The following is a 70473-nucleotide window of genomic DNA, read 5'->3' as shown; positions in this document are numbered from 1 at the left end:
CCAAAACACCCTCATGGGCCAAAATGTCAGAATCCTACAGCTGTTTATGCTTTGTTACCCTTAATTACAGAAGTAATTCCATTAAAGCTAATTCTATGTATCTTACAGTCTTTCCCACAGTCCCTCAACAATGCTAATAATTCTTCCTCCATGGCTCTGAAGGAAAAAAAAAAAATCTTGTTCCCTGGTTTACAAAACTTTATCTTGTTGCCAGTAGTTAGTCCAATCCTGTGAAGGCAGCCCYAAAAGAATGGCAAAATGGATTAAAAAATGCCTCAATGCTCAGACATCAATACAATGAAACCTGCAAGATTTTTTTTAACCCCACAGGCAGCTCACTACAAGAATCCCAGGCTCACCTTTCATTTTTGCACCACAGCACATTACATTTTTCTAGAYATCAAGTAAATCAGTTGAATGGGAGGCATTTGCCTTTTGTGTCCTTAAAGCAGGGCAGCRCTCAGTGAGCCACATTCTGCATGGCATATTACACACACGTCTCTCATGAGGATTTCTGCTGTGAATCTAGTACTGCCAAAAGCAGCCTTTTGCATCACAAGGATGATCATAAAATTCTCTCAGTTACAAAATGCACCAGACTCGTGGACTGAGATGTCACTGTAGCTTATGTTCTCCCACCTAAGGCCAAGACATCTGTTTCCGCTAAGCAAAACTGTTGTGAATACAGAAGGCATGTGAACTATCTGACCAAAGTTCTGGCTTCTAAATCTGCATTCCTACARTCTGCTGTGATCTCAGCATCACTCCAAATAGCCTCCATCCAACTGATAGGAAGAGCTGTCTCACCAATCCAGCAAAAACTCAAAAGCACTGAGGAGACACTCAGCAGCGGATCCACAGGAAGACCACAGTGAAATCCAGCACAAAAAGCTCTGTACTCCTCTGCACCAGCTAATGGAATGACAGCCTCAAATCTACAGGATTTTGTCAGGTTTTTCAGTTTACCCTGAAATGAACAACCTACAACATCAATCTCSAAGCGCCCTTGGCTGTCACAAGCAGGGAGGCAGAAGCAGCAGCCATGAGTTGATGCTGCTGGCAAAATGAGAGAATGCTGTTGTGCTCACCATTTTGCTCTGGCTGAATTCTGGTATTCTAGGGCCACCCTCAATGGGATAGATATTTGCTATCCCTTCTGAAGATGCTCCCTACAAACTAACCCAAACCATGGTCTGCTGCAGGAAATGGAAAAGGCAAGAAAAACCAAAGCTACCTCTAACACAAGAGAAATAAAAAAAAATATTCCAAACACTTTACATCTTCAACGAGAACACGGAGCAAAACACCAGCACAGCTCTCCCCCACACAACAAGAACRTGACTGGGGAGAGTCACACTGCAGRAATRTTAAATCRAACAAGTTTTTAATCTAGGAYGAAAAAGAACACTGGCAAAACAGTGCAACAGCAACTAGCATTGGCAACGGGAAGAATGAAGTCTCTGCCAGGCTCTGCACTTTCCTCCTGGCAGAGCCAAACTTAATTCAACCACTTTTGACTGACGACCCCAGGCGCAGAGACACCAGGAGGAATTCTCCTTCAATGGGGCTATTCACTGGACCCGTAAAATGCGCCTGAGTTTGTCGGAAGCCGGATGCAGCCTGGGAAACTGGCCTGGCTACCTGGCCCTCCATTTTCAGTGCCAACAGGTGATCCTGGCTCCCTACCCACTTCCAGGAGAGGAGTGAACCCTCTCCTGGTCACGGTGCAACAGCCACGCCCGATACTGTTTCACAGGCATTTTGTAGAAGTGCTTATCTTTTAAGCGAGAGAGGATAAGCTATGGGGGCATCCAGCCCAGTGCCGGCGAGTCCGGGCTGGAACGGGCACAAAACCATGGTGGGGTCCCGACAACCGCCCCTCTTCCGAAGTGTGAGGGCACCCGAGAGAGTCCGGCTCCAGCCTGCGGAGAAGCGCCGGGGCCAGGCGGGAGGGAGGGAGGGAGGATCCGAGTCAGGACCGGGCCGACTCCGCTCAGCCGAGCTCACGGCCCCCGCCTGGCTCAGAGGCCGCAAACAGCTCGGTCCCAGTCCCAGTCCCAGGCGGCGGCCCTGGCGGGGGCTGAACAGTGTGAGAAGGAGTTCGTTCGCCCCCACAAACAGTCCGGTGCKGCGGGAGGCGGATCGGAACCACCACCCCGAAAGAGTCTGGCCGCCCGGCACAGCTCAGCTCGGCTCGGCCCGGCCCGGCCCGGCCGCCTTTCACCTGCAGCCTCGGCTTGCCCGGCCCCGCGCCGTCCCCTTCCCCGAGCCGGGGGTGGCTCCCGGCCCCAGCCCAGGCCCAGGCACACTGCCCCGGGGAGCGGCCATGCCTCTCACCCCTCTCCCGCCGCTCAACAGGTGCGCGGCGGCCGCACTCACCTCTCCGCCATGGCCGCTCTGCCCGCGAGCGGGGCAGGATGTGAAACCCGATCCCAGCCCCGCCCGGGGGCGGTGCGGCCCGGCCCGGGACCCCCGGCCGCTCCCCGGGTCCCTCTGCCGGGGGCTGCTGCGCCGGGACGGGGCGGGGCGGGGCGGGGCGGGACGATGAGGGGCAGGGCGAGCGGGACAGGCACGGCAGGCGGGTGCGGCCGATCCGCGGGTCGAGGGCAGCACCTGGTGGCGGCTGCGGCCGCTCCGGAACCCGGCAGAGAGCGCCGAGCCCTGATGCCGCGGAGTCCCGGTCTGGCCGGAGGGGTGGAAACAAGGAGAGTGGAAACGGATCCGGGACATCAGTTTTGGAGTCGCTGGAGCCTTTTTTGAGCTTTTTTGAGGTCGATGGCAGTAGTCAGCAGTGAGRAAAGCCGCGGTCAGGCAAGTCATGTTCTGCCCTCGCCTCCCGGACCCTTTGGGAGCGCTGTTATTGCGGTTCCCTGGCGGGGCCTTGCACCCGCCGCTGGATCACAGCTGCCCCGGTAAACAGTGTTCTCCTGGCGCTGCCTCCCGCTGCCCTCGGCACATGAGGCTTTATTGGTCGTGCTCTGCCCTCTGGTACTCCCGACATTSTTCAAGAGCATGGATGGAGAGTAGCACCGGGAACTTGAACCAGGCTGGAGCATTGAGAGAGGAAAGTGTCTCTGCCAATGCTGGTTGCTGAATGTCCCTTCTTTCAGCTGGGAGAGCACAGACCTTTGGGTGAGCCTGAACTGTAAGGCTGCCATGCTCTGTATTTGCCCAGATGTGTTCTCTTTTTTACCCCAGCAGTTTTGTCTGTGCAGATTTTGTAGACTTTCTGTTTCTTCTCTATCCTGAGTACAAGTAGACCAGTCAAARTTGTGCAGCAACATCAGGTGCGTTTCTAGCACATGCACGGATCCACCAGCAGTGTATGAACAGCATAGTCCAGAGACCTCAGGAACACTTAGAGCCCTGCTCCTTGGCCAGCATGAGTAGTCTGAATAAATAAACTCTGCACTAAAGGTCAGCCCTGGTAGATCAGCTTCTGTCAGCCACTGGTTTGGAGTATGGCATGCAGGGATGGAAGAGGTCCTGCTATCTCAGTAATTGCTGCAATGTGGCACTGCTCCCAAGGAATCTTGTACGGGGTCCYGTTATTCCAGAATAGGAACAATCCCATGTGACAAATCCTGAGCAGTTGAGCTGCCCTGATTCCTTAGACCTATTACTGGGGGGGCAACACTTGACAGATACTAACACTGACAGAGTGGTTTGTGGCCCATGTCACATCAGGTAGAGAATGTCTGCTACAGTAAGAAATTAGTCAGTTCAGCTTATTAATGACCCCGGGCAAGCCAGTGGTCAGGGTTCGACACAGAGCAACACTGCACTCACTTGCAAGTGGCATTTTGGCACTATTGAGRACTTGAGGGTAACTTAATCTGAAGACATTTCCCATGAAAATCCCACTGCATTTTTAAATAGCAAATAGAGAGACAGTGAGATCATGGCTGCTGCTCTTGTGGGCTGGTCACACAGCTGCGCTGTGCTTACCAGGGGAAGTGGAGGGGGGGAGTGGGGGACAGTGTGCCCCTGCAGCCAGGGGCCAGTGACAAAGTGGGGCCTCCACAGGGACTCTGAAGCTGCTGGAGATGCCTGAGGTGCTCTGGGAAAGCAGGCAGGAAAAGTTGAGTTCTGTGCTACTGCAAAACTCAGGGACTGTGGCACAGGCTAGGAGGAAATGAAAGGAGGAGTTAAATCAGGTCTGTGTTGAAAACAAAAATTTGCTGGTTGTCGTGGTTTAGAATGCTGGCTGAAAGCCAGGCACCCACAACACCTGCTCATGCGCTCTCCCCCACCACCACTGGGCAGAGAAAAGTGAAGGAAAAAAAAATTAACAAAAGGGTTCATGAGTTGAGGTAAGGAGCAGGGAGGAAATGCTTGATGGACAAAACAGGCACTACTTAAATTATGAAGTGAATTTATTACTAACAAAGTCAGAGGAGGAGAATGAGAAATAAAATAAAATGCTCAAAGACACTGATCTTCTCCCCACTCCCTCCCCACTTCCCACCGACAATGCAAAGCAGCAGGAACGGAACAGGGTGTAGGGTTGGTCAGTTCATCACCGGATCATCTGCTGCTGCTGAGGGAGAGAAATCCTTCCCTTGCGTTGCCGTGGGGTCCCTCCCACGGGAGACAGTTCTCAGTGAACCTCTCCGGCGTGGTTCCACTCTCACGAGCAGCAGTCCACACACATCTGCTGCAGCGTGAGTCCCTCCACGGGCAGACAGTCATCCCAAAACTGCTGCACCGTGGGGTCCCTCGTCCACGGAGTGCAGTCCCAAGGCCAGGCTGCTCCATCTCGGGAGCAAAGCCTCTCTCTCCGTGGCTCTCCTGCTGGACACAGCCCCTTCTCAGCATCCGCCCGCACCGGCGTGGGGACCTCCCTCCTCCACGGGCTGCGGGTGGATCTCTGCACCCTCTGTGGACCCCATGGGCTGCAGGGGACAGCCTGCTCCACCATGGTCACCATGGGCTGCAGGGGACAGCCTGCTCCACCATGGTCACCATGGGCTGCAGGGGGACAGCCTGCTCCACCATGGTCACCATGGGCTGCAGGGGACAGCCTGCTCCACCATGGTCACCGTGTGCTACATGGGGACAGCCTGCTCCACCATGATCACCATGGGCTGCAAAGGAATCCCAGCTCCGGCACCCCGACCAGCTCCTCTCCCTCATCCGCTGACCTTGGTGTCTGCATCTCTCACATATATCTCAGCCTCCTCCACTGGCAAATCTACTGTGTGCTCCCTTTGTTTTGATTTCTTCTTAAATATGTTTTCACAGAGACGTAACCACCATCTCCAATTGGCCCAGGTTTGGTCAGTGGCATGTCCATCGTTCTCAGAGCCCACAGCAATTGGCTCTGCTGGACATGGTGGAAGGCTCCAGAAGCTTCTCACAGGAGCCATCTTTTTAGCACCCCCCCTACTTCCAAAAAACTGGGCCAAGCAAAACCAACACACCAGTGCCAATTTAATCTACCATGATTAAATTGGCATCTCTCCTTATGGATGTGCAGATATTACTGCTTATAGCAGCCTGATAGTTTCTGTTCAAGGGCTCCTGTGGACACAGACTTAATGTATAAGAATTTTAACAGCTTGATTGTCATTTCTGTGCTAGCAAGAGTGTTTGGACAGGCTGAAAATAGGTGCTGGGTACATGGGAGGTTTCAGAAGCCCCAGCTTCTTGGGCCCCCCAAAATGAGTGACCTGACACAGTAAGTGGGAAGGTGTCTGCAGGAGGGACCAGACAAGTATTCTCCTTTTTTTGCAACATCTCATTTTATTTTGCATATTTCAGGATTTGATTATGATGTGTAGGCTGTTTTCCACCTACACCTCTGGCAGCCTTGCTGAAGAACCTGAACATCATCACTTGGTTGCTGCAGCTCAAACTCTTGGGATGTTATTCTGCACTAAGAGATCCCATCTATCCTGAGGCCAAAACAGGCAAACAGGGCTCTCTCAAGGATACAAAGGACACACTGAGATGACATCTCAGGTCAGTCCAATTCATGAGATGGCAGCTCTGTGTTGACCTGAACTAAGTCACACAGCAGGAGAGCATCAAAATGTAGAGCAARGAAACCACCTTAAAGGCAGAACCTCCCCACTGGAGGAGTGTCACACACCCSATGACATCAAGGACCCTTGGGAGCAGAGATCTCTGTTGCTGGAAAAGGAAAGCTGGGTGATAGGATATTCAATTACCAGGCACAACAGACAGCTCTGAGGCTGTGACTTGCACACAGCTGCTAGTGACACTCTAGTGACTCAGGGATGGGGAGAGTAAATGCAGAGGGGAAAAATGAAGCAGCTAAAGGAAAAACTCTAATGRGAACTTTGCAATGACTTCTTCAGAGACTTTAACAGCTCAGACAGTTAGGGGATGAAGAGAAGTTCTGCTCTGGTGCAGTAACACAAAGAGGTTCTCTTCCAGAGATGCAGGTGGGTCACTCTCTGACACATGCTTGGGAGRTCAAGCCCACCAGTCACAATGCCTCTTATGAGTACACCAAAAGTGGCAGCAGAAAGTCAATTGGAATTGGGAGTCTGGCAAAGACATCATGGTGTCTCTGAGAGCAGAGGACCCTGGCTCTTTYGCTAATAAAAGAAGAAAAGCCTTCATGAATAGTAAGGCTTCACACCAGACCGCTGTAAGATGAGGTGTGAGATGTATGATCAGTGTTGCCAAGGCCAAATCATCTCGCTGTTGCCTGTTCTTGGCTGAAGGATATTTCCTGTAATTGTCACTGCAAAACTACAAAATGAGCCAGCTCCCTGAGATCATACTCGAATTGTTCCTCCGACATGTTGTATCCAATATCTGTCAGCACAGACATCTTGTATCCAATGTCTCAAAGATCTTGTTGAATGGAACCAGGCCTACCTGGGTGCAGGCCTTGCTGGCTGAAGCTCTTTGGATTGTGGGCTGTGAGATTTCTGTCTGCCAAATGGTCTTAGCAAGAATGAGAAAAATAAAAAACATCCCTGATCTTCATTAATCCTGTTTGTTTTGTGAAGCTGACTTGATGATATTGAATAGCCCAGGACAGTCCTTCAGAAAAAGATAGTTGGAGATRTTTGACCATTTGTAAAAATACTGTTTTTAAGCACCAATCAGCAGGTTGTAGGATATTTTAAACAACAGGCATGATGTGAAGTTATGTAACTAGCCAAGCGTTCTGCAAGGGGGCTTTTTAAAAATCATCCCATCCTAAATTTTTCTGCTTTACTATCTTAGGCTCCTTTGTAGAGTAAGCAGCAGGTGCTATCACATTACTGCTTGGCAAGGCAGCAGCTGGCTGCAACCCAACTGTGCAGCATGGGACATGGAAACAGATGGAGTAGCAAATGCTCTTTTTTTTACCTCTCCTGTTTTCTAAAACAGATTGTGAGCAAAAACATACATGAGAGGTTTTTGCCATCTTTCCTGCTACTATGACTCTCTGGCTGCTGACAAAGCCATGGCATTATATAGCAAGGGTAACATCTCCCCAACTAAGGAGAGGTCCATCCTTTGAGAGGAGAGCTGCCAAGAGGGGAAAGGCATTAGATACAATGTCAACACGCCCTTGGAGGGGAAAGAAGGATACAGTGGGTGAAATGGCTGAGCTAAGGGCCCCCCACACAAAAAGTCCTGCTCCTCTTGCTGCTCTGAGTCCTGATTCTGGTGTTCATCTGAGCTTGGGTGAACTCCATCAGCTCATTAAACTAGCACAAACCAAGAAAAGAGTGGTGTTTTGACAGTTAGGAACCTGAATTGGCCCTATGGATGACTTGGCAAGCACTGGGATGAGAGCTGAGCCACACACCAGGATGGGCCAGAAGAAGAACAGGGGAGGAAGGTGGAGGTGGGATGTCCCTTGTGAACCAGATTGTCCCTGCTGTCTGGCGTAGTCCTTGTCCCAAAGCTAGACAAGGCACAGGAAGAGAGGTCCATGCTCCCACGTAACTTCCTATGAGCCAAATTCTGAGACCTCTGGCAGTGATGGTCAGGAAAATGTCCCCAGAAGTGGTTTGCCTGCCTTACTTCAAAATTCCTGCAGGATGAAAACTCCCCACAAAAAGGTACCTATGTCCCTGACACCAAGTCAGTTCCAGGTTCCCAAAGGACTTCTACTGTATCACAGCCACCTACTCTTCCCTGTTTCTGGTAAGCTTTCTGTCTCTCCAATCTATATCTCCTGAGGATTTACTGGTCAAGCTGGGCAGTGGTGCTCTCTGCCCTGCAGGAGATGTTATGCTCTGGAAAACATGAAACTGTCTCACCATCCAGCAGCCTTGAGCTGGGGGACACCTRCCCAGAGCAGAGGACGATTGCTGAGAGGCCTGTGGCCAGGGCTTATGGCACAAGACTGAGCTGGCACCACCAGTGCACCCAAACAGCAGCATGAGCAGTAGGGACAGAGCTGTGCCATCTCCCTGTACCTCTCTGCTCCTTCTCCCACTGGGCTGCACTTGCTGCTTGGCCCATCTGACTTTGCTATTGTGCCAGACAATGTAATATTACAGGTACTTGGCAAGAACTGAGTTTATTGTTTAGCCACAGACAGAACGTGTAACTACTCAAGTTAATCCTACAGTTTGATAGTTTTTTTCTCACAAGTTTTGACAAATTAATTGAATCCCCATTTCTAYAAGTAACCTAGAAGGAAGGTCCCAGAGTCAGCTCTCAAGACATAAAGAAAGATGGGGATTWGAGAGATCACATTCACCATTTCTGATCAGTGCAGAGGTATATGTGGGGGGTCTTCTGGCCTTTTTATCTCTTGGGGTGATCATTCAGACAGCTATCTAAGATCCCACCAGGGTGTTTTGCCTAAGTTTTCTCAGCTTCATCCTATTTTTCCTGTTCTTCTTAACTAACATAAAAAAATTGTTCCATTTTGTTGTTTATAGGTGTCTGTCRTGGTTTTGSTCAGACCARTTTTTGGTGGTGGGGGATGGGACCAAGAAACTGAGATGGCTCCTGTGAGAAAGTTCTGGAAGCTTTCTCCTCCTTCTCCACCAAAAGGAGCAAGCTTCCAGAACTGCCCCCTGTGTTTTAGGGCCAATCTATGCTCTGAGGTTGATGGACAGGCTGCTGGTCAGGCCTGGGCCAATTGCACAGGCTAGTTACACCTCTGGGATGACATATGATCTTGTACTTAAGAAGAATTCAAAACAAGGCAGTTTGCAGCTGCCATTAGTTCTTTGATTGTTAATCAGATCCCCTGCATGGAGGGAGGATGGAGGGAGAGGGTGAGGAGATGTGACAAAAAATTAAGACACAAGGTCAGAGAGAGGTGGAGGAGAAGACAGGTGGTTTTTGCTTTTTGCTGTGGTGCTTGACTCGACCATGGAGAAAACAAGCTGTTCTTGAGATGACTGTTTCTTCAGTGGGAGATCTGTAGAGAGAGAAAGGCCCTGCATCCGACATAGACAGCTTTGGAGGGCTGGTCTGATCATAAGCCCAGAGGGAAGAGGTGGTCCCCACATCTGGAGCAAGTTGATGCTTAGAAGAAACTGYGTTCTGCCAGGAGATTTGAGAGAGTGGCCTTGCCCTCAGAATGAAGCAGTCAGCCTTGAAGGACTGYTTCCCTTTTTCCCATGAGGTAAAGAAAAGAATCCCATGCCATCAGCAGTTATACACTGACTGTTCTTGGGAAAAGAACTTCCACAGCTTGGAGCTGTAAGAACTCTTCTCCTATGGTGCTGGACAACAATGGTATAGAGATGGACTGGCCTTAAAACTCTCATCCCCTGCCCACCTTGCATGCGGGAAGGCATTGTGGGGGGGGCGACCTGGGAGAGACAGGTTCGCAGAGGGAATAACAGGTGTCTTAAAATGTCTGGTTTTTTTTTTTCTTCCTCATAAATTTCCTCCCCACCACCGTTCTTTCCCCCTACCCTTTTCCCCCCTCACACCGTAGTCCTCTTAATAGTTTCTAGTAATAAATCTATTTTGCAATTGACGTTTTCCAGCCTGTTTGACCTTTTTTCTTTTTTTGAGCATATAAATCTTTCTGTCAATATGTTATTTTATCTAAAAAGCCATAAATTTTGGTGTTAATTGGGCTTTTGCTCTCCCCTCTGCCTCTCCGGTGGGGGTGGGGGGGAATTGTCATGGGTGCTTTGGCTTTCTGCCAGTGTCTAAACCACAACAGTGTCCTCGACTGAAATTTCTGCATGTTGTTATTTCTCACTGTATCCTTTCAATACAATAATACAGGTTTCATTTTTAAAAATTCAATCCCTTTTGCTATCATGTATTGTCTTGAGCTCTGCTTGCACACCACCTGCTTGCTAGTACATACTGAAAACAGAAATCCTATAATGAGTACTAGAAGTGGGTTATAACTCTTTATCTGTTATCCTTTCTTATATAGTCAAGGGTTCAAGGACCACCATGTTCATGCTGAACTCAGTGGGAGCAACAGCAAGTTCTTTGTTCTACCACATAACTGCAGYGGAAAGTGAAGTTTCCAAACCTGTGTTTGCCAGCAATGCAATGCTCAATGTTCCCTGTGCTGTACTGACTGGATCAGGCAGCCTGGGTTCCTCTCAGCATCCAGGTATTCAGCTTTAGGCAAACCCCTTTGAAAGCAGTTCTTTGCTAGGGTTTTTTTTTTTTTTTTTTTTTTTTTTTTTTTTTTTTTTTTTTTTTTTTTTTTAACATCTTGGAGATCTACTAAGCAAATCAACTCAACAAAGAGGTTCTGGTATTTTGAGTGCTATGCAATCAGGCTGGGTGCTGACAGCTTGAACTTGTGCATCTCTGTCCATGTAGCTCTGAGGGTGYTCATTGTAAATAGTTGCTGCTAGAGGAGAGGGAAAACACTTGGGATTACACCTGAGCAGTGTCTCAGGGKATCACCACATGCAACCCACAGGCAGTCCCTGAGAATACCACATCTGCAGGAGGCTGTGGTCAGTGGCCTGGAGCAGCTCATGGGCATGAGGTAGGTCTGAGGACAATCCTGGAAAGTCAGTCTGCAGGTTGGGGTCAGGATGAGGCCTGTGACGGTGACCAGGGACAGACCCAACCCATGATAGGTCTGTGGTGACAAGGCAGAAATGAGGTCAGGTCAGGCAGGCAATCTGCAGGTCAGTGTGAGAGAGACCCAGGGCTGGGTATGGCCATGGGCATGGGCACACTGGTGAGAGTACTGGAGACAAGCACACCTCAATACAGCTCAGATGGACACTGGGGATCCAGGGCTGACCTGAACTGGGGGCTCCTGAACAGGGCTGGGATGCAAATCCCAACTGTGGTTGGCCTAAGGGCTTGTTAGTACTTTTGGGGCCCTGTGAACAGCTTCAGAGGCAGGTGAGATAACAGCATGAGCATGGTCAGTTGGAATRAAGCCAAAGTTCTGCCTCCCCCAGATCCTGATCTCCAGGAATGGTTGACAAAGGGAAACCTTCGCCCTTTCCTCACATGCAATTCCTAGTCAAGCAGAAGTGGAGGYTGTAGACGGTGGCACTGCTGCTCCTATTGACATCTCACCAGGCCTTCTGGAATGAGACATAGTGTCACCCAGTGCTAAAACTAGAGGAGAAGCTGAGGACTGGCAGGTTGATGCATGGAAGAAGTTCTAATCTCTCCACCAGTGGTGTCAAGTCCGGGGGAGCAAATTGCCCCTCATGTCAGAGATGGACTACAATCATCACCTGCCAAAAATGCTGGGTCCTCTGGCTGTCAGCCAGTCTCTGCCCATGTCTTTAGCCACTTGATGGAGGTCAGTGGGCTGCAGCTGGGATCCATGTGAGGAWACACAATCTTCTCAAATCTACCTTGTGTAGTTATTGTAAGATTCATTTGATAGCTTGTAACCTATTCAGGATTTTCTCTGCTGGCATATGGACATGGTCTACACCACCTTCACATTTTGAAGAATATTTTATCTTTAATTTAATATTTCAATAGCCTTTTTTACAGTGCTTTGTGACCACTGCTTTTTCTTTGTAGTGATACAACTGTTCTGAGGCATTATAGAATYTCCATGCTTCTTCTAACCATGTTATCCTTTCAGTTTATTAATTTTTAAATAAGTTATTGAGGGAGGAATTTCTTTGACGTTGTTCTTTCAGTGTCACCAGTTTTAATACATTATACTCACTGACTTTTTTAATGCCTTTTTTAATAGCCTCTCAAACAACTCAGCTTTAAACACAGTTGTTTGTTTTATATTCTCCAACCAATTGCTCCAAAAATCAAGCCTTTGTGGTTTCTAAATGTAACAACCACATAATATGCTGATGTGACATTTACCCACTTGGTGTGGGGKTAATTGGAGACTTTTCATAATGATGTTTTCTGCCTTGGTAGCCACTCTGACTTCTGAACTATATCGTTGTCACCACCATTGGTTTTAAAGTCTGTTCACTGCAATAGTCCTGCTTCTCCCCTTTGCCTATTTAGGTGTGAATTTTCCACATGTAGGGGTCAGTGTTACATCTTGGAAGATTAAAATAATTCAGGCACATTGGTTCTGAAGTTTTTACAACATCCAGCATCACTCCTCCACATGCTCAATGGTGAGTTACTCCTGCACATCCACGGGCAGCTACTGCAGTGTCCCACCTCTTACCTGCCTTGTACCCTTGTCTGATAAGGGTCTTCTCAGTCAAAACTGGGTACTGTAGTTGTTCTGCCTGCTTTTGTGATCACTCGAATTTGTATAGGAGCACGATTGGTCGCTGTTACTAAGTTTCTGTGCCTTTTTAGGCCGGACTTCATTTGCTCATCTTACCATTGGTCATTTCCTACTTCTTCAGTTTTGTCAGCTTCCAACAACTGCCCTTTAACAAAGTGAGGGAGCGGCCCCTGCACCCCTCACCGCACTCCCTGCTCCTGACCAACGGTACGGGTGGAGGTCAGAGAGCAGTGACCGGTGGTCATTGGGCAGCAGAGCAAACGGTGAGCAGCGGGTGCRGGCAGGCGGTGCAGACAGGAGGGGAAGCAGGCGGGGCGAGAGGGAACCAGTGTAGGAAGCACGCGGCGCAGAGAAAACTCTGAGTCGCGCAATCCCACATGGTCTAGCGGTTAGGATTCCTGGTTTTCACCCAGGCGGCCCGGGTTCGACTCCCGGTGTGGGAAGGTGGRAATTTTTGTTTCGTTTTCCTACGTGCCTCTTTAGCTGTTAATTCTGCGCYRTCCCTTCTACCCCTCGCAGCGCGGRTAACGCGAGCAACTCCCCCCCTCAAGCTCTSGCTCTTTATGCAAACGAGCGCCCTGCCGCGCGTACAGAGCCAAGTGTGAGGAAAGAGCACCAGCGATAGCCGGAGTTATGCCCCACCACTGGAAAGCCAATCTCTCCACCAGATCAAGCCATCCTACAAATAGGAAAACTTTTTTTAGGAAATGTATTACCGAGAGCTTCCCTCAGCATCAGAGGTGAGTCCAGCTAAAGTGTGTAGTGACCGCACCAGCAGCCCTGCGGAGCTGAGCATCGGCAGCCGACCGATGAGGGCAGTGCTTGGGTACACCGGGTCTGGTAACAGGGCTGGACACGCAGCTTGTGCCGCTGTGTGCTACTCCAGACCCCTCGTTAGCCACCTTTACCCGRTCTATGAGGATGGGAAGTGTGGGGGTGTATGCTTTCCTCCACACCACTRCCTGAGCACCAGCCAAGGGCAAGGGGTGTGTTAGTGGGGTAGACAAAAAAAAAAAAACATGTCTGTGTACTCCTTCCAGAACCTGGCTCCACATGCAAATGGTGGGAGAGAAAAACCTTAGGTAAATTCACCAAGATGAGCCTAAGCACATAGTTCACTCACAGTCACAAGRTGAGGGAACAGGGAACATGGACCCGGTTAGACCAGACCTGGTGGCTGACTGGAAGCCAAGGGATGAGGGACAGGCAGCCAGAGCAGTGCATGGGAACAAATACAATAAACCTMATTTTGTCTGTGAGAAGATTATTGATTTTGTTTATAACCAACCTGTACAGAAATTATTAGGTTAGATTATTAGGAAAAAACCCGGTTAGAGTCATGCTTTGTTTTTATTTTTTAAGCAGATAATTGTTCCTAAATGTTCCAAAGTCTACTAGTTGACCACTGCAACTTAGAAAGATTTGGACATTCTGGGCAAGGGCCCCAGGACCATCTAGTGCTATTAACATTACAGGAACTTTGTTAGAAATTACATTAAATGACACAGTAGCCTGGGATTTTCAGAAAAAAAGTCATCTCAGGAGGCAAAGGTTGTTTAGAATTTCTCTTTACATTGTTTCAGATTTGTCAAACAAAAAAAGAAGTAACTTAAAACTCTTCAGCAACAATTGCTTATCTCATACTGATGCCGGTAGGAAACCCACTTAATATTATCTGCTCTACCTTGAACAATTGTCCAAAATTTACTGTGTATTATTAAATTTAAATACAAATAAGCCATGCTGTGAGCTCTGAGGGAAATAAAGGACTGTTAATGAGACAAGAGGGGAGTGTTTCACAAAACACGACTTAGCTTCTGAGTTAAAACATGCAGTTTCAAGGCTCCAGCAACCACAGTGGCTGGGGCCAAAARCTGCACCAGAATGGCAGGTCATGGACAGATTGTTTTACTTCGGATTGAAGTGGCTAAAAAATCTGCAGGACGCTGCTGGCCCATGATGGGAGAAGGATACGGCCGAACACGTTTARACATTGTTAATCTGACTGAACAACATCAAGCCGTCAGCCAGAGGGAGGAATATCAGACCACAGACCCTATTAAATCATCACGTCAGCACAATCTCTGGTGAAGGAACACAGAAAATCCACCSTCCTGCCTAATCCATAACCTAACCTACTTTGCTGGAAAAAAGAATCTATGATAAAGCCCCAGCGTGGGGCTCAGAAAGTCCTGCAGGATCTGGKACACGCCTCTTCCAAAACCAGGAAAGGAACGGGTGCTCCGAACACATCGAAGTACCACAAGTCCGCAGATACCCGCGCCGCGGGAGCACGGCAGCGGCGGCGGCGGCCTGTGATCCCTGAAGGCAGCCACACCCTCACGATGGCGCCCTCAGCCTCAGCCTCGGCCCGCCCGCCCCTCGGGCCCGCCCGCAGGCGCCGGGGTCGCCCAAGATCTCGCGAGAGCGAACGGGCGGGTGACAGTCCACCGTCCACCCAAGTCTCGCGAGCATTTGAGCCACTGCTTCCGGGCGCGATGTCTCGCGAGAGGCGGCGAGCCTGAGCGGGCAGGGCCTTGTTTGGCCGTGCGTCTCGCGAGAGCCCCTGCGCGGTGCGCTGGACGCCCCCGTGCCGTGCGCGGAGCCGCGAGCGGCCGGGCGCCATTTCAGGAGCAGCCGCGGAGATATTGACGGGGCCAGACCGGTACCGGGACCCACTCACGGCTGCGCCGCTTCTCGCCGCCCGTTCCCTGGGGCCGCTTGAGCGCTGCCGTACATTTAAGGTTCAGACGYCTGGAGAGGGTGCTTGAGCCCTCGGGCCCATTCCCCACCGCCAGCGCAGTGACGCCGGAGCCGCCACTGCCGGACCTCGGGCCTGTGGAGAGGATCGCACTGCCCGCGGCGCAGGTAACTGTGGGTGGACCCCGGTCCCGCCGCCGGGCGAGCAGCGGCCTGACCACCGCGGGGTGCCGCGGCCCGGGCGYCTGCGCCCCTCACGCCGCCACGGCCGCCCCGGCCCTGCTCGCGGGGCCGCTCTGCGCCTCASCGGGGCCAACGCACCCGGAGCTCCTCGCCCGCTGCCTGACGCTGTGCGGTTCGGTTGTTGCCGTGGCCACATCGCGGGCAGGCCTGGCCACCTTCGGCGTGGCGTTGCGTTGCCCCGCCTCGGTCCCCCTCACCTCCCCCCCTTCCCTCCCCGCGGCCCTCCCTGTGTTCCCGCGATGGCGCTGTGCAGGGGACCGGGCCGGAGCGGCCGCGGGCCTGTTGGTGCTGACACTGGGCGGGGTGTGGCGGAGGTGAGGGAGCGCTGGCCGCCGCGGCGGGCGGGGAGTGAAGGCCTTTGCAAGGGGCCAAGTGGGACGGCAGCTGCGGCGGGGCAGGGCGACGCTGGGCATCGCTGTGTCTGGGAAGTGGAATTCGCTCCTTTCGRTCGTGTCAGGAGCGTGCGGAAATTCTGGCTGGGGATTTGGCGCAGACAGCTTCTTGATGAGAAGCGGGCTCCCCCCACCAGGCGTCGGAATCCTCCCTGAAGTTTCCTGATGCTTTTCTAGGACGCTRCATGCAAAAMGTGAATTGTCATTCATTGGATTTCTAAAACAAAAAATCTTGGGAACGGAACCCTTTTAAATTCCTTTTATATTATGTTGTACAACATAAAAAAAAGAGTGTTTTCCTAAAAAATAGCGACTAGCTCAGTTGCAGTAAATGTCATGTCCGTTTACGGTGTAGTTYATTCCTTGTTTGTTTTGATGGTTTGGGAGGGTTTTTTTGGTGGTGTTTTTGTTTGCTTGTTTGGGTAGTTTTTATTATTTTTTTCCCCTCTACAAACAAGTTAGTCATATGTAGGCTTTTTGAGCAAGCTGAAAGACTCTTAGGGAAGTTATTTTAAGCTTAAATGTTTAGTGAGAAATATTTGAAAACCTGTCAGGATTTTCGARTCATTTGAGATTAATATAAATTTTTATTTTGATTTTTAAAAAGAAATACTTTCTGCTTTATATGTAGCATCACTATATGCATTACACACRTTGCAGGGCCGATAACAGGACTGTGCTTTGTAGACAGTAGGTACTCTGATTACATGATATTGTCGCAGTGGAAGTGTTTTATAAAGAGTACAAAGGGGTGGGGTGAGGCCAAAGGCCCATGGAGCTCAGGCGATTGTCAGTGGTGGTGGCCAGCATTAAATGCCAAAGAATGGGAACAGGGCAGTCATACAGTGGCAGTTCTGTGTGTGCTTAGTTGTCAGTTAGTTGTAGTTCAGGGTCACAAGGCATGTCTTTGCGTAATGAAAAGCATTTTCTGTAAACTTTTACGGGTTTTGGGGGGGTTTCTAAACACTGCTTGTGCTTTTTCTTTGTTATGATTCACGGTGCTCTTCAAAAGTGAATTAAATGGCTAAATGCTTCGTCAATAAGGACCATTGTTTTGAACTCACTGGATGATAGTTCATTTACTCATTGTTTAGGAGAATGCTGTAATAGTTATTCCCTCTGCACTTTATCATGCCRTTGAGGATTTGATGGTGCATAWTATGACCACCCCTCTTCAGGATGAAGAATTCCTCCCCAAGTGTAGCTGGATATGTTGGCTAAGTTACACATTTAAAACTCTAGTTTTGGGTGGGAGTTGTCACCAGTGGGAATTTTTTGTAGCATTCTGGGTTTGACTTTTTCATGGCCCTTAATCATACTGATGTACAATTTGCAGTAAATACTGGTAGAACAGCAGTGAATTAAATCACATGCATRTATGTAGATGGTTTGAAAAGCTGAATATAAATGCTGTAGTAAAATAGAGCTATTACACTTAAACGAGGGATGATTTTACCTGTAAGTGATAGCACTATAGCCCAACAGGTAATAACTTGAAAATTAGGTTAGTGTGCCTAAGTTAAGTTATTGAGTGTGAACCTCCAATGTTGTGATCCTGCTTGAGGACTGTATTTTATTCYGGGATGTATTCCTGGGCCAGAATGAGATGTGCTGCAGYTCTGGTAAACCGTTCTCAATTACAKCGTTATAAGTGACCAGTTTAAAGGATCTTGACATGTTGGAGCAATTKCATTATTCCGCCCAAGTCTGGGGACAGCACAGTTCCTGCAACAGTGCCAGTAGACAAGGTGCAGGAATTAGCCTGTATGGTTAAAAATCCATTTTATTGGGCACATGCAGGGAAATCTTCWCTGTTGGGCTCTCAGACTTGGATCTAGAGGACTGGCCATTCTTGAACTTAAGAAAGAAGAAAAGCTTTCTCTAAGAAATTTGAGGAACTTTGCCCTCTATCTATACTTTAATGCCAAGAGTCTTGAGGGGTACTTAATAGCGTACCTGCATAGGGAAAGGAAATGAAGTGTCAAAGTGATTCAGAGTATAGTGAACATAAAATYATATTAAGGGGTTGAAACTGGAAAATAAGAGGAGCACTTAAACCCAAAATGTTTCTACTGTCAAGTGTTACCTGGTATGGTGAATTTTTTTTGTCAGAAACATGAAGTTCCAGACTGGATGGACTTCGTGTATGCTTTAGTAGCTCTTAGTGCTGGCATCATAACTGTTTTCCTGGGGCCCCTGTTACACAGGAGGCTGCATTTCTCAAAGCATCCCAGTGTCCACATCCTGAGCATGGAAAGTGATGGTGGCAAAGGCTAGGAGCTGTAAACGTGTTTGCCTGACTGTTCATTGTCCATCGTCCTTAGGCGAAGCTGTAGCACTTCTCAAGATGGCCACCAGAGCCGTGTTTCTGTGTCATAAATGTGCCATACTCTTTGTTTTGAAAGGAATTGGTGGAGTACCTCTGGAGTTTCCTCTGGCTGATGGTGTTCAATCACACKTGTTTTTTGCAGCTGTAGTTAGTGTGCACACATTCTTTATAACCTCACTGGGCAAAGCTTCATTTCAGTTTTTGTTGGAMCTGTCTGCTTTGTGAATTTGAGCCAATGCAGCAATGACCTCTTAAGCAAAAGCTTTTGGAATGTTAAGTGGAAGAATCTTTTCCAGCTCAGGGGGAATTTGTTTCTTCTTTCAGGTGCCCTGAAAAATGGCTGATGATATTGATATTGAAGCAATGCTCGAAGCTCCTTATAAGAAGGTGAGAAAAAAAAATGCCAGTGACATCCTGTTTACCTTAATTTAGCATTATTCATGAAACTACTGCTGAACTGTAAACTAACATCCCTGGAGCCCTCATGATTTATCTTATTGGACGTGCATTACATGTAACTTTCAAGTTAATATATACTGTTAATGTAATTATATTGTGCAGTAGTTTCACTTCAGCGTGATGAATAAATGCCCATCTATCTCTCTTTGTAGACTTGCCTAACGATATCTCACCTCTACTCCCATGAATTCACCTTTGATTCCAGTGTGAACTGTCAATCATAAGGTAGTAATTGAGTGACGTATCGCTGTACCGTGGTCCCCTAGGTTTAAAAAAAACAACACCAAACACGATCAAAACAAAAACTCCTGTAAAARCCAACCAAAGAAAACCAAAATAAAACCAAAACAAACCCCAGAAACAAAACCCCTAAAACCTTTCCTCTAAAATTGCAAGGTCTAGTTTGGTATAGCAACAAGGTGAATGCAGTGATTTGGGAAAACAGCAGGGTTCCAAGAATAACTTTTTCACCAGTCCCATGGCAAGTAAATATTTGAACAGTCTGCTCAGTGCAAGAAGAGTGGGACTTGCTTTTAATGCAGGAGGCTGCTGGCGGTTAATCTTTCAACAGGGCAGATGAAAATCAATTGCTGAGTGAACGAATTTACGGAAATTCTTGGATCCCTGAATAGAATGTTCTTAGCAAGTAAAAGACAGTATCACAGTCTGCAGTGTCATTCTAAAATGAGCTATTGTATTCTTCTGTCCTAGTYGTTTAATTAGGAAATGTCAATTTTTGTGTGAAATTTGTATCAATTAACTTAGTGATGTCTTTCACTTAAACCAGCAGCAAATGAATACTGTCTTTTTTTGTTTTCCRCCAGATGGTGGTGAAGTGTTAACAGACTGCATGCTTTAGCACTGGTTTTGAAATAAATGTATATACRTTATAAGTTTAAGTCATTTAGGAATTGTACTTTTGATGTAACCAATGTGATTAAACTGTAAAGCTAGTATATAAGTTATATAGCAGCTATTGTTAGTCTATTGTGCAGTGTTTATTATAACCATGTAATGAATTTTGGATGAGCATTTGTAAGTTTTAAGTCGTATATTTAGTTTGTGTAATATTTAGCATTTATGTTTACTTCTTGAAGAGAAATTTGTAAACTGTTATGTTAAAATTCTTGTGTCCTGGCTTAACATGGATATTTTCCATGTAAACAGGTATGGAAATAGGGAATGTTTAGGCTGGACTGGTGGATTTTTGATGGCTTTCTTGGGACTCGACGTTACTAAAGCAGTGTGAATCCCTGTTTGCTTCAGGGCGAGATGTGTGACAGAGGTGACATCAAGCTCTTACAACCCTTCAACGAAAATGAGTGAAGATCTCGGGAATGGCATCGGTCACAGGAAATCCATAGTGGCTGGCTGCTAGTGTAGCCACGGGGCTTAGGCAGATATATAACCTTGGTACTAATCAGAGGGGTTCACGAACACCCCAAACTTCCTCTTAAATTTTATAGAAATAAAATTTAGCCACGTGAGTGCTGAATTCTGCAGGATAACTTGCTCTCTAAACCATGTAAGGAAGTATCTACAATTTAATACACACTTTTAAATGATGTAAGTCTTGTATTTTGTAATTGTATGACTTAAATTTAAGCAGCAAAGTGATTAAACATGTCTACCTACATTTTCTAAAGCTTTCCATATTAAACTGTAAACAAGTAATTTAGTATTAAAATTTTTGTTTTTTATTTTCTTATTCCTATTCCCATTACCCTTTGACCACTTGAAATATTTCCGCTTCGTCCTCACGATGTTCTTCTATCAACCCTGCTTAGGATGAGAACAAATTGAGCAGTGCCAATGGCCATGAAGAACGCAGCAAGAAGTAAGTACTTTCTCACTTCTCTAYATTTGGGGAGAGGCTGCTGATTTTCGTGGACTTGTGAATCCGTGTCGGTAGTGTTCAGTGAAATAAATTGAAAAAGTTTGGTATTTGCAATTGCAGCAATTTGGAAATTTTGTTTACAAATGTAGTTAATACCCTTTGCAAACTGATGTAACTGATATAATTAAAATTGTGGAGACATTTACTTAGCCTCAGAKAAGAATACAGACATTGTATGTTCAGCATGTTTTAAGTTGTTATTTTAACTGTGTAAAAGATTTTGCACTTAAAAATGTATTTATTGCAGAACTGTGATTTGGAGTGGTTGAAAGCAGTGAAGACACCAGTGCTTTCTTAAAAAGGTTCAGGGTGTTGAATCATCTGCTCAATTCTCCAGATCCCTGCCTTTTGAAAACTTTTAAATTTATAATAAACCTTTTTCAAAAAACAGAGTATAAGCCCACCTTCTTCAGCAAGCATAATTCTAGGGTGTGAGCATCTGCTGATGACCAAAAGGCTTTTAAGTCTGTTAAAGGAATTCYTTACCTTACAAGCATCATTTGGTGAAGAGATAATTGATGTAAAAAGAACAATTACAAAATTGATAGTTGACTAAATAGTAACAATTTAGGTGTGTATTACAGAAAAACTCTGAAGTCAGCATGTATGCTGTTTTCAGTTCTGAAATCATACAGGTGACAGTACTGGAAGTCTTTAAAGAAAACTTTTTCTCAGGTGTAGAAATACTTGGGAAATTAGAAATCCCATTCCAAGATCAGACTAGGGTTGAAATCAAATTATCTAAAATTGATTATACCTTTTACTTGTGTTCTAAACAATAGTGTGAAARTAATTTTCATGCTAAATACTGAGGCCTCTAAAACCCTATCAAAACGAGCTGCTGTTAATATTTTTGAGCCTTAGAGGTTCATTTTGATACACCTCTTGYTCCCCATAATCTTCAAAAAACAAATTATGCTGTTTTGTTTGTGATGTATGACAATGTATTCTGTTGCTGACGACAAAGGTGTATATATAAGGTTTGCAGGACTTCTTGATTTGATTAAAACCATCAAATTGTGTCCAGATAATATTCTTTATCTACTTCAGCTGGGCAAATACTGGAATAAGACTCAAACTGTCAGGAACATCCACAGCAAACATCAGCAACTTTAAAAAATAACAATGTGCAGCTTTCAGTAACTGTCAAATCATGCTTAAATGTTCATTTTATTAATTGGAAGGATTAAGGATCTGCAGTTTTACTAGATGTCTGTACTGTATGTCCGGCTCAATCATGATTTGAAGATAGAGCAAAGATCTGGACTGCTGGGAGTCTTTGCCTGAAAGCAGGTTCAGCAGTCTATTGGATAGGGAATAGCTGCTGTCATTSATGAAAAGTGGCTGCAGTTACTAGTTACTGGTACTGGCCAGTACAGTGAGCTCCAGGGAGTGYTTTTCAGAGCTGTTTTAATGGTGAGTGTTTTAGGGTTTTAACTTGGGRAAGTGTTGATAAGTGCTGGATCCTACAGGAAAGGGACACTGTGCCTAACCATCACAAACTGCATTRGAGCAGGAAGTGTGGTTAAGTGATGCTGGTAAGATGGTACCACCCAGAAATACAGAATTATCAAAAATAGTGAAGCTTCTGAATATCAGGTTTTGATGCAGTAGCCTCTCTGACCATGCAAAAATATCGAAGAAACTAATGGACTATGGCAGATAAGGAAAAAAGAGGAAACATTCTAGTATTTAAAACATAATTCAAGCTATTTGTCTTCAGAGACAACTACAGAGTTTGGATGGGTCTTCTTAGCTGTAGGTTAAAGAGCAAAAGCTATTAGTAATGATTGGGCTCAGTTAGATATGGTAGGTGAKAGATTTTTTTACTTCAGAAGTTGAAACTAACTAGAAGTTTTAGTTTGATATATGGCCATAGAAGACCACAGGGATGAACTTTTGGTAATCCACATGCCCTTTTCAAAGAGTGTTTAAGACTATGATTGACCATTTTGAAAAAAGATGATGTATGCAATCAGAAGGTCCAAAAGGAGGAAGAGGGAAAATTCAGTAACAGAGGATGTTTCAAACTATAAAAGTCTAGCAGCAATGTTGATTATTTTGCTATCTTAAGCAATGGCTTGAGCATCCTGTTAATGTGTGTATTGTGTATAAATACAGATATATTTTAGAAACTAGGAGACTAATTTTCAGTGGTCTGAGGCTGAGATAGAGAAAAAAAAGTTGTGAATAACCCAAATGCACTAATGGAACAGTTGCTCACTATTTTTCAAATATGAGGTATAGTTGACATACAGATTTTAGAAGATCAATTTTCTAAGTAAGTGGGTAAAGTCACAAAAATCTGCAATTTGCCCCAAAATCTGTAACARCCGTAGACTTTAAAAAGCAAGTGGCTTATAAATGGGAATAGCAGGTAGGAAAGAAACTAAACTGAAGCAGCATGTTATATGGTTAGCATGGAGTATTAAGAGGAAACAACCTTTCTTTCCCCCAGACTTGCCTTTTCTATTTTTGTTGTGCTTTGCTTTACTTTGTTATAAAATTTATTCTTAGAATCATGATACTGTGKTTCAAGTATGTTTGAACGCCACATGAAGTACTGCACTAGGTGTGTACTAGGTCTAAACACAAGAAATRTTATTTCAATCCTTTCCTGAAAGCATTCCCTATCAATTAAAAAATTGTAAATTAAAATATGCTGTTGCAGACTTTATGTGGCCCATGATAGATGTTTGCTGACAGGCTTAACCACCCATTTAACAAAAAGTAGAAACTTTTCCTGTCAATCTCTGTGACATGAGGCTAGAGGAACTGTGAAATGTGGGGTAAAGAATACTGAGCTACACATGCACTTTTTTTTTGTCAGGAGAAAAAAGAGCAAGAGTCGAAGTCGAAGCCATGACAGAAAGAGGAGCAGAAGTAAGGAACGCAAACGGAGCCGAGATCGGGAACGGAAAAAGAGCAGAAGTCGGGAAAGGAAAAGGAGCAGAAGCAAAGAACGAAGACGCAGCCGGTCTAGGAGYAGAGATCGCAGATTCAGAGGCCGCTATAGAAGTCCCTAGTAGGTTATTTATTTTAGGTTGCATGTGGTGCTGCTTCAGTGTTACAATGTAGAAGGTTAAAGTTTCACTCTCTGCTTTCTGAATTGGTCAGTAATTATCTTGGAAAAAAAGATGAGGGGTTAAGTTTGAAGAATGTCAATAAATACAGAATGAAAAAGAAGAGGACAGTAATAGTCCTCTACTAGTTTTCATTCTTAGTCAAACACAGAGGTGAAAGGGTAAATGAAAGAATGTGTATAGCTAACTGGAAAACGAAGTTTATCACAAAATCAGTATAGTAAGCAAATTCTCTCCATGTCCTAAGTATCTTAAGTATATGAACTTGTTGGTTTAAGTGTAAAAATATTAATAGTAGTCTGTAACTTTTGTTACAGTCTCATAAACCCTTTTTTTTAATTACTAAAGATTTTTACTGTCTTGATGTTCTTAAACATTAAACTCCATAGATGAATATTCATGCAAACAAATCTCATGTTTATGCATCTGAACTGGAAACATCTTGTCTTACAATGCCCATGTGTTGCATATTTGCCCTGCTTTTTTCAGATTTGTTTAGAGGCTGACAAGAATTCTTTCATTTCTCTCAGATATTTTGCTTGATAGAACTTCAGCAATAGGTAGTTCCAGCCATTTGTAAATCAGTTCTCAAAAGATACTTTTGCATCAGTATAGTTTCTGATGGTTTGTACTGCCACTCTCCCTTTTGGTTCCCATTGCCTCTTTCTGCAGAAACAGTGAGAACTGGCATGTATACTTGACTGTCATTGATTACCTAGGCTACTCTTTGTCTCTGCTCTCGTCCGGGTCTCATCTCAACTACTGTGAAATCTTGGAGTGCAAGATCATGTAAAAAGAAGGCATTTGAAAAGGGTGTATTTTTTAAAATATGACATGTAATGTCCTCCGTGATGGAGAAATCTCTCAGGATGTTTGAACARTGCTTACCTTCTGATAAATTGTAGGCTTGTGCAATTTTATACACATGAATGTTTTTCTTGGGACGTTTTGTACTCTTGGATTACAAACAGAACTTCSTGAGGTCTCAAGGTCTCACTTGTGCTAAGTCACCTGGATGCTGCCATTTTTCATTAAGTAGGTAATGAAAACCTACTGCAATTCCTGTGTCTTCCAAGGTGCAGTGGCATTCTGTGTGTCATCAGTCCTATGTACACAGAGATCATAATACATCAAYCCTGCTATTCCTTTGAGTATCAGTGCCTCTGTACACTGCTCTAGGCTTCAGCTGTGAAGATTTCAAGAGTGCAGAGTTGGCTTGTTTTCTTAACTCTTTGGCACCTGTAYGATTACAGTAACTAGTTGGATTATGCCAGTGCCACTGTTGTGGCTCAAGATACAGASRACCTTGATCAAAAACTTCAGCTTTCTGTATATTTTGCCTGCTGGTGTCCTCATTTCCAGTGCAGTGTTGTGTGGAGAGGGTGTCCTTTGTCACATCATGGGAGTTGCTGCATTCTCCCAGCTGTGTTGGASGGTTTTGTTCTTTGTGTTTCTTGCTGTCACTGGGTGAAGTTTTTCATCTGGCGAAATTTGGGAGTTCCAATGTTCTAGTCTTGCAAAATAATTTTCTCAAGTAGAGGTTAAAAGTATTGATGCTACTGCAATAACCCATGCCTGTTTTTAATGTACCTCATGAGATATGTTATGCCAGAAAAGTAAATGGTTGCGAGGAGTCTTTTTTGCTATCCTGACATTCTTCTATAGCTGTTGTGGGTGATTTCTCTGGTGTTGAGAGGCAGTGAAAAAAAAGCACAGATAATCTAGTATCCTCTGAGGATACATGGTTGTGCTTATTTGTTTGATAGTTTGTTCTCTGCTTCAGTTGCCAAATTGTTGCWTTCGTTTAACCAAGCAGGATTCTGGTGGTTTTAGATGGTTTAGTGGAAGACCGGTATAGGGCAAGCACATGTGTCCCAGAAGCTTTCGTCTTGACTGTTGGCAGTCAAGACAGAGTTGCTGTCATTCAGTTGTAGATGATGGATGGTCCTGTTRAAGTGATAGATATGCTAATATGATTCCAAAATTCTAGCTTTGTCTCAAAAGGTGTGAAAGAGAAAGATCTCAGAAGATGCGATTGTGGAGAGCATTTCATTTCCCATTTTGGGGCTCTTCAAATGCGGCGACCTTTAAATCTGTATAGCAGGTGYTGAATTTGAGGGAGATAAAAGCTTTGGAGATGAAGCCTCCCACATCATCAGCCACCTTTGGATCTGCCAGAACTGGACTTCGACTTGATGAAGTCTTCTGTGTATCAGAACCATGAGCTCAGTGTTTCAGAAKTGACTGCCATAGTACTCCTGATGGCTGGAGAATTTATTTCCGTAATCTCTCCTTGTGAGGCTGTTCAGGTAGTTCTGGGTTGAAGTTACTGGACAGGGTGGTAGCTGACTGAGGCATCTAGATCAAAATGCTTTAGGGCTTCTATTTTATCTTACTTTTTACTCTTCTTCCTCCTTGTGATCTTTCTCATTGGTTTTATAAAGGCTCCTTTTCAAACTGSTATCTGTAAACTGAGATGGTTTTGCTGCTGGGAGCAATTAGGAGTCATCTTAGCAATAATGAGAAAAGCTTAGTATAGGTAATACTGAAGGAAAAGGGTAAGAGTGCTGCAGAGAATCTGAAAACTTGGAGTTTGTCACTGTAGGCTTGAGATTGTGGTTAAATGCTTTAATTTTTTTAATTTAGGTGACAGGCTTGCATTGCTTAGTGTTCACAGGTGTTTTTTTCTAATGTTATTTTCACATATGTTGTCCTTTAATGTTACATAGCTGTATCATTAGGTCTCTTAGGAGAAAGAACTTGACTTAATAGTCTTGTTTAGACACCTGTCAGTCAAATCTCAGGTACTGCTAACGTATGGAAGTAACTTAGACCATCCTGTTTCTATTCTGAAACCAAAAACTTAGACAAAGCTGTTAGAAACAGGTTTATTACATGAGGGCTGAAAGTTCATTGTGATTTTCCTGGACTTTGTTAGCCAAAGTTTGCCTTGTCTGATGCTGTTTTGTTGGAATCTTGAATATGAATGAGCAGGTAAAAGCTGATGATTTGCTGGCTGTCTTCTGACCTCACTGGTGTTTGGGCCATTTGTCATCACATAGGTTTTGTGAAAGTATGTGCTTTGGCTGCACACAGCCAATCACAAAAAAGGTGATTGCTAGACATAGAGATTAATGGCTTGTGACAAGGGGCTTCAGTACAGGATAGCAGSAATTGGGCAACCATTGTAGAGACAGTGGAAGCAAAGAAGAAACGTTACTGGAGGTCTGCAGGTTTACAAGCRTGTCTCCTTAGAAAAACACAGGGAGAATACTGTTGCAAAGGCATGTGGAGAAAGTAACTTGGGCTCTCACCTTGCCTCAGGCAGCTTTCTGCTTGGTCTGTTACAGTGGTCTGGGGTTTTTTAATTTTGCTCTCATGGAGTTCTGTAAATAAGATAGTACTAGTCAAAAGCGAAAAAGGAGATTTTTGGGGTTGTGATAGATTGTGGGTTTTTTCCCACCTTTTATTACCTCCTTTTTTTTTTACCCCCACTTCAGAAGTTGTGCATGTGTTTGAAAACTGTTAGCTCTGAGTTGTTAGTTTTGGKTTTTTGGCTGKTTTTTTTTTCATTAGATTTAGGCAAACACTATTTCTTTCACCATTTCCTTGAAAATTCATGGTGTTAATTATTTATTATTGTTTACTTGGTCTGCCTGTTAGTATTTTGGAGTCATTGTAATTGGTTTGTTTGTCTGCTTTTGAATTGAAATGGAGTGCACCATGTTTTACATCAGATGTGAAGGTGCAAGGTAATCCCATGTCTAATAAGAAGCTAGCCTTTGGAATTAGTACCAGTATTTCMGTATGCAGCTTTTGGCAGTTGTGCCATAGTTAACAAGGACCCTGAATGAACACTCCCAGCAATAATTTGTTTGGACTTGAGCAGGAAATGGAGTAATTTATCCTAGGCAAAAAAAAAAAAAAAAATCTGGTTTTGATCAATAGTGATCTCATCTCAACATGTGCCTGTGTTTTATGTCTTTTCTCTTAATAAGTAGTTATCTTCTCTTAATAAGTAGTTTCTAAATGGTCTTTTTTCTTTATTTTTTTTTTCCAGTGTTGTACAGGGCCATATTTCCCTTGCTTTAACCTGGCCAGCACGGTTTTGGATCTTGGCCAACTACTTCCACCTGTGTCATGACATGTTTAAAAAACGGGCATCCTCCTCCTTGTGTTGGATGCTGAGTTTAACTATAAGCATTACTGCTCCRCTGGGGAGCAAGAAGACGTTTTTCAGACAAATTGCCTGGCCAAATGGATTTAGTGAAAGACTACTTAATGTCTTCAGCCTGTCATGTCTTTCAGGGTGTTTCACATCAATTCATAGCCACAGCAGAAAGAATCAATTGTGTACAGATGGAAAGCCAAAGCCCAGTGCACAGCATTCAGTCTGTGCAGCAGTGCCTCTGCGCTTGGTGGAGATACAGGAAGAATGTTAACAGGTGTTGTTCTTTGCCTTTTGAACAACTCTCTACCAGGAAATCAAATTCAGGGAGAACATGATAGGATGAATCTTACTGCTCATGTCAGTCTGTTCCTCTCTGCCCCCTTAACTAGCAAGAGGACTGTCCTTAATGTAGAAGCAAAGGGCAGATTACAGTGTATTCTAGCAGAGTCTTTGAAGCCTGGAAAATTAAGTTAGATTCAGAGAGATTGGATTCCTTTTGTGGTTATGTGTCTGTGTGCAGCTAACTGCTGGTCTTACTGCTTCTGTGGTTTGATGGCCATTAGGAACGTTAAAGAAGCTTCATTTGCATATTTGTAGCACTTCAGTGGTGAGAGCTGAGACATCATTAGTGAACCTGTCCCTTACAGGTGTCTGCAGGGAGCCAATTTGGTTTCCTCTTGCGCCTTAAATTTCATGGAACTTTCAATTTTAAAATGTTRCATTCGAGCAATTAATCCTGCCAGCACCAGTTGGCATACAGCTCTGAGGCTGMGTTCCAGGCCACAAATGTTATGCTTTGCAGTCATCAGTATGTAGAACTTGGATGTGGACAAAAAAACAGGTAAAAATGGTTACAGCAGTAACTTTAGCTCAAAATAGTATGGACATAGGAATGTGCCATTACTGGCTGGCTCGTGAAGAGTCTTGCAAATTCTTGGATTTTATGATGTTAGTGAAACTGAGAGGAAATCGTTTTCTGTGCCTTATGGTCTGGAGTGCTGCATGTATTGATAACTGTTGATAATCTTATGCATGCTGTGGGTGCTGCTGATGGAAATGCTGGCAAGTTCAGATTCAAGGGTGGGTGAGCACTTGCAGTGTAATGTGAGTGGAGACAAGAAGTCTTGAAGTCAAATACTCACTTGCTTGTCTATTCTTTTGCCGTAGTTCTGGTCCAAAATTCAACAGTGCCATTAGAGGGAAGATTGGTCTGCCTCACAGCATCAAATTAAGGTTTTTGACTTTTCTCTATTTTTCATTACRTCATTAATATATTTTGTTTAGAATCAGGGATGGTATATTTGAAGGTTTTCTTGTAACCTTATTGATCTTTCTTTTTAGCAGACGTCGCTCCAGAAGCAAAAGTCCTTTCAGAAAAGACAAAAGCCCTGTTAGGTATGACTTTTCATATATGTTTGGGTCTGTTTCTTTTTGCCCAGTTGGAGTTGGAAAAGTGGTGAAATAATGTGTGACTGCTTCCTCATCTTGTTTGGTTTTTTGTGTTTCTGTATTCTCAGTCTTTTCCCCATTAATTGTGATGTCAATAGTTTTTCTGCTAAATTGTACTTAATAATCTAGAGTGTGGAATGGAAAAGTACAAATGCTTCTATTGCTCTTCAGTATTCATGCTATTTGTAGAGAAGCTATATACCTCTGCAGTCCAGGAGCTGCTTATCCATTCATAGGCTTCTCGTTTAAGGGAGTAGGATTTAGATAGCTTCTAATGAGATTATTCTCTAACATTAATTCAGTTAAATTTAACCAATGACTGGCAAACCCTTACTGAGATAATTCAGCATAAGTTTTTCTTGTGTTTTTTCACTGTTTAATGTCTATGTAATTATATTAATAAAAATACATACTACATGGCTGGAAACTCAATCCAGGATCCACCATGCTAATTCTTGTGTAACTTGTACTTGAGTGAAGTTAGATTTATTTAGATTTGAAGCTTTAATGCATTAAAAGTGATGCATCAAATTTCAGCTAATGGTTCAGTATTGAAATTAAATTATTCTAGGTCTTGATGTGTCAAGGATGAAAGTAATTATTCACTGTATTTTTTTGTGTGTTAACAAGCTGAAAATATGAGGATTGGGAGTTCTGTTTACATGGACGTTTGTATTGTTCTATGCAGTGGCTGTAGTGACTCTAAAGTGACTGGGTATATGAGTTGGCAAAGCCTAGCCACACTACTTGTCCGAGAGTTTGGCCAGCTGRTCTGTGCTAGTTCACCCTGTTCACCTTTGTGTTGTTGTCCTTTCATCTTTTTGACCACAAGCTCCATAGTGGTACRTGGTACCTGGTACCAGTTCTGGACAGCAGCAAAATGGTACCTCTGCTTAGTTTGGGCTTCTGTAAATAAAATAGAATTTTCCAGGCTTATTTAATGTTCACAGTTGAAATGAGTATTCAGCCACATTTTAAAAGTAAATAATGTTATAATATTTGGTGTTCCATTCAGTTCTAAACTCTGCCTTTTTTTTTAAATATAGCAAGCATATTTTTTCCCATCAGACTGTGAAGTACTGCTTATTTAGTGTTTARGGGGTGGTCCAGAGAGGAGTTTTCTTTGTTCAGTTTATTTTTTAACTGGACTTTACTCTTTTCAGAGAACCTATTGATAATCTTACCCCTGAAGAGAGGGATGCTCGAACAGTGTTTTGCATGCAGTTGGCTGCAAGAATTCGACCAAGAGACCTGGAAGAATTTTTCTCTACAGTAGGCAAGGTAATTCATAGAGAAGTTMAAGTGATTCTGAATACTGCCTCAAGCTATCCAACATGCATACAGGATTGGTATTTTTCATGATTGTAAGCATGTGGCTTTCTGGAGCTTCCTATACCTGTACATAGGCAGATAATTGATGACCTAAGCTTTGACCATGAAAATGTGGTTTCTCAGTAGTTTGTTGTTCATGTGATGTGAGGCAAAACATCTTGTTGTAATTCTGACTCAAAYAACTTCATTTTTCATGTTTTCAGATGGTTTGTCACTTACAGTATAATTTGGAAATTCCTGTAACTTCTAAGTTGGAAAAGCTTAATTTGTTCTATCAGCTGTAAGCTTCTGGTGTAGAGCATTAGRGTGCTGCAAGTTGTGTCACATACTTGACTTCAAACAGCAGCTTCAATGCTAGCTTGCCTCTGGGATATGTTTGTTTAAAAAAGGTGTATGTTGCTGTAGATTTTCAGCATGCTTACAAAGTCTTTGGCTTGGGAAATAATTCTCATTATTAATGCCTGTCTGAGAAATAGGCTGCATTATTTTTTTTTCCTTTATCTCTAATAAAAGTATTTTATCTCTAATAAAAGTATTTCTGTCTCTATTCTTGCCTTTCAGGTTCGTGATGTACGAATGATTTCAGATAGAAATTCCAGACGTTCAAAGGGAATTGCTTATGTTGAATTTGTTGATGTTAGTTCAGTGCCTCTGGCAATAGGACTGACTGGACAGAGAGTCCTGGGTGTACCAATCATAGTACAGGCGTCACAGGTAAGGAATTGTAAACCTCATTTTTGTTCATGCTGAGTTACACCACTTGTATCTTGACGAGAAACATAATGTTTGAAAATTTGGTTACTGCTGAATGTTTGGAAAACCTTAACAAGGATGGTTATTTAAGCTAGTTATAAATGCACTTGTTTTTCCCATGGATAATAGGCAAATTGAAGTGATTCAAAGTTTTATAAAGGTATTAGGAATATACACATCTTAAGCAAGTAAGAGTCAAGAAATTGTTAATAGTGTCACAAAATTGAAAAACATGTTGTGTAATCTTTCCAGAGTAATTTACTAGGTAGAAGCCTGGATTCTGCATAAAGTTGTTCCATTTGAAGGCTTTCTCTGTACTTGGTCATGGTTTTGGGTTTCACAGCTCTTAAGTTCAAGTCTGATGAATGGACTGCAGATCATACAACAGCTTCTGTTTGTTTAATGAATCTTCTGGTTTTGATCTGATAGTTAGCTACTGCTTATGTTAGGAATTTTTATTAATTTCTTATGGAAGGTGAATTTTTCTTTTCTCCTTAGGCAGAGAAAAACAGAGCAGCAGCAATGGCAAATAATCTTCAGAAGGGCAGTGCTGGTCCCATGAGGCTCTATGTGGGATCATTGCACTTCAACATAACTGAAGATATGCTTCGAGGAATCTTTGAGCCATTTGGCAGGGTAAGCTTTCATTTGGTATGTTGCTTTATTTGAAAAACCTAACTTAGTTGTAAAGCACTGGCAGCTTCTAGAAATAATTCAGCTTCATACTCACAAAAACATTTGTTCCTTTCTTGCACTGCTGTGCCCATGCCTCCACAGGCCTTAGGTATGTGGGTAGTGTTGGAGAGCAGATGAGAACTTGAATTTGTGATGAGTTTGAATGTCAGGTCTTAGAAAGCTCTGAATTCAATGAAACATGAAAGTAAGGAACATGGGGGGAAAACCCAAAACCAAATTCCCTATGTTGTGTCCTGCTCTGGCAACTTGTAATATCTGTCCCTTTCACAATTATGAATAGAAGCTCAATTTCACAGGTTAAAGCACAAAACACAGAACTGGGGCTGAGGGGTCTAAGAATAATACTATCTAGCATCTGTTTCTGAGGACTTTTTGCTGCAGTTTTGCTGATGTTAAGTCCATGAGCTAGCGATGTGTACTTGACAGCTCTGACTCAGGCCTATTCTTGCTCCTGAGCATTGGGCAGCAGTTTGCAGCACATCAATAAGTTTATGAGAAGTGAGCAGATAATCTCAAGTTTCCAGTGCGGTTACGAGACGTGTTAGCCCTACTGTACTATGATACTGGGATATATATCATAGGTGAAAAGTTTAATGCTCAATATGTTTCTTAATGGGGAAAAAGGAGTCTGTTCATGTTTGAGATTTTTGCATACTGTGCTTGGATATGAACTCTGCCTCATACATACAGTAGCAGTGCTTTTCACATGCTTTGTTCAAACTCAGTATGTGTATCACTTTAAATCTCCTGTGCAGAACCCTGGAAAATTGCTGCAGTTTATTAAATTTTAATCCATGTGGCTGCTATTCTTGTGGTTTGTGGGTTTTTTTCCCCCCTCAATGTCTGGCAGTAGGATTAAGATAGTTTAGGAGGCTTGTATGGAGAGCTGTGAAGATCTTTCCTTCTTATTCTGTATATTGTAGCCCTTCCCCATGCTACTTTATGGCTATTGGATAACTCAGCAATGTGTTTTAAATTCAGTAACTGTAAACTTCTAGGAGTTCCCATATGCCAATAGTTACTAAAATATACTGCTTTTTCTTGGCCCTCGTCAGAGTCATGCAAGCTTCTTTTCATTGCTTGTARAAGAGTTGTTTAGCATATGAGGTGCCATGACCAGTGTGTTTCGGTCAGGATCTGATCATGTCTCCATGTTCATTGTCTGCTATAATTCTTCATCAGGATCAAGCTGCTGCCAGTAGCTGAGCTCAGGACGTTTATGTTTATCTGCTTCTGTCTTATTATCCAAGTACCTACCTACACTGTACACTGCAGAAATGAGGAAGGAATGAGATTTAAAAAATGAAAATGGTAGTTCCACATTCATGTATTTGACAGTGCTATTTTCATGTTGTGTTCTGGTATCTTGGGTATCTTGGTATCAGACAAAATGTCTAATAACAAATAACTTTATTCTTATCTTTAGATTGAAAGTATTCAGCTCATGATGGACAGTGAAACTGGACGCTCAAAAGGATATGGATTCATTACGGTATGACTAGAATTGCCAGCTTCTTTAGGCACCTTCTGAGTGTAACCTTCCCATGTACGAGAATATCTCTATATATAATCTTGCTTTGTATATCCATGTCTGTGTAGTAGGAACCTAAATAAGCTATGTATGTGTAGTAGCTACTGAATTGCTACATTATATCTCTTTGTCATTCTAGAAGTGTTACCTTGCAGGATGCAGCACTAGGCTTTTTTTTTTCATTTCTGCTAGTTGTCTGGGTATTGTGAATGAACAATGAATGTGTTTAGATGGGAATAGTTTCCTTTGTAGTCAGTGCCTGCACAAGCAAATGTTACCTACTGCAGGCAAAGACATTGGTAAAGACTGATGTTGTTTGTAGCTGAAAATAAATGAATTCGAGCTTTTTAGGGGCARTATAATTTTTAGGGGCTGAAATTTTCAGTTGAAAACATCTTTCCTCTTTACCCTCAGGTACACAGTTTTGTGAACTTGAGTTTCTTGACTGACCTGGCAATAGGTCATGGGGAAAAAAGTCTCAGCTGAGACCTCTGGCATGTAAACACAAATGAAACCAAACTTACTATATAGCTCATACTTGAATGGTAACAATAATAAAATGTTTGTGTGTTTATTTTGATATTTCGCAGCATAAAGCAGAACATCTGTTAGGAATAACCAGTAAATGCCATGGCAGTTGTAAGGTTGCAAAGGAAGTGTGTGTCACTCTGAAAGAGAACTGCAGCCATGACTTGTGTTGATTTCAGTATCTAGATGCTGTAACTTCAACAATGTGCTAAAAAATATAATACCTTTGAGAAAGTAAATAACAAAATGGGTATGTTTAGTTTAAATGAAAAATACAGAGCACATTTATGTTAGCTTGTTGCTATTAACTTACAGTTTGTCCTGTTAGCCTAATTTCAGATATTACATACAATRGAAGTGTTGCTGAATCCTGTAGGCAATATTACTGAATTTGTGTTATTCCAATCTACAGTTCTCAGACTCTGAGTGTGCCAAAAAGGCCCTGGAACAACTCAATGGATTTGAGCTGGCTGGGAGGCCAATGAAAGTTGGGCACGTAACTGAGCGTACTGATGCTTCCAGTGCTAGCTCATTTTTGGACAGTGATGAGTTGGAACGGACTGGAATTGACTTGGGAACAACTGGTCGCCTTCAGTTGATGGCAAGACTTGCAGAAGGTATGTGCAGTGTTGAATAGCAAATGTGTGAACATACAGAAGCTTGCAGAATTCAAATTAAAACATTCCACAGGACTGTTAGGATAAATGTATAAAACTTGAAACTTGTAAATGCGTGGTATTTTTAATCTTTTGACAACAGTAAGATTTCTGATACTTCCATTACTGCATCCCTAAGTGAGTGAAGGGGATTGCTACAAGGGCTCTCTGTGTTCTGTTTCAGGTACTGGTTTGCAGATTCCTCCAGCTGCACAGCAGGCTCTGCAGATGAGTGGATCTTTGGCCTTTGGAGCTGTGACAGGTAAGAAATGATGACTTTTTTTTTTTCCAATTACTTTATGCTTTATAAATTTGAGACAAGAGGTACCTAACTATGGTTTTTGATCTTTTTAAATGAGAACACAGGTATTGCAGCATGTTTTACAAACTGTAAAACACTGCAAATCCATAAGCAAATGACTAGTGACMTTATATCACAATTTGGATGGGCGTGATTCACATTTTTGCAAATCTGTGTATTTTTGCAAATCTGTTATAGTTTTTCATCCAAAATCTCTATCTCTTTGCTATTCTTTGTACTAGTGGGGATTTGTGTGTTCTACTGTGGTGTAAGTGTTGACTGTAAAAAATGGCAGSCTCAGGACTGGAAGGGGATTGACCCCTCAGAAAAACTGGAGCTGCACAAGGGGCAGGGAAGTTATTAGTACTTTATGGGGGACACAACACTAAGCTGGTAGCAGTGTTTTTACAATGTGTGTCTTGGTGAGGAAAGACATTTTCTGTCAAGGAACATGTGTGTTGCTTGGATTTGGCTACAGTTGTATGTGTGTTCTGTAGGTGGGTATGCTGGAATGAGGCTGAGGGGTATGATTGCTGCTGCTTAGTTCATAGCTAGCCTGAAAAACAAACTAATCATGAGGTTTTCAGAACTAGAGCAGTGAGTAACTTCCTTGAAGGTTACTTTTTTGGTTACTTTTGATTAATACTAAGAAGAAAGGATATGAAACTGTCATAGCAGTAGATAGGACCTGAATGTCACCGATAACCCAATCCTGGAACATGTGGAAAGTGTCAGGAAAGTAGCAAAGAAAAGGTGATGTTGTGTTTGCCTCCAGCAGAGCTTGTGATGGAAATGATTCAGGCTTAATAAGATAGGCCTGAGTCATGTTACTGACAATCAGGTGCAGTCTTAAGAGAAGGAGCTGGCTAGTGACAGAAAAATGTTTGTTGTCTGTTTGAGAAGAATGAAAAAGATACAGCGGTGACGAAAAAGTGTGTATAATTCAGAAAGAGAAGGGAAGGTAACCACCACTGAAATTAGAGCAACATTAWTGCAGGTTGTAAAGTGGTGTGGCAGTCTTGTGTAGAAACACGTGTAGGCAATTAGAAATGAGAATGTTTTAAAAGAAACCAGTCCTATTCCTCTCCCTGCATTTGAAACAAACAAGGTCAAAAAAATCCAAGCTCACTAAATCAAAAACACGGCCAAAAATGTCTGACAAGGCTGAATGGTTCAGGTAGCATGGTATCGGCATGAGAGAACATGGCTGTGGAGAAATAAATAAAGAGGCTGAATACAGGTGTTTGAAGAAGATGCATGTTTAGCAACTGTAGAAATAAAGGTGGTAGGGGTAGCACTGTTTATTCCACTTGTATTGTACAAAAGGAATAATGCAAACACGTGCAAGTTAAGAAACTTTGGAAAAAGTTTTTTGGTGCCTAGAGTCATGAGCTATCCCCAAAGTGAGATTTGGTTATGGATTAAAGATCTCTTTACTCTTGTTAGAGAAAATTACTACCAGGAATTATGTCATTGTGGGAGACTTTAACTTCCCCGATACAGATTGGAGAAGAATTGCTAGTAATAATGGTGGGGCCCAGATATTCCTGGATGTGATATCCGACAAATTTCTTCATCAAACACTCACTGACTCATGAAGAGGGGATGCTATTTTAAACTCAATTTGGTAAGTAATGAAGATGTTACGGATGAGAATAGAAATGACCATTGACTTGAGGCATGATGAGTTGTACACATTTAAATAGAAGGATACACAAACAGGTCTTACTGATGGTTGAAGAAACAAGGCCGTTAAGTCATCTGGTCTGAGCAACTTGTGTGTTTGAACTGGCAGGATATGAAAGTTTCTTCTGTTTCACATTGCTAATGCTATGTTGGATCTGTATTCTACAGAAAGAAGAAAATGTCCTGTTAGTGTGGTCTCCACACTAAACCTGGGTGATCAGCTACCTCAAAAGAAATAAGGAATGAGCACACAGCCTATGACAAATAGGATAAAGGACTGCTAATAAAACAATATTTTTTGCTTGGGTAACAGATTAAAAGAAAATTGCCTACCAACAATTGAGTTAGGTGTTATAAAAGTCATGAAAGTAATAGATGAAGATTAACCAACTCTTGAAGAAAAAGAAATTAAATGGGACTCAGGTGAATGGAAAAAAACTCATGAGCTATTTCTATGTATTTCAATGCCTCAGTTTGTAGTGAGTACACTAGTCATGAAGTTTGGAATTTGAGAAAKGTAAGCTAGGACTATGTAGTTTGATAAAAAAAAAAGGAAATTATTTCCAAGGTAGAAACAAAACTAAAAGTAAGAAGCTAATGTGAGCAGTTYAGAGGAGTAAAACTGCTGTGAAATGAGTGAGGGAATAAATGTGTGAAATATGAGGTCTCCTATCCGGTATTGTTAATAAACATTTTAAGTCAGTGATACAGTATATAGCTGAAACATGTAACTCTAAATGACGTACATTTGAAGAAGAATGGGGCCTAGCCAGRTTCTGGTCCCATTACTGACTAAGCTTTGCTCGTTCCGCAGTCAGATAAAAGAAGGGTAAACTGGAGAATATTATGGAAGTATGGCATACTGTCAGAGAAACTGCATTCAAAGACCAGCAGTCTTTGATGAAACTGCCTTTCCTAGGCAGAGGAGGAGCAGTACAGAATTCTTGTTGCTGATCTTTGGACTCCTGTCACTAAACCAGAGAAGTGGGTAATATAGGAAGTACAGGGTGTGTCAAGAAGCTAGCTCAGAGAAAGAAGGATTTTTCTACAGATGAAAGCTGGAAAAGTTGGAGGCTGTTCTTAAACCAAAGTTCAGGTGTTGAGCTAGTCTTGTGTAGTATTTACATGAATGAAAATGTTCAGCAGTAGGAATGAGGTGAGTAGACGTGTAGGTGCTGATAACAGATTCTCAGGGTGTTGTGTRTTGTTCACCTCTTCAGGGTTGAATCAAATTCCAGACACATAATCTGGGAATTTACCAGTTCAAGAATGGCCAAGGAGGAGGAAAATACCTAAATACTAACATTGATCGGTGCCAGGATATGACTGGGCAGCATGATGTATTGTTAAAATGCCAGCTATGTCCCTAGAGGCAGCATGCCTGAGCATTTGAGGTATAATGTATACATCAATAAACACTTCTGATAATTCATGTTCAGGAGGGGGTCAATCAAACTAAAATAGGGAACRTAAGGAATTAGTTTTATGGGAGACCAGAGAATTTGGCTGTTATGCCTATGGAGTAAATTTCAGCAGGGAAAAGAATTTGAAGCTGAACAGTTGTATTCTCTGAATATAGGCTGATTGTTCAAAATTTCTTATCAAACATTCTTCTAATGCTTTGTGGGATAAAGCATTCCTTACTTGTGGGAGAAGCTATCTGGTTTATGGAAAGAATTGCAACAGTGTGCTGCAAAAGAGGAAAGTGCCCTGGACAGAATTTGCACTAGTGATAAGTGCAGGTTTACCATGTTTGGTGCAGGAATTCTGGAGCATTTGGCTGTAGAGCCCCAGGCTGACCCMCAGACAAGTTCAGCTGGACATGATGTTTACATAAAATTGGATTAGAGTTGCYGAGGAAAAAAATGTCTGTCCTCATGTAAATTTTGAGAGTTCAAAGATTTGCAGATTTTTTTAAAAGACTTTGTTTTCTCAAGGGTCTGAGTATTAATTAACTAGGTAGGTAGTTACTGCATGGTTTTGGCCATACCTGTTTCTGCAGAATACAGGCTAAGGCAGTCTTTGCTATTGTGATATTTCTCATTCTCTGGAGGTGAGGACTTTGTGTTCAGATCTGGCAGCTCGGCCTTCAGAGCTTGCTCCCTCCAGCTCTTGCTTTTGAGTGTAGTTCCAAGTATATGTTCTTTGCAAGGTACTTGGAAAGGYCCTTGAAAAAAACCTAGAGAAAAACATTTACTCCTGTTCATTCTTCAGTGTTGTGGAGGAGGTTTTATTAGAAAGGAAAAAAGTATGTTGATACCTGATGCCTTCAGGTATTTTCAGCTCAGGTTGGAAGCTTACTTGGTGTTAATCACTTTGCTGCTTGCTAAATTAAGGTGGTGGTTTGCTTCAGTCTTCTCACTAGTGTCTGTGTGTTAGAGTGAACCATTATTGGAGGGAGTTACGCTTACAGTTCTTGAATTCTGAAGTTCTGACATTCAAAAATGTCAGTCAAGTATTGAAGTTATGTGCTTGGAAATGGCTAGGAAGTCTGCATTTGTTCTCATCACTTTAAATTTGGACAGGTGTATGTTAAACAAGTAAGTGATGATGTTGTCAAACAAGTAAATAATTTTCTAGGCAAATTATAGTTCTGAACATTTGAAAACATTTTGAATTTGAAAAATACCAAAGTTACTTGTATCATTGTGCCATCTATATGAAAAGATGAAGTATTGCCTTATTCTAGTTCAAGTGAGATTTGATAACTGCTTTATGAATGTCAGGTTTGGATAGCTGTGTGTTAACCTGCTTTCTAGGAGTGAAGATGTCAAACCTCTAATGCCTGTCACAATTGCTGTAGTTATTTTCTTATGGAATAAAACATGTCTTGTRAAGCGTTCAATCACAGCAAACCAAGGTGGGAGTGATACACTGAATTAAAGGACATGGTCATGTCTGTCTTTTAAAGTATTGTTTTTCTTTGAAATTTTTTGTGGTCGTGGAATCCATCAGATACASAATATTCCAATAGAGAAGCTTAAAGTAGTGAAACTGCTCACAGCTAGAGAGGAACTGTGAGACTGGGTTGAGATACTGGAATAAGCTCTTGACCACTGAAATACAAGCTGAACAGCTTGGCTGGCAGGTGATGATACAATGATGCTAGCAAGCATACTAATTTACTTCTCTGTATTTTTCTTTAGATTTACAAACAAGACTGTCTCAGCAGAATGAAGGTAAACTAGCATTTGATATGATGTGTAATTAGTAAGTTTTATTGCAGGTGTCTGTAGGTGAAATGCTTCTGGTATAGGGTTTGCTCATACCTGAGAAATTGCATCCTGTTAGTTATCTTTGGGGAATCGTGCTGTGGTTGATTTCATGACTGAAAATTCTTCATAGCATTTTCTCCAGTAACGCTCCCCACCCATGTGTTAGTCCAAGCAAATGTGTGGACTGGTGTTTGTGGTTGGGTAGGAGTATTATCCCTTCCGTAAAGGGGTCATTTAAGAATCAGGAGTTTGGGGTTACTGTCACTGAGTTACTTATTGTCTGACTGTACTGCCCTTAATGTCTGAAGTATATGGGGAAGGGGGMTGTTTTTGCAGTTCCAGAAGCCTGGAGCCTATGGAAGGGCAGCCTGTTGGGCAGTGTTTTAATACAATGTGCTGGGATGATAACCAGCAGTAAATGACAAGTAATAATTTTATGGTTGTAGGGAAAGMGCAATTTCATCCTACAGTCTGCATTTTCAAGGGGTGAAAGTGCAGGTATACTTTTGAAGTATAATTCAACATGCTTCAAACAGGTTTTAAGATGCCCTAAGGTGTCTGTCTTTTGCTCTGCAGTCAGCTGGGGTAGTGCCCTGTTCAGAGCTGCTGCTGGGCTTCCCTGAGGAGCAAAACATTAAACGTGTTGCTGACATACGACTCAGGCAGACATTTTAGATGCAAATGAAGATGCATGCCTTTTAATGTTTAAATGGAAAATCTGCCAAAGTGAATGTACATGATTATATTTTCACTTTTCAGTTTCAACTGTGATTCATAATGTGCTGGTGTTTGTATWAATCACTTAAAATGTATCTATCATCAGTAGTGTTTAGTTCTRAGTTTTGCTTTACTGCCTTCAATTTCTGTTTAATCAGAATTGTGCTAAATAAATTAGAGCCATACATAGTGGGTTTTAGATATGCTAAGATATGCTAATTTTCTTTTCCATTACAACAGTTCTGGCTGCAGCTGCTTCTGTACCACCACTTGCAACACAGTGCTTCCAGCTTTCCAACATGTTTAATCCTCAAACGTAAGTGATTTATAAGTAAGTAAGTCWGTTTGGCATTTGTCAATGACTTTTGACATGTAAGAAAGAAATCAGAACATTGCAGAGGTGTTTAATGGGTTTTGGGGGTGGATTTTGTCAAGTGATATCTCTGTCCTGTTTTTCCTTTCCCTGTACAGTGAAGAAGAAGCTGGCTGGGACACAGAAATTAAAGATGATGTGATTGAAGAATGTAACAAACATGGAGGAGTTATCCATATCTATGTTGACAAAAACTCAGCTCAGGTATGCCTGGTTCCAAAGGGGACACTGATTAGATGTTTTAAGTTCTGTTGCTCTCTTTTGTCTAGGGGGAGCATTACAAATATAGGGTTGTTTTCCTAAACTGAACATARATTTCTTGAAGTTACTTGAAGTTTGTGCAGAATTTATGTGGTTCCCTCCTRTTGTGAATCACGGTGTGTAATTTGGATGTGGGTATTAGCAGCTTTCTGGTTCTGCTCTTGCAGGTTTACATAGCTTAAGTTCTCGTAGAAGAGTAGTAACCAGTTCAGGCATTTGGCTTTTCCCTTAAGCTGTGCCTGTCCCACAAGCCGGGACTTGCAGTTTCCTCTTTCTAGAGCAGAGGCTTCAGCAGAAAGGGCCCTTGCTCCGAGAGAATTAAGTGTGCAGATAATTGTGTGCCTCATCCCATGTGTCAGAACAGTTGTGGTCTCTTGTGACATTAAGGCCTTGCAGTGGGCAGTCTGCGGGCCTGAAGTTMGAGCAGGGAAGAGAAAGACTGCTCTTGCAGACTGAATTCCAGGTTTATACCTGTATGTTAAACAGGTGAATGTATTTTTCTTCTGACTTCGTGTTTATGTAATCCCCAGTCTGGTAAGTCTCTGTATTTCATCTCTTAGAATGTGTAAACTCTGAAAGGTCTGTAAATAGATTAACCATCTTGAACCCTTTTTTAAAAGAATTCACAGCCCAAACAGAAGTTTTTCAGATTCAAAAATCTGAAACCTCAGCTTGTCCTTCCCATGCGGGGGGGGGGAAGGGGGGGGAGGCGTTTTGGGGAATGCTCGGTTCTTGTGGAATCCAGGTTGTGAGCTTGCATATTGAGTGAAACATATGTGGTTGAGGTTTCACAGGTTAATTTCTATCCATCAGACCCTGCAAGTGACCTTTTCCATGCTGTGGTGCAAGGCTGAAACATAGTTCCTGTTGGGGTGCCTAGGTGGGGTGGTTCTGCCCTAATAATGCACTTGGCAGTCACCAACCATCACAGTCTTGTGCAGCTGGCCCAGTGTCACCTGAAACCCTTGTTTATAGAGAACTTAGAAGCTTCAATCTAGCACATAAAACAACATGCCACCTTCCCTGCCATCTTGTAATTTTTCAAGATCACAGCTGTGATCTTGGACTGTTGGACTGATGAGAGGCAGAAGCATTGGCCCACAAGTGTCTTCATTGTTATGTCTTAGAGAAAACAAAGTGTTCTGTGACAGAAAAAAATCCAGCCATCAACCCAGAGCACTTTCTGCTCCCAAAAAAACCCCAAAAACAAAACACAAATCACCACACAACCCCAAAAAAACCACCATCCTTAAAACCTCWCAGCCCACAAGATACTTTGCCTAGGTTCTGAATACATGGAGCTGCAAATTCTGTTTCATATTAGCAGGTGGATTCAAAAGAAGAAACTACAAGCTACTATGTAATGAGTTAATGTTTCATTGAAAATTAAATGTTTCATCATAGTAGGCACAGCAATGACCCAGATACAAAATACCCACTGATACAGTTTCCATTGTATCACTTTGTTTTCCAGGCTTAGATTTTCTGGGCATGTTCAGGACTCTGTACCAGGCAGACTTCCATCCTGAGGGCTGTCGGGGTCGGCCATGTGGGTGTGATTTGTTCTGGGTGAAACAGTCCTAGTTAAGTGTGTGGCTTATGTACCAAAACCTATCTGTGCTGGTGGGTGTTAAGGAAAAGCACAGGTTTGTTGCCACACCTCATTTGGGCAATTAAGTACTTTGGGTACCTTYGCAGGGGGAGGTTGAGAGCAGGGCTGTGTGTGTTAATTGATTGCTTAGTGCCTTAAAYATCAGCCCCTAAGCTCAGGTTCACCCCATGAGAAGGTCATGAGCTAGATTGCAGTGGGAAGAGTTAATACAAGCTGACTGAAGCTGCCAAAGGGAGAAATGGAGTCTGTTTCTTAATATACTATTTTCCTGAAAAATCTGTTTCAGCTAGAATTGATCTGTTGGGGTATTACTGATGGTCTGTTCCTAAACAGGCAGCCAGAAAAATGCCTATGCATTACTGTGGGCATCTGTGCATCTTGGAGTTGTTGGATGTGACTATTGCAGGTSTCTGGATTAGAGGGAGGCACAGCGCTTGATCTGCAATGGGAAACTCCAGATGTCCCTGGTGAAGTTCAAAGATCAGTCTATCATTCACCTTGGGAACCTTCTCAGGCTCTTCCTTCCCTGCGGGGGTGGGATTTTTCCTTTGCCTCAGTTCTTGTTCAAGTAAAGACAGATATGCTGAAGTTCATGTTGGARAATTTTTATGGTATCAGTCTCCCTTCAAGCTGCTGCATGTCCTTCCCATGTGGATGGAATGGGGAATGCTTGGTCTTTGTGGAATCSAGGTTGTGAGCTTGCATATTGAGTGAAGCATATGTGGTTGAGTTTAGTGACTTACAGATCTTGATGGCTGGGCTGCCATGGGGGCAGCCAGACCCCTTGTGCTCTTACCTTTCACATAGTGATTGGGAACTTTTTAGATTCCCCTCTCTGAAAAATTCTCAGAAGCTGATCAGCCATCCATGGCTTAATGATTGCAGATCAAGTGCATGCTTAGGCTGTCTTGCAAAATCCTATTTAGAAAAATTGAATGCTGCAATAACTGCCACAGTAGGGTAGTGCCTGCCAGTACCAATGTCCCCTTCTCTCATGTTCATTCTGTGTTGTTGATTGATGTCAGTGGGTGCTGGTGGAGTGGGTGTGCTTCTCTCACAGCCAGGCCCAGAGGGCGGGTGAGGAGCAGTGATGGGGTGACTCCTCACAGGCTGCACTGTTCTGTCTTGCAGGGCAATGTGTACGTCAAATGTCCCTCGATTGCTGCTGCCATTGCGGCTGTCAATGCATTGCATGGGAGATGGTTTGCAGGTGAGTGTTCCATGTACACATCTACATTTAGTCATCCATTACAGAAATGACCAGATACTGATTTTTTTTTTTTCTTCTTGATTAGGTAAAATGATTACAGCAGCRTATGTACCTCTTCCAACATACCACAGCCTCTTCCCAGACTCAATGACTGCAACCCAACTACTGGTTCCTGTTCGACGATGAATATTAATTTAGTCAGTTTTGTACATAGGTATTTTTTGGAGGAAGATTGAGTTATCTTTTATTTAGATAAAACTAAAGGAAAGGATTTAATGTCATTTTGTGTACACTTCCTGCTATCTTTAAAATAAAATGAAGTAAGCAGAAATGCAGTGTGTTCATTCTCCCTAACTAGCATTTCCACTGTATACAAAGCTGTTGACTTCTTGTTCTGCCTTGTAATTCTTGTACATTGACTAAGGTGATCCGTAGGAACTGAGAAGTAGCTCATAGATAACAAGTTCTTTGTAAAAGGCGGATGAGACATAATGAATTTTTAATGTTTCATGAGCCTTTCTTTTAATGCAGCAAAGATACTGTACATTTCACTAAATGTGGGTGATCTGCTCAAGGGTAGTATCAGAGAGAGACTGGATGAAGGGACATATTTAGTGTTTTGTATAAATGAAAAATCAAAWGGCTACTGAATGCTGATTGCAGACAGCTACTCAGCTTGCTTTGTGCTGGATAATTGATTAGAAAAGAAGGATTGAAGGGTTTTATTTCTTGATGGTTACTTTTGATTATTGTATCTGTAAAAGTTTCTTTGTAAATACTGTGAGGTGTGTCTAAGTTTCCAAACAAAACATCTCTGCATTTCCGGATGAGTTTCCAAGTGTGCAGTGGGGCAGAGCTGAAGGATTTCAGTCAAGTCTGAAAATGGGTAGGAAATACAGAAACATGTTTTGTTCTGGTTGCATATAATCTTTGCTCTTTTTAAGCTCTGTGAGCTCTGAAATATATTTTTGGGTTACTTCAGTGTGTTTGACAAGACAGCTTGATATTTCTATCAAAGACTTTCATATTGCAACAATCTTTGTAAGAACCACTCAAATAAAATTCTCTTAAAAAGGCCTTCAAGAAGCTTTATTTCTCTGCTTTCCCAATGTGATTTAAGCAGTGTGTGCTTGGGTCTGGAGGTGAGTGATAGATGCTGTGCAATGCCAGATGTCTGAGATRGCCACTGCATGGTATCCGGGTAAACCAGGGGATAGCATATGCTCAGCACGTGCAGGAACTTTTCCCAGAGCCCTCCATGCAGTGTGGCTGTGGTTGCTGAGGACCTGAGCACAAATCTTGCCCTCCTCCRGCATAGTTAAAAGTTCAGTCCAGAGGTGTCTCCCTCCTGCCTACATCCACTTCCATCTTTCATAAAGGGTTAAGAGTCCAGGGGCTGGAGCTGTCCATTACAGTGGCTTTCAGTCTGGTTTCTGCAGGGAGCCTGCCCTCTTGCTTTGCCCTGTCTGCCCCTGTCCCACCGCCCTGGCCTTTTTATCTACTRAGAAAAGCTGTTTGACCTAGGTGGAGAAAGGGAGAACAGAATATTCCTCATGTGTGGGTGAAGGTGGGGCAGGCACCAGCACTCTTGCTGTTCCCATAGTATTGTGGGGAGGACCTGCTCTGTAGCCCCTGGGGCTGTAGCTGTGCCTTAGCTGCAGTGGGGCAAGGGCCTGTCCTTGATCAAGAAACTGGGAACAGGCAAAAGGCAAATATACTACAGCAGGATCTTGAGAAGCTGAAGAAATAAAGCTGCTCTAGGCTTGCTTRATCTGAAAACAGCCTTTGAGTGGTCAATTTGTGTTTCTGCCTTAAAAACTGGAGAAAAGGCACTTCTACCAGGTCAAGGCTGTACAGGTACTGGTTGCAGTAGTGTGGCTGCTCACCTGTCCTCACACAGAACTAAAGGAGAAGCAGAGAGGTGCCTTGTTTCAAAGGGCAAATACTGGAAGATTACAACACCAACAACCCTTGCCTAAGTTGGCTGGAGGTACTGCTTCTGMGTGCCAGGAGGGATCCACTGCTCTCCTGGGGAAGGACTGAGCACGTTGTAGTCCTGCTAAACCAGAATGTAGGAAAAGACTCAGTTCCTGGAAACACAGCTCTTAAGGGACCTGTCTGAATCTTGGGGTCCCTTCCTCTGTTGAGGGCATCTGCCCCATGTTACCTGGAACTCAGAAATGGGACCAGTTTCACCCCACGTATTTTTGCAAGAGAACAGAAATTTGATTATTGATCTGAATTACCCACCATCCAATGTTCCTAGACTCAGGAATGCATGAAACAGCAGCTCCCTATCCATATGGGCAATGTGAGCTGCCCAAGTGCCAAAGGGAGAAACTTGTGCTTCTTACATCTGTTACTTACATCTGTGAAACAGGAACTTTAATGTAGTAAAAATGCTTATTGATTCTCATTGTTTTGGGAGTTGGGAGGAAAGTAGAAATTTGGTAAAAAGCATCTTACAATCAGCAGAGCATGGAGGGTAGGATTGCTGTTTCATGAAAAGCTCTCACTTCCAAGTATCTAAAGATTTTATTATTGTACAGAGGAGGAATGGCTGGGTGAAGGTGCTCCAGGATTAATCCCAAACTCCAGATCAGCAGCGTATTCCCATACCAATGGCCATGAATGTCCCAAATGTCCCACCGCTTTGCATCATCGTTTTGCCAACTCCACCCATCAGCTCTCGTCCTCTCATGCCAATCCTGAGATAAAGAAAACCACAGGGATTATATGAAAGCTGAACCCTGACAGGTCACAAACATGCATCAGAAAACATTTGAGACAATCAACTCATGACTGTAAATTGAACATTTCTTCAGTCTAAATCTGCGCAATTGTACAGCTCCTGCCTGTCCAGAGACTGGCTGCAGTACCCTGCACTATTGCAGAGGCTTCTTGGGTGGCCCTCACCAAAGCCCCATGTGTATTTTTTCCTACAGTGGAACCCTCCTCCCACACCTTCAGCAGGAACAGCTTTGGATCTTAGTCCCCAACATACCCTTAGCACAGGAAAAAAAAAAAGGTGCTGTCGAACTATTTTACTTGCCAGAGTACAAAAAGAGTTGTCTGAGCTCTTATATTGTCATATACTCTAGCTGCAGTGGCAGTGTTTTTAATACCACCAACTTAACTTCCTGTTCATTTCTGACTCTATTTTTAATATGAGACACCTGAAAGGCCTAAAAACTTCAAAAGGTATTTCTGTTCTCCAGTTTTCACTTACCTCAGGTTAGACTGAAACAAAAAAAAAATTTCTGTCTCAAGAAGCTCTTGTAACACTTGGCTTTTAAGCACTGCAGTGACTTYAGGTTCTAAGGAATTTCATGCACTTCATTCTTAAAACATGAGATTTTTCCCTCAAAATGGTACAGCTGAAGTACTATAGCTGTGTCATTCAAGTACGACAGAACCACTATCACTAGTTCTTCTAAATCTCCTAAATTATATATTTTGCCAGCATCATACTGCTTACAAATACTCTCTTGGAACTGAGATAACAAAACTTCAAACTCCCATTAGAGTAGATTTGGTGCTTCTTCCTCCTTCACCTCCCCCATGTTTAATCACAGGTAAAAACCATAAAACAGAAAGACTTCTGCCGACTATGAAAGAGCTGACTTCAGTGATCTTTTGTCTTAGATGATTTGCAAARCCAGTCAGCAGTGCCAGAGCAAACACAGAGCAGCAAGCACGGCTTGTTTTCATGTCAGCACGCTGATGAGCCCCAGAAGGTGGAATATTGATTGCCCCTCTCCATTGCACAATGGGACAGCCTGAGTCCAGCCATGTCTCTGCCCACACTCCTGCAGTTCAGACTCAGGGTCAGTTTGGTAATTGCCTCAGTGCARGAGATGAGACGTGCAAAGGGGCCACGATGCAGACACTGAGACCTTACAGAGGTCTGACCTCAGGAAACTTTAGGGTCAGGAGAGGGCTGCACACGTATCTGCACAACTCGTCCAGTTCCTCCTGGAGCTGATCCTCCACAGCCTCAGCTTCCCAGTTAACTTCCCTTGCAAGAGGCAAGAAAAGTTCTGTGAAACTGGGACATCCTCGCATATGGGGGACCCAGAGGTGACGCCCTGCCAGCACCGGCCTCACCTGCTGGAGGTTGGGGCCTACTGCTGTAGCTGGAGTCCCTGACAAGGCTCTACTCATGGGACTGACACAGGACCAAACTGAACCCCTTCCCAACTGTCCTGGTTTTGCTTGGTCCACTTTCTTGGTGGTGGGGGGATGGGACCAAGAAACCACAAAGATGGCTCCTTTGACAAAGTTCTAGAAGCTTTCTCCTTCTCCAGCAAAAAAGAGCCCTGCCCCTGTGTTTTAGAGCCAATCCATTATGGCTCTGAGGTTGATGGACAGGCTGCCCATCAGGCCTGGGCCAATTGCACATGGTAGATACACCTCTGTGATGATGTATGGTCTTGTACTTAAGAAGAATTCAAAACAAGATGGGGGCGGCCGCCATGTAGTTTTTAGGTTGTTGGTATCATGCACTGGGGAAAAACAGAGCAGGAGGGTGAGGAGATGTAAGAAGAAAAAATGGAGACTCAAGATTACAGTAAGGAGAAGACAGGTACTGTTGTGCTGTGCTTTGGTGCTCAAACATGGGGAAAAAAAGCTGTTCTCGAAAGGACTACTTCTTCAGTGAAGACCTATGTAGAAAAGTGAGCGACTTTGCTCTGAGAAAACCCTGGCCTTGGAGGACTGGACTGATTATAAGCCAAAAAGGGGGAAGAGGCTTGCCCCCCGCCACATCTGAAGTGAGTGGATGCTAAGAAGAAGCTGTGTTCTGCCAGGAGATTTGAGAGATGGCCTTGGAGGACTGTTTTCCTTTCTCCCACAAGGTAAAGAAAAGGAATCCCATTCCATCAGCAGTTATACACTGACTGTTTCTTGGGAAAAGGAACTTCCACAGCTTTTTGGAGCTGTAAGAACACTTCTCCTATGATGCTGGACGACAACTGTAATGAGTAGTTTGATCTATGTTAGACTTTTATTCCTTCCCCCTGTGTGTGCAGGAAGACATGGGGGGTGGAGAGGGATGACCTGAGAAAGAGATGGGTCCTCAGAAAGAATAACGGTGTCTTAAAGAAAGAATAAAGGTGTCTTAAAATGTCCATTTTTATTTTTCTTCTCCTTGTAAATTTTTCCCTATCTTTGTTCCCCTCCCCGGTGCCGTAGTATTCTTAGTAGTTCTTAGTAATAAATCTATTTTGTAACCTAAGTTATTCAGCCTGTCCGACCATTTTCAGGAGCATATATGTATCTTTCTCTCAACTACATTATGTTATCTAAAAGGCATAAATTTTAGTGTCAATTGGGCTTTTGCTCTCCCCTCTGCCTCTCCGGTGGGTGGGGGGAGAGAATGTCATGGGTGCTTTGGCTTTTGGTCCAGTTCAAACCATAACATTTTTGGCGCATTGGCCAGGAAAAACAGGTTTAAACCCACAACACCAACCCACAACAGGATCATTTCTCTGGCTATTGCCCCATCACCATCTGTCTGTGGAAATCATTCCCTTGGCATACCTGAGGCAGGAAAATGTGCCGAACAGCGCTCCTGCAGCCATGCCCACTGCAAAGCCCATCATGAAACCCATCTTTATTCTGTCAAAGCAGCTGGGCTGTGACTGCCCATACGGTCCCACGGTCACAGGCATCTAAAAAAGAAAGGAAAATACCCACACACAGATTTACTGCTTTGTCTAATAAGACTCCTATAACCAGACTGGGATGGCAGCCTGGCCCGTACAGCTGAGCCTCTCGTGCGTGCAGTCCTGGAGGTTGTTCTGGCTCCCGGGTTTGTTTCCTCGACTGTCAGCCAGGAAGGACAAGGCGGGAATGACGGTCTCGTTTGGCCCTCAAAAAGCTCTTGCGTGCGCGCTGTGGCTGCCGAAGCTGTTCCGGGGCCTSACCCCGTGTGCTCTCCAGCTCCCARAGAGCAGAGCACGCAGCACCGGACCGAACCTGCACTGCTGGCCCGTCCTCCCCGGGCACCGCCGGCCCCGGGGACAGCGGAACAGGAGCGACCCACCCTTACGGAGAGCCAGGCCGAGACGGGGACTCAGGCCAGGGGCTCAGGCCGCGGTCGCCCGGGAACTGCCGGCCGCCGCCTGCCGTCCAGCGCAAAAGCTCGCGGGGGCGCATGGGGGTCCTCAGCGCGCACTTCACCGCCCCAGCGCCCGTTCCCGTTCCCGTTCCCGTTCCCGCCCCCCGGTACCTCGCTCGGCCGCACCGCACCCTCCGCCGATCTGGAGCCGACTTCCGGCGCGCTCCGTGACGCACAGGAAGGGGCGGGCCCGGCCGCGCACCGTCCGTCGCTCGCCATGCTGCTGTGGCGGCGCCTGGCGGCCCTCAGGGGCGAATGTTCCCCGCGGCGAACATTGGGGGGACCGGCACCGGGACCGGGACCGGCACCGACACCGGGATCGGCACCGGCACCGAGACCGGCACCGAGACCATGTAAGGCCGCCGTCGGGCAGAGCTCTTGCCCGGGCAGGAGTAACCCCCCCGTTTCCGCCGACTCCTGACAGCAGCTTTCCCCCTCTTCTCCCCTCAGGGCGAGCCGGCGAGCTCGGCGGCGCTCCTCGACCGCTCTACATGGATGTCCAGGCCACCACCCCGCTGGTAAGGACCGCKCCGAGCATGAGAAGCGGAGCACTCCCGGTTCTCTCGTCCCGGTGGTCGCGTGTGTCCCGAGGTGCCGGGCACAGAGAGCGGCGTTGGGCGCCGGCTGTAGCGGCACGGGCTGTTCCTGTCACCGCAGGGCAGTGCGGGCATCCCCCGGAGGAGCTGTGGCTGCGCAGGGCACTCCCTGGCTGGCAGCCCTAGCGCCGCAGGGCAGAAGCGTGGCGAAACCGCTTAGGAGCTCGCACCGAGCCCTGCGGGAGTGGGGAAATCTCCGAGAAGCAGCGGGAAGTGAATTCAACCAAAATACTGAACTGACGTTTTGCCAAACATTTTACGACCTTGTATTTTTTCTGCTCAGAAGAAAGGCCAGATTGGACGGGGTTTGGAGCCATTTGATCTAGTGGTGGCTATCCCTGTGTGTGGCAGGSAGGTGGAACAACATAAGCTTTAAAGTCTCTTCCAGCCCAAGCACGTCTGTGATTCTGTAGGAATTCTTCTAGGATCTTCAGTGCAGATCAGGGTTGCATGCGCAGAACGTAATTGCTAGATACTTGTGTTACACTTAACATGCAATAGCCTCACGTTTTCAAGATCTGGCCTGAGCTAAAGCAAGACRCTGCAACAGAAGTGCTGCTGATCCTGTGACAGGGGGTGTGTSCAGAGGGAACAAAGATGCTTTTCCTTCTACTTTTCTAAGGCTGGATGGTTTGTGTTCCACAGGATCCCAGAGTCCTGGACAGCATGCTCCCATACCTGACAGCCTGCTATGGCAATCCCCACTCCAGGACCCATGCCTATGGCTGGGAGAGCGAGGCCGCCATGGAGAAGGCAAGGCAGGTGAGTCTTTGACACTTCACAGTCACATTAATTTTSCTGCTGCTGAGGAAATTCGGGGTCAAAAGAACCTAAAAAAAATTTTTTAAAACCCTGTTCTCTGGGCTGAATTTAGCAGCTTCCTCTTTGCTTAGCTGTACTTTAGTAGATTTACTGCAAGAAAAAATAGAATCATAGAATATTTCATGTTGGAAGAGACCCACAAGGATCATCAAGTCCAGCTCTGAGGCTGCACAGGATACCTGAACAATTCTACCAYGTGCCTGAGAGTATTGTCCAAACACTCCTTGAACAATGGCAGGCTTAAAGCTGTAGCAACTTCCTTGGGGAGCCTGTTCCAGTGCCTGACCACCCTYAGGGTAAAGGGTAAAAAAACCTTTTTCCTAATGTCCAGCCTACACTTCCTCTGACACAGCTCTGTCTGTTCCTTTGGGCCCTGTCACTGGTCACCAAAAGCAGAAAGCTGCCTSTCTGCTGTCCCTCATGAGGAAGCTGCGGTCCCAGTGAGGGCTGACCTTAGTCTCCTTTTCTTCAGACTGAAAAAACAAAGTGACCTCAGCTGTTTGTTTTACAGCCTTCCCTCTAGGCCCTTCACCATTTCATGGCCTCCCTCTGGATGTTCTGTAATAACTTCATATCCTTATGTAGATTTGTTCCAAACTGCCCCCAAGATTCAAGGTGAGGCCATCCCAGTGCAGAGTGGCACAGTCACCCCCTTGCTTGGCAGGCAATGCTGGGCCTCCTGACCTTCCAGGACAGGGCTGGTCCCTGGGGCTGCCAGGGCACTGCTGGCTCCTGTTCCACTTGCCCTCAGCCCAAACCCCCAGGTTCCTTTCTGTGGTGCTGCTCTCCAGCCYCTTGTTCCCCAATCTSTCTCTACATCCAGGACTCTCCAGYCCCAGGTGCAGAAATTGGCACTTGTGCTATCAGTGAGAGCAACTGAAATAACAGAAAGCAATATTTTAGGCAGAAGTGCCTCAGGACTTTTAGTTTCCTGGAGTCACAAGCACATTGATGCAGTCATTGGACTAACTCCATATTTTATCATTCTCCTAATCTTAGGTATAGTTGTTGTAGTTTTTTTTTAAGTAATATGTAATGGGGTTTTGTCTACCTAAGTTTTTACCTCTTTTATAATAGATTAATGTTTAATACTGCTCCTAATGAGTGTGGATGAGCTAATGAATGTGGATTCTGTGTGTATTTTATATTAATGCAAATATTAAGATTCTTGTATTTGTAGGATAACTTTGTTATGTACCAGCTGTAATCCCTTTGAGGCTCAAGGCAATATTCTTGAAAACATTTTGCATGTATTTTGCTGTAATGAATTGTATATTTTCTTAACAAGTCCAATTTGTATTTATTTTTAAACAGCAAGTTGCAGATTTAATAGGAGCTGATTCACGGGAAATTATATTTACCAGTGGTGCAACAGAATCTAATAATATGGCAATTAAGGTAAAAGGTTTATGTTGGTTCTTATTGTTAAAATTATGCATTTWAGAACTGTATGCATCTCTCAACARTTTAAATGTTAATATGTTGGTGTARGTAGCAAATATTTGCCTCCCTGGATTTACTCTTTATGATTCTCTCTTACATATGTGGAGGAAATACATGAATKAATATTTTGGTGGCCCAGGATATGATTTTGAGGGCAGTGTAAAATATTTGATGTTTATCTTGTATACACCAAATACAGTCTTTCTGCTTATGTAATGAAAATCTTTGTTGTGAAATATARTGGACATGCAGATTAGAAACTTTTTTCTGATGAAGGATAGGTTGTGTATGTAGTATGTGGTTGTTCAGACTTCTCAGTGTATATGACTCCACTGCAAAAGTGTTTAAAAAATGCTTTGGTAATGGAATCTACAGTTTCTATCTATAAATATTTTCACAGACTTTTTGAAAAGCAAGTACTGTTGGAGATATGTATTGTGGATTGTATGTCAGTGCCTTTTAGATTTATGACTTGGATCAAACAGGAATGATCCAAATGAATTGTATCTAACTAGTAATTTCTTATTTCGAATAATTTTGTATAATGCTTTCTTCACTGGTCTAATACTTGCTTTCTTTTTCATGGCCAATTTCTTTTTCCTGGACTGTGCCTAACAGGGTGTTGCAAGGTTCTATAAATCCAGGAAAAAGCATATCATTACRACACAAACAGAGCACAAGTGTGTGTTGGATTCTTGTCGTTCCCTGGAAACAGAAGGTTTTCGCATCACGTATCTACCTGTTAAAAAAAATGGRCTCATAGATTTGAAGGTAAGTTGTTACTGACAGAAATAGACTAAAAATATCAGGGTTTTCTTCAAATTGGTGCTCAAGACATTGTGTCCTCTTGATGAAAAAGAGGAAAGGATGATAAATATCACAAAGTAGWATGARAGTCATAGTYAAATCTGTCACATCTRTGGAAGGATTTTCTSTTCTGTTGCYTACAGTTTTTCTCAACCAAAACATYCATCTCCTGTTCCACCATTCAGCTGCTGTTGTTCACATTCGTGCAGGTGGACCTGTTGTGTACCCTGTAGGGAGCCCTGTACTTGAGGCATTGTTTCAGTGATTACAGTAGTCCCTATGGCTTCTGAGTATACTGGATGCCATGAGATGCAGAAGTTGTATGTTTTTAGTTGATTGTCTTGTAGCACAGAGCAGCAACAGTTTTATTCCCAGTCCTCACCTGCTGTGGARAGCAGTGGTGTGTGGGATGGAGCTGAGAGATCAGCCTGTGTGCATAATATGTGTYGTGTTTTCTGAACATTTTGCTGCAGACATGATGTGACTTTTGCATAAAGTGCAGCACCTTTACAGCCAGCCTCACCTTGGCTAGATGAGGCTTGTGATGTTCTGTGGGTGGTTAATTCATTAAAGGAAATGGTTCAGAGAAATGTATGGGTTATATCACAGCCTGTTGAGATTTGATTTAATCAAGTGTGGYTGCAGGTGTGTCAGAGGGTTGGGACATGCAGAAATGCAATTAATCCACTCCTCTTCCTACAGGAATTTAATGTCCACTTGGGTTAGTATTCTCCCCAGGGCTTTTTGTCAGAATCCCAGGTGTTTGTTGTGAATGAGGGACTGGTGGTTGAGTTGCTGGCAAAGATATGTACAGGAGTCATGCTTCTCTGTTAGTCACAACTTTTGTCTCTCTGAATCTTTCMCCAGGAGCTGGAGGCTGCGTTCCAGCCAGATACAAGTTTGGTGTCTGTGATGACWGTCAATAATGAAATAGGTGTAAAGCAGCCAATTCATGACATTGGTAAGTACACTAAGTGTCTTCCAGATGCCAGGTAAGGTTGCTTCTGCTTCATTTTAGTTAAATTTTTCATCCCCAAATGGCACTGATGCAAAAGATAAGGTGTAATATAGCAAAGGAAAAAATAGTAGCATAAATACTTTGAAATAAAAAATGTAATATAAATAATACTGCTGGCCCAAATGAAAACTGATTTTAAAGGAGAAGTGAGAGTGAAATTTTGTACCATTATGGTGAACATTACAGYAATCATTTCCCTGGATGGATCAGTTCATTGGATTATATGATGGRTGAAAAAATTGCACAGAATAACTGGCCAAAATTGAGTATATATACCATAACAATTTATTGAGCACCTGTAGTGTTTAAGAGGAGAAATGTGCAGAATTTGGAATGGGAGAGTTGGTGAGCACCATATTTAGACAAGCTTTCCCCTGATATTGCCATATGTAGTCATGAACAATTGYTTTGTAGGCCAAAAGGCCACTGAAGAGCTATGTTTCTGGAATGGGAGGCAGGGAGAGGGTGAGCCAGGCTCTGAGCTGGCAGGTGGAGTGACAGGGACCTCAGRGCACATAAAGGGAGATCCTGGAGAACCATGGTTATTGGAGCATGCAGGGGGAGTGGGTGCCTACATATGCAGGTCCCTGGATCCCAGGTGATTTGTTGATAGTTTCCTGTGACAGTAAAAAACATATAAATACCTGTCTCTGTCCTGGTTTCACACCAACTGGCAACCAAGTATCTTGCAGCTGCTSTCTCACTGCCCMACCAGCAGGATTGGGAAGATGATTTGAATGGTAAAAGCTAGGAAATTGTGGGTTAAGACAGTTTAATATGGAAAGCAAAAACCATGCACACAAGCAAAAAAAACCCAAAGAATTCTGTATTGCTCCCCATGGGCAGGCAGTTGTTCATCCATTTCCAGGAGAGCAGGACCCATCCCATGCAGTGGTGACTTGGGAGTACAAACACCATTAATCCAAATGTYTCTCCCTTCCACCTTTTTCCTCCCAGTTTTATATACTGAAACTGATGCCCAAAAAGATRGGCTAGAAATAAAACCCTGTAGACTGGTGTCTATATAGCAGGTATTTTATTGCAGYGCTGGAGGTGAGGAGGATCTCTTCACCTAACTCACCCACCTTTGTCTAGTGTTGTATTGTTGTATAGTAAGTATTGTTTAATACTGCTATTTCAGCATAACATCATCATGTACATGTCCAGAACTAATTTATATAATGTTATCTCATGGTTATAAATAGTTATTCTATATTGTGCTTGCGCTCTCCAGTGTAGGTGGTCTTGGGGATCTTCTTCAATGAAGGTTCAAGGTCTTCCTCGCACCTGAACTTTTCAACTTTTCAGCTTTTCATTTGGAGCACATGTAGTTATGGTGTTCCTTGGGCTTTTTGGATCTAACCAGTCTAAATTCTTCATCTTGTGGCCAACTGGCTTTACATTTCCCAATTTCTCATTAGTACATCTTGCTGTTTCCCTGTTAGCTATACTTAATCTGTTTTTGAGGTTATCCACCTGGAGAGTTTTTTGCTTACATAAGCATGCAACTAGTTAACTACTTTTGGCTATTATATTGTATAGAAAGTTGTGATTCAGGTTATATAAGTATTAAAAGTTATAATTTAGGTTATATAAATATTAAACAGTTGTAATTCAGGTTACATAGGTATTTTATAAATCAAACTATATAAGCATCTTGTAACTCTGACCCAAGTTATATAGGCATCAAAAGCATATGACACATGTCATATGGTCTGGAATATCCTTTTGGTAATTTCAGATACCTGTCCTGGCTGTGTCTCTTTCCAGCCTCCCACACACCCTCAGCCCCCTTGCCAGCATGGCTGTACAAGGGGCAGAAGATGCCTTGGCTCTGTGTWAGCCCTGCTCAGTAATAACAAAARCATCTCTACTRTTGTCACCCCTGTGTTCAGTACAAATTCAAAACACAACCCCATACTAGYCACTGTGAAGAAAGTTAGCTCTACCCTGGCYAAAACCAGCACAGCTTCATATTYAAGGTATCCTTCCATAAGGTGTTTGAGTTTTTAGACAGTATTTAGGCTTTGGCTCTGCTCGGGAGTACATACTCCATAGGGTATTCTTTTCTTAGGCTGTGACAGGCATCTTGTTGTGCACCTGTTTTTCCTCTTGCTTAGCTGCTGCATTTATTTTTTTCTTCATAAAGCTCAAAGCAGCATTTCTCCCAACGTTTTCCGAGGTTCTGTTTCTTCGTTGACTAGCATTTGRCTGTCAGTGAATTGCTTACAGGCCTGAGGACTTTCCTCCTGTGCTTATATTGTCAAGGCCCTTACTATGGTTGCATGTTTAAATGCCAGAGACAGCTGGTACCAGCTCTAGTTCCCCCAGTATGAACTCTTAACACCTCGATAGCAGGTCCTACAGGCCGGCCTAGGGCCTTGAAGGGGCATTTTGAGGCTTTTTACTGTGTGGCCTGTGGCCTGATCTTGCTGGACCACAGAGGACTACTTATCCTGTGWAGTATCATGTTGAACCTCTTGTGCAGAGGAGAAGTCTGGGATGCAGCTGTGCARATTCTGTGGAATAATATTTGTGTTTATTGCGTTTCTTCATGTATTTTAGCCTGGTGGAAGTCTCAACTGACTTCAGGCAGTAGTAGTAAGTGTGTGTGTGTGGACTAGTGACAATTCTGAGTGTTTTTGAAGCTGAGTATTGGAAAACATGGAAAATAGAGGAAATGACATAAACATACTTTGCAAATACAAAGTTGGAAGGAAGGCTGGCTYGTACTGGACTGGTGTTGGGAAGATAAAGAATCAAGAAAAAACAATTTTGTCCAGCTGTGGTGTCATTCCTATGTGGAAACTTAAATGTTTCATGCAACTATTTGTTCTTAACCTTGTTAGATGGGTTTAGAAATCATCTCATTTACTAACAGGAGAAGACTTTTTAACTTCTCAAATGAAGAAATTCRCTGTAGTCTTACCTGCCTAAACCTGTGCCAAGGCATTAGCTACAGTAGCTCCTGCACAGATTTAGCCACTTCACTGTAAAAGAAACATCACAGTCCCCATTTCTACCTTTGTCACCTCAGATACCTCAATAACCTGCTGTTGTTTTAGATTCACTGATGCTTTAGATCCATTGTTGGAATCTTTGGGATCATAGCAATTAGATAAAATAATGGGGCTTTGGTTTGGTGTTTTTRTTACAGGTGAGATCTGTCGTGCACGTAAGGTTTTCTTCCACACGGATGCTGCACAAGCGATTGGTAAAATTCCTATGGACGTCAACAACATGAAAATTGACCTAATGAGCATCAGTGGCCATAAAATTTATGGGCCCAAAGGTACTGAAGTGCTRTATAGGGAATTGTTTCCATACCTACCTTAAGGTAACTACACCAGGCATGAAGTCAAACCCATTTGTCATAATGTCAGTTACTTAAACTGTAGAAAACTGTTCTGAGTGGTGGTGGACAGACTTTGGAGTAGGTCAGGCACTGCTGTCAGTGTAGAGCTGCAGTAAGTGGATCTTCAGTGCTGCATGGGTTGAGGTAACTTCACTGAAGAAAGAAATGGTGTTGTATAATGGTGGCAGCATTACAGCAGTGGGGTTTTCAGGAGTCATCTGCTTGGTGTGAAGCAGAGCTGATGCTGAAATGATTGAAATGAAATCACTTGGTTGTAGAGTTTAAGTTTAGACCCAAGTGTGAATTACAACAAGGAGACCAAAGGTAACTGATGGTGATTTTCGTTGTTTTGTACTTCCAGTGACTTKAGCTCCATTTGTGCATTTTCTTTGCAGAATGGGGTTTAATGTCCAGCTATGCATTTTCTCACRAAATACTAAGAAATCCAGCTGTTAYTATTGTCATGGTCCATTTAGTTTGTAACAGTGGGTGTTAAAAAGCCAGAAATCAGATTTCCTGTATGCTATGTGCTAATAGGAAACAAAAGACAGAATTCCTATTTAAGACATTATCTCTGGACAAGGACTAAATTTTAAACCAGTGACTTTGGACAGATGACAGATGTAATTTTTCACTATTTGTTATGCCTGGAAGTTGCAACTGTTCTTCCTGTAGTGCCAGTCACTCTTTAAGTGTACCAGGGCCCTTGAAGAGATGAAAATCTGGTTTCTGGGTGAGGAGAGTAGAGCGTTAAATTGACTGGCTGTCAAAACTGGTTCATCAAATCCACTCAGTGAAATTGCTGCCACTGGTGAGTCTTCCTAATGAGAAGCAAGGGAGTGGACTCCAGGGACTGGTTCTGGCCTAGTAATCCAGGGAAAGGATTTGGAAGTCAGTAAGGGAATGTCAGTGAATGAAATAYCTGCACATAAAAACTTCAGTGCAAAGGGATGAACTTCAGGTGTGTACAGGAATTGTGGGAAGGAAGGGAAATGCTGAGTCCTTGGGTGGCTGAAGCACAGTGGAAGAAGATGAGCTCTCACTGCTGAAGCTCTGCGAGCCTGAACAGGAACACTGGGAACAAACACCATTTCCTAGAAAATAATTCTGAACTTAGTCGCTTTATTTTTCTCCAGTTAAGAGTCCACATGTGTGTTTGTTGTGGAAATAAGAAATATTACCAAAGTTTGGAGCACCTGTTCRTAATTTCAGAACTCTGGGCACATGTTAGAGCTGCTGTCCTTGTTTCCAAGGGGTTGGTGCTCTCTATGTTCGCCGCCGGCCACGCGTCAGGCTGGAGCCCCTGCAGAGTGGTGGAGGCCAGGAGAGAGGACTGCGCTCTGGAACTGTGCCCACACCTCTRGCAGTGGGACTGGGGGCAGCGTGTGAAGTGGCCCGGGAAGAGATGGAGGTATGTGCCACAAGATATTTGTCCTGGGTTCCAGAAAATAGTATAACAGCACCATTTAGGTCTTGGATTCCTTAGGTCTTTTTGTGTCCTGGTAACTGAATTAAATTTGATTCTCATGTTTTAGCATTAAGTGAATGTTTTGAGAACTTACGGGATGTTTTTGTATAATTGTAAGTTCTTTCTAGAGTTTCTTTTTTTCTTGAAGTCATCTGAGTAATGGTTTTTTACCAGGCCACAACTGACAGATTTAGTGAAATACGGCTTTATGTGCTTGCTTTGACWTGTCCATTATGCATATGTGTATTAGCAGATCTTTGAAATGAATGTTGTGTTTATGTAATGTACCTTGACAAAATAAGACTTTCCAGTCTCTTATTATATGTATTGTGCCTGTTAAGTAAAAGTTCAAGTTTACTGCAGCTTTGCAACTAAGAATTTATTTTCTTTTTTCCTAGCTCAGACAGTAAAGTTTGTTTGCTAGGTGTGGTGTCTGAGCCTCTGTGTGCTGCTACATTTGTTCATGAGCACCAATGCCTTCCTTACAGCTGGAATGTAAAAATCCTTACCATGACAATGGGATGTATAGGCCMGATACCTGCACAAAAAGGATCAGTCTTCTTCCCAGGAGACAGGCAGAATTCCACCATGTGAGCTGTGTGGTTATGGAAGTTGAGGCTAGAGAGCCTGCAGAGTCTGAATTCTGCACAAGCCTCAGATCTGGATTCTTCTCCTTGCCAAGCAGCATTGTGGCATTTTAAAACCAACTGGTGTTGGAGCTAGACTTGTTTTCTTTTTTCAGATGTTAACAATCATGAATTGCACGTGTGCACATGGCTGGTTGTGTGTGCCGAAGCTGACCCCAGACCTTATTGCTTTCTTGGTATAAGTCACCTCATTTTCAGTCTAGAACAAGACACTGCACTGGGCAGTTCTCACCATGCAGGTTACTGACTATAAAAGCTGAGTTTATAGTAATTTGCAAGGTCATGTCTTTCTGTGGTATGGTTAGAGAGCTCCTGGGAAATCAGAGGCACTTGCTGTAATAGGTGCCCTTTCTTGTGGTGCAAAATGCTTCATCTTCTGCATTGCCTAACTTGTCTTTAAACACAAAGAACTCAGTGCTTTTATAAAAGTCAGTTTGGCAGTTGTGTATGTAGATCTTTCTGAATAGTGTGAAATATTTTTGAAGGCTGAGCTAACTAAGAACCAAGTGGTTATTCTCTTTTGAAACAGTGTCTAGAGCAGACAAAGTTTGAAAGTTTRAGTTTCAGCTGTGTTCTTATCCTTGTCTGGCCAAAAACAGTTGCTTAAGTCTGCTTGTAGCTGATGACAYAAAGCAGTTTGAGTGAGGTCAGACTGTACACTGTTTATTATTTGTGTCATTTCTGGTTTCTCTGCTAGTATGACCATAAGCGAATCTCACAACTGGCAGAACGACTGGTTACAAAAATAATGAGTGAAGTTCCTGATGTGGTGATGAATGGAGATCGAGAGCAKCGCTATCCAGGTAACTCAGACAAAATTCTGAGCCTGTCAGTACTGTCTGGCTCCTTGGTGTTAATGGCTATGTCTGAATAATACACTTGAGCACAGGATGCAAATCCTGACTTGCAGGGGACAATTTGCCTGATATTTTAGCTGATGGATTTTTTTTTTCTATTTCATTTATTTGTATGTAGGATGCATCAACTTATCTTTTGCATATGTGGAAGGAGAGAGTCTTCTGATGGCTCTGAAAGATGTGGCTCTGTCTTCAGGAAGGTAGGTGGAATGTATGGTAGAGATGGCAGTATAGTATATTTTGGAGAGAAAATAGCATCTGCTAATGAGGGTAAAAGCTAAGGAGTAATCTCCTCTGTGCCCTGTGTTTGCATATTCAATTAATGAATCAGCCTGGCATTCTAAGGTGGTGTTTAACTGGCACATTTCAACTGAAGATCAAATTTACTTATCCTGGAAGAAAAAAACAACAAACAAAACCACAAACAAAATCAAACAAAAACCAACAATAACAAACAAACAAACAAAACAAAAGAAAACAAAAAGACAAAAAAGAAATACCAAAAAAAAAAAATCCTAACAAAAAGACCCCCACAAACCCACAAAAACTTACTCTGGAATTCCTACCTACTAGTCTTGCAGACTGGTTACCTGGGATCTGAGTAGGCTTGACTTGTACGGTGACACTTGCATTCTAGAGGCTACCAGCATTTGAGCAGCTTCTGTCCTTCAGCAGGATTTCACTGCAATTAGTGAGGTTGGAYTTGTATCTGAATTAAATCAGTTTATAGCTCCTGTGTTAAATCCAAAAGCAAGAAAGAAAATTGCCTGTGCTTTTATGGAGCTCTCCTGACTACAGGAGTGGCGAGTAATGTTTCTGTTACCAAGAMAAACCTGATGTTTATGAAGAAATGAAGTGTAAGGATGCCCCCCCTCCTTCCCTCACCTTTGAGAACAAAGCGGTCATCWTATCCTAATTAGAAAGTGGTTGGCACTATGAACAGGAGGAACAAGTCTCCACATGACTATCTCCAAAGCCAAACACTTCTGTAATGTGAAGATCTCTTCTGATTTTCTGCTTTGTGCACTGGGGAGCTCTCCAATTGGCACTGCATGTTGCTACCTGTRAAAACTGAGTCACAGCATGTACCCAGTTCTGTATGCTGCTGCAAGGTCAGAGCTCTCTCCATTGACAACTGTAATAATCTTGCTCTGGATCCCGCTGTGCACTGTTTTTCATTTATTTGTTCTTTTTGTTCTGCTGCCAAACAGCAGCTTGTGAATTTTTTTTTCCTTTTATGTTCCTGGTGTGTAATGTTCTCTGGATAGGTCTGTCTTGCTGTCTTGGCTCCTTTGTCTTTTTTTCAGAGCCTCTACTGCAACTCATAATCTGCATTTCTGCTCCCTCTATGTGGCATTGCGTTTATTTGTGTATTCTCTGTATTCTCTCTCCTTTCCTTATGCTTCTAATCTATTACTCTCATTTTTTGTTAATGTCTGCCCCTTGTATTCTTTTTTCTTCAGTAGCAGAAATATCACTCTACTTGCTTGTATTCACTTGTGGTTTCTAGGAGGCCGGGGAAGCCGATACAGGCTGTTGTAAAGAGGTAAGTGACCTGTTCTTTGTTAGAGGAGAGGAGGCAAAAGTCTGACATTTCCCTGCCTTCCCTTTCCCAGTGCTTGCACATCAGCCTCTCTGGAGCCTTCCTATGTTTTGCGGGCAATCGGAACAGATGAAGATTTGGCTCACTCATCTATAAGGTGTGTGGASTGGTCTGTCCTAATGCTTCCAAATATTTTTCATTCCTCATGAAAGTAGGTGGTAGATTTGTTCCACCCCTCATATGCATGTTATTCAATTAATGCTTTTCTTTTGGTTTAGGTTTGGCATTGGTCGTTTCACTACAGAAGAAGAAGTGGACTATACAGTGCAGAAGTGTATACAGCATGTGAAAAGGCTGAGGGAAATGAGGTGAGACATTGTCTCATTGAATGCAAAGACTTTATAGGTGTATAATCATGGGAAGAGTTGCATTTATTTAGTTGAAAATAATGGTTTGGTTCCAAAATCTGGTGGTGTTTCTCTATATCAACAAACTGTGCCCCCACGTGGCTGGGAGCCTGATTTTAACATTAGTGACAAATTTCTAAGGAAACAAACCTGATACCAAACCTTTTGCCAGATCTTGYCTGTGCTGGAGAAAGAATATGAGTAGGGCAGGTACATAGGGCAGTACCTAGGAGGTTTTAAGCCAGAGAAGGTATTACTGGGTTAATGTATTGATAAGTTATTTTGTTCTAGTGAAACTGAAAGACTCATGACTTGTCTGGRCAGTGAAAATGCAAGGGTTCAGTCTCAGAGACACCAGTGCCTTATGCTGAAAGTGGGTGCAGGAAATGAGATGGAGCACATGCTCTCTCACCTCTTGTATTTTGGGTTGAGGACACAGTTGAGGGTTGATCATCTGAAGCTCACTGACCTTCAGAAGGGCAAGACAGGCAGATAGATATTTCCTAACTCCTTGTGTCATTGATAAAATTATCTGTTTAATTATTGTTGACGATGTCCTGTGCATTTCAGCTAGCCTTCATTTTTCTCCTTTTCTTTGCAGCCCTCTCTGGGAAATGGTGCAGGATGGAATTGACCTCAAAAGCATTAAATGGACTCAGCACTGAGAAAACATTGCTATCCATGGACTAGATGTAAATTAAAATGCATTTTCCTGTACAGTGTGGAGCAAATTATGCAGCACTTTGGTTTTCTGACACTTGGAATTTGGCTGGAGAACTACCCTTTCAGATCACAAAATCCAAGAAGCCAAAAATGAAGCTAGTCTTTATCACGGAGAAAGGCAAGCTGATCCAACACCCATTGTGTTTCTACTGACATACAGAAATTTATGCTAAAATGTAATTTATTCAAAAATGTATTTTCTAATGAGAACATTAAATCAATATGCTACTCCCAGGTCAGTGAATCCTGGCAAGAGTTTGCYTCTCAATGTAAGTTATCCCAAGTCACTGTTGTGTTTGCACCAATTGTTCTGTTGCCAATTTTTTCTGTTTGAGATGGGTGTCCTGCAATATCAGCTGGGTTTTGCCTCTCAAATGCCTTGTTTTGCAAGAAATTCTCAGATAGGATGTCACTTGGATCTCTAGAGGAAAGGGATGCCTCAGTGTGGCTATGTGCCTTCACAGATAAGTTGTATGTGCAGTTAAGAACAAATTTTTGCTGAAATTGAGTATTTCTAGCTCATTTTCCTTGGGTTTTTGTGTGTGCATCTTTTGTGTGTGTGTGTGTGTGTGTGCATTCATCCAAAAGATTCTTCTGTGTTCCAGAGTTTATGATACAATCGTGATGCACTCTGCTGTCCCCTCCACGGTTTTTTTTTTTTTCCAAAATGTTATTTTTTTCTGTGAGGAAAGAAAATTTGAATGACTTGTGGGGGAGATAGGCAGAATATGTCAGCTTCAGCAGCAGCACCAGTTTGGTGGGAGCATGAGCAGTAGAGGTGGTTGGGGAGAGCAGATGCAATGCAATGTCTTGAGGCAGTCTGGATTTTGGGGGAGGGGGTTTCTTGTTTGTTTTCTCCCTTTGTCATGAGATCTTTGCTGTTACTGTGTTTGCCTGTGGGCCTTTGGTTTCTCTTACTGCAGGGAGTTGTGCTTGGGTCAGCCTGTATATTTAGTCTGGAGATAAGAACACCTGGCGCTGAAGTTTTCTTTGTCTCACATATTGTACGCTGTGACTACAGATTCGCATGGGAATCCATTTCCTGCACATGGTGGGGGAAGTATCTGTTAAAAAGTGTTTGATGAGATTAATTTGTATCAGTGTTTCTCCTTTCTTACTTTGGTAATCTTTCCAGTAAGAAACTGAACCCTGTATKGAAAAGTGCCTTTGTTTCAGTGCGTAAACAAAGAGCTCTCAAAWTAATTGTGTTGATTGATGGATGCTGTGTTAGCTGCTGAATTTGATGCACCCATAGACAGTAGGTACACCTTCAGTTTGGGATGGAATCTACCTCGAGGATCAACAGTATCATGTAAATGCTGAAGGTGAATCTCACAAGATGGATTGTGTTACAAAAGCTTGTACATTTTTTGTTCCTTAGGACAATTTAGTTGTTTGTAATGCAAACCTAATCCTCAGCTTTTATTTGAAATTAYTAGCTTTAGCAGTTTTCATGTTGCAGTGCTGGCACCTTATATTTCATCACAACATTTTTAAAACTACCATATGCATAAATAGGTTTTAGTGGTGTTGTATGTACTCTTTTTCATCCTTGGGCCATATATATTTTCTGGGTTAAGCATGTGATAGCATGCTTTCCCAGCATGTTATAGAAATAAATGTTTATGAATTGTTTTGTGTGTTTTGAGAATGATAAAAAATATCAGATAAGAATTAAACTTGGCTACTGTCAGTCTTTTCAAATCCATCTTTCTAGGTGAACTATGCAGGACAATCATTAAGTTGCTAAATTGCAGCTTTCATTAGGCAACAAAGACAAGCTTCTGCCTTTTCTATGAAGACTGTTAGACGTTCGCTGCCATCGAGTTGACATTTGACTTTTGAAGAATCATTCTTCCCAAACTCAATGCCTGATCTGAGCTAATTTTTTTTTAAACTCAAATAGCTTAAATTGTGRTTATTTTGAAAAAAGTGACCCCCAATCTTGAGGATTCTGACCACCTCTTATATGATAAGATTTGAAATTAAAATTCTACATGTATAGGTTTGGGAAACTCATTCATACTAATAACAGGTATTTGTTTGAAATGTTTATAGGACAAGATGAAGAATAATGTATAGTGGAGATACCTTTTCCCATGTGAGAAAGAAGTAATGCCAAGGATGAACATCCAGCTGTTCCTCACTGAATGCAGTTAAAGTCTTTAGGGGAGGGGAACCTCAGTCTATCCCACTCTTACCAGCTGGATGCTAATGTGTGGTGGTGCATCATCCCTCCCCAGGCTGCACCATCATCTGGAAAATGCTCATTAGGCCTTGGCCTCGACAAACAGCCCTTGGGCTTGGCTCCTCTTGAGCTTATCAGAAGCACTGCTCCAGGAGCCAMTGGTGTGGTCAAGTGACCTGCTTGTTGTTTTTATGAGCAGCCTTGGAAACTTTTTTTTTTCCCGAATGGCATAACTTCATTTTTCTCCCACTTTCAAAGAAAGTTTCTGACTCGAGATGGGGCCAGGATGAAACATTTTTGTGACTAAAGCCCTTCTCTTGTGGTCCTMTAAACAGTGAGACCCTTGGAGCTCTCCAGGGCTGCAGTGACCTCCTTGTGCTGGGGCCTCTCCGAGCCAGGAACTCTCCCGTTTGCTGTGTCAGAGGATCCCCGAAGGGAAGGTCAGGTCCTGGGCCAACCCCCCACTCCTCTCGGTTCCAGCCTTCACCCTGTGAAAAATGCAAAGGCATCTGAAGTATTTCAGTTAGAGCTGTACATGTGCCTGCAGGGCTGTGATCTTATTAGCAACAGGGAGATCTGTTGTGACTGGAGGGTTGGAATGGAAGGATACGGATGGGGGACAAGAGAGACAGTGTTGCTCTCTGTGTCAATGAGCAGCAGGATTGCATGGAGCTCCCACCTGGGGATGAAAGAGGAACTGACTAAGAGTTTAGGAGTCAAGATTAAATGGAGGGCTTGGGGGTCTGCTACAGGCTACCTGACCAGGAAGATGACCCCATGAGACCTTCTACAGAAAAATAGGAAAGACCTTGGGTTTACAACCCCTAGCAGGAATTCAGTAGGGGAATTCAACCACCCTGACATCTGCTGGGGAGAGAACCTGGCATGGCACAGGCAATCTAGGAGGTTCATGGAATACACTGATGTCAACTTCCCTCTCCAAGTGATAGAGGAGACAATGAGGAGAGGAGCTATGCCACCTTATTCTCACCAACAAGGACAGGCCAGTGGGGAATGTGAAGCTCAAGGGCAGCCTGGGCTGCACAGACCATGAAATGGTGGAGTTTGAGATCCTTGGGGCAATGACAAGGAYGAGAAGCAACCAACAAAGAAGAAGTCAAGCAGAAACACCACGAGGCTTGGACAAACTGAAACAGAAAAAGGAAAACTACAAAAGGTGGAAGTGAGGACAGTTAGCCTGGGAGGAGTACAGAGAGAGTCTTCAAGCAGACAAAAATCAGGTTAGGAATGCTAAAGCACTGATGGGATTAAATTTGTCCTGTGATATCAAGAGCAATAAGAAAAGCTTCTAATGGTACATCAGTGATAAAATGAAGATTAAGAAAAAAAAAGTGGTCTGGAACAAAACAGGTGTGTTTTACTGGGACATGCAGGAGGCTCAGGTATTCAAAGACTTTTGCTTCKGTCTTCACTGGCAAGTGCTCCAACCACACTGCTTGAGTCACAGAAGGCAGAGGGAGGGACTGGAAGAATGAAGAACCATCTGCTGTAGGAGATCAAGTTCAAGACCATCCATGGAAATTGAAGGTGCACAAGCCCATGGGACTGTTGAAATGAATCCATGGGTCCTGAGGGAACTGACAGAGGAAGTGGCTAAGCACAATTCATCAATTTGAAAAGTTGTGGCACTCCGGTGAAGTTTTCACTGTCTGAAAAATATCCCCCATTTTAAAAAAGGGAAATAGGGAGCCTTGGGGAACTACACCTGTGTGACTGACTGGCGGGCAATTCTCTCCTTGCTGTAACATCAGTCATGGGCCAGCTATTTCCAGTCAAATGGTTTCTGCTAATATGTATGCCTCATGCTTTGAAATGGTACCATTTCCCAATGCTAAATCCCAAAAAAGCTGGCCTAAGAACTCCTCACTAGTGCTAAAAGCTTTGATGAAATTTCAGGCTGGTGAATAAGGTCCTGCACTGGAAGGAGGGAAGAAAATGTGAATTTTTAAAATGATCAGTATGAATGCTTGGGAGAAAGGATCCTTCTGACAGCTGCTGTTCCTCTGATCTGTCCAAATCAGACTAATACAAAAAGGCTTGTACAAGATGCTCTTATAAGAAGGAAAGCTAATACTAAGGAGCAGTCAGAGTGGGTTTGTGCTGAGTAGGCMTAGAAAAACCAGCAAGGTGTTTGATTCTAACAGTAGCTACACAGGATCAATAAGTCACATAATATCTGACTGACAGGTTTTAAATGGAGACTGGGATGAGGAATGAAAAGAGTGTTTCCGGGAGGCTCGGTGAGGATTATTTCTGTTGAACAKTTTTSTAAATGWTCTGGAAACAATTAAGATTTGTGGTTGACATGTGAATTGGTTGACAAAAGTGAATTGGAAAGGAAAATACRAAGTAGTATGAATCATTTAGCAAACTGAGTTCATTCATCCAAACCACATCCTTGTGTAGATGAAGGAATAGGATCAGAGGACGTATTTATGGAATGCTTTAGGGTCTGGAGACCTTTTAGGGTCTGGAGAAGCAAAGAACCTGGAATTTGGGGTAACGCTTCCAGACTAATGGTGCAGCAAAAGTATATTACAAGGAAGAAGATGTATTTATTTCATGTGTGGAATTGGCATAGTGCATACTCGTTCCCTCAAGTTTTACTTTATAATGTCTTGTGGAAATTTGCTTCCCCTAGTTGCAAACCTAACACCTTTCTTCAGTTTTGGTTTAGGTAAAGGAGACAGGTAAATTAGAGTGCCCCCAATGGTTTCCTTGTATCTAATAAAGGCAAATCCCGTTATTTTCTAATGCTGATTTTCTCTGCCTGCCTTTCCCCATATGCATCTTACAGGGAGAATATTGGACATGGTTACATGATCCCTTGTCCTTTAACCTTCTGTTTAGCAGTGTTTTGCTTTCCATGGRTACTTCCCTCCTGCTGTTGGTAACTAACTGCATGATGCTGCTGACTTGTCTTTGGTATACTTGATCCCTTGGCATGCTCCTAATACTATTAATACTAGTATTAATACTAGTCCAGGATTTTGTTCCTTTCATCCACTCTACAACCAATCTGCTTCTTAGTCTTGAGTGAACTASACATTATTTTCCCAGGAAAATTTGAGTATGGCTGAAAAGGCAGTTGGAGACTTGGTGTAGTTTGTCACGGGCATCTGTTCTAGACTTTGCTTCAAGCTGCACCACAGACCAGAACACCCGAGGTGCAAGGACATGAGCTGGTTTGCAGCAGCTGTCCAGGGCACTGGGATTTGCTCTTCAATGTGCCTTCATGAGTCTATATAGACTCAGTCTGGAGGCCCACTGAAGATTATAGAACTTGGTCCTGGATTTTTTTGATAGTCCATACAGTAAACCTCACAAGTCTCTTTATATACTTTATTTTAGCAATTTGGTCCTGATCACATTGCACAAAAACTGAAAAGACTTCCTTTCCTCCTCACCTGGGGTACTCCAACACTGTCCTCATGTTATCCTACAGCAATCAAGAAGTGTGTAAGCAGTTGGCACACCTACCAAAACAAAAAAAAAAAAAAAAAAAAAAAAAAAAAAAGGAGATATTAGTGTGGCAGAACTTGGTACTTTCAGGTCATCTATTATCATAAATACCAAACAGAATACAAAATCCGAAAAACTGGAGTTAGTAGGGAGAAGAAGTTAGGAGAGTGTGGGCTATTTCCTGGGAGGGGATGAGAGCAGTAAAGTAGAATTTGGGAGTAGAAAGAGGGGATATACACAAAAACAAAGAACGGGAGTGGGGACGATTGTGGTGCTGAGCAGCCTCAGGCTGGGTCCCTCTGCCTGAGGAGTGCACAGCTTCGACAGTTTTGACGATTTGCACCCCTCAACAGAAAACAGGACCAAAGTTAACTGAATTGTTGAACTCCAAAATTCGCTGTAAAAGTGTTTGCAAAGGGAGGCAATGATTTATTTTTAACCGTTTCTTGCAGAGGACTAAACATGTTTTATTTTTCCATTGGAAATGGCTCGTGTTGCTGTGCCCGTGTCCGCTGAAGCACAGTGACGGAGAATCCAGACGGGTCCGGGGTCCTTCGGCTCAGGGCACTTCATCGTTATCGCTGCTGTATTCAGTCAAGCCAGGGACAAACAGCACGGGGTACGGGCTCCCGGGAATCTTTCATTTTAATTCTGCAACCTGGTCGCAAGTCAAGAAGTTGGAACAGCCGCTCTCAGGGCTCTTTTGTTGGTTCGAAACAAAACGCGCCCCCCAAGCCCCCACTCCCTCAGCGGTTCCCTCAGCGGGGACCACAGCGGCCCCGCCCCCACAGCCCCGC

At 43.3% G+C, this 70473-nt stretch overlaps 4 protein-coding genes and 1 non-coding gene across 10 annotated transcripts in view; 3 read left to right on the top strand and 2 right to left on the bottom strand.

Moving 5' to 3' along the window:
* LOC130585383 (rho GTPase-activating protein 39-like) overlaps window positions 1-2533 on the bottom strand; it is a 58482-nt gene extending 55949 nt beyond the window's left edge. The window contains exon 1 of the mRNA XM_057385849.1: window positions 2380-2533. Coding sequence (XP_057241832.1) covers window positions 2380-2390 — 11 coding nt within the window. The 5' untranslated portion in view covers window positions 2391-2533. The remainder of the gene's footprint in view (window positions 1-2379) is intronic.
* A 10442-nt stretch (window positions 2534-12975) lies between these two features.
* Window positions 12976-13047, top strand: TRNAE-UUC (transfer RNA glutamic acid (anticodon UUC)). Its single transcript has one exon. It is a non-coding gene; the product is annotated as a tRNA-Glu (tRNA).
* Window positions 13048-15171: 2124 nt separating this feature from the next.
* RBM39 (RNA binding motif protein 39) lies at window positions 15172-45292 on the top strand. 6 transcript variants are annotated; one of them, XM_057385852.1, is made up of 17 exons: window positions 15173-15472; window positions 18593-18655; window positions 20515-20564; window positions 23455-23649; window positions 29046-29111; window positions 29223-29273; window positions 30491-30608; window positions 31221-31373; window positions 31911-32048; window positions 33535-33600; window positions 34580-34784; window positions 35008-35085; window positions 39957-39989; window positions 40983-41058; window positions 41214-41319; window positions 44120-44198; window positions 44284-45292. In XM_057385852.1, exons 2-17 carry the CDS (start codon window positions 18605-18607, stop codon window positions 44382-44384), a joined length of 1566 nt encoding a protein of 521 aa, XP_057241835.1. In that variant the 5' UTR covers window positions 15173-15472; window positions 18593-18604; the 3' UTR covers window positions 44385-45292. The 6 variants fall into 6 exon arrangements, 4 of the variants coding, with proteins under 4 accessions (XP_057241836.1, XP_057241835.1, XP_057241834.1 ...); XM_057385851.1 differs by having other exon boundaries at window positions 29220-29273; XM_057385853.1 differs by lacking the exon at window positions 29046-29111 and having other exon boundaries at window positions 15172-15472; window positions 29220-29273.
* Window positions 45293-46583: 1291 nt separating this feature from the next.
* ROMO1 (reactive oxygen species modulator 1) lies at window positions 46584-50514 on the bottom strand. Its single transcript, XM_057385856.1, has 3 exons — window positions 50431-50514; window positions 49740-49870; window positions 46584-46906 (listed from the first exon to the last, which is right to left on the bottom strand). Exons 2-3 carry the CDS (start codon window positions 49868-49870, stop codon window positions 46798-46800), a joined length of 240 nt encoding a protein of 79 aa, XP_057241839.1. The 5' UTR covers window positions 50431-50514; the 3' UTR covers window positions 46584-46797.
* On the top strand, window positions 50497-65639 carry NFS1 (NFS1 cysteine desulfurase). The gene is made up of 13 exons (XM_057385855.1): window positions 50497-50672; window positions 50770-50837; window positions 51561-51677; window positions 53052-53135; window positions 53799-53951; window positions 54855-54948; window positions 58163-58297; window positions 59614-59771; window positions 61173-61278; window positions 61451-61532; window positions 62949-63032; window positions 63154-63243; window positions 63884-65639. Exons 1-13 carry the CDS (start codon window positions 50537-50539, stop codon window positions 63945-63947), a joined length of 1371 nt encoding a protein of 456 aa, XP_057241838.1. The 5' UTR covers window positions 50497-50536; the 3' UTR covers window positions 63948-65639.
* Window positions 65640-70473: the final 4834 nt, after the last annotated feature.

This window comes from Malurus melanocephalus, unplaced genomic scaffold, assembly GCF_030028575.1.
Source record: "Malurus melanocephalus ecotype Western Australia unplaced genomic scaffold, MMel_1.1 scaffold_881, whole genome shotgun sequence".
NCBI classification, from domain to species: domain Eukaryota; kingdom Metazoa; phylum Chordata; class Aves; order Passeriformes; family Maluridae; genus Malurus; species Malurus melanocephalus.
This window is presented reverse-complemented; position numbering and strand designations above follow the sequence as displayed.

Bases quoted from the DNA above. Each gene is read 5' to 3' on its own strand.
- ROMO1 (XM_057385856.1), bottom strand. From the start codon at position 49,870: ATGCCTGTGACCGTGGGACCGTATGGGCAGTCACAGCCCAGCTGCTTT. The intron at 46,907-49,739 runs GTATGCCAAGGG...TCTTTATCTCAG, and splicing joins GGCACATTTTCCTGCCTCAG to GATTGGCATGAGAGGACGAG.